The sequence below is a fragment of the Tripterygium wilfordii genome, chromosome 10 (assembly GCF_013401445.1).
Source record: "Tripterygium wilfordii isolate XIE 37 chromosome 10, ASM1340144v1, whole genome shotgun sequence".
Classification (NCBI taxonomy): domain Eukaryota; kingdom Viridiplantae; phylum Streptophyta; class Magnoliopsida; order Celastrales; family Celastraceae; genus Tripterygium; species Tripterygium wilfordii.
The window spans coordinates 7,604,573-7,660,802 of NC_052241.1; the positions used below are offsets into that span (position 1 = coordinate 7,604,573).

At 37.3% G+C, this 56,230-nt stretch overlaps 7 protein-coding genes across 7 annotated transcripts; 2 read left to right on the plus strand and 5 right to left on the minus strand.

Moving 5' to 3' along the window:
• Positions 1-17,733: 17,733 nt before the first annotated feature.
• On the minus strand, positions 17,734-18,636 carry LOC120007322. Its single transcript, XM_038857521.1, has 2 exons — positions 18,400-18,636; positions 17,734-18,252 (listed from the first exon to the last, which is right to left on the minus strand). The coding sequence occupies exons 1-2, from the start codon at positions 18,634-18,636 to the stop codon at positions 17,734-17,736; spliced, it is 756 nt and encodes a 251-aa protein (XP_038713449.1).
• Positions 18,637-18,902: 266 nt separating this feature from the next.
• Positions 18,903-19,676, minus strand: LOC120007323. Its single transcript, XM_038857522.1, has 2 exons — positions 19,232-19,676; positions 18,903-19,147 (listed from the first exon to the last, which is right to left on the minus strand). Exons 1-2 carry the CDS (start codon positions 19,674-19,676, stop codon positions 18,903-18,905), a joined length of 690 nt encoding a protein of 229 aa, XP_038713450.1.
• Positions 19,677-19,829: 153 nt separating this feature from the next.
• On the minus strand, positions 19,830-21,164 carry LOC120007324. Its single transcript, XM_038857523.1, has 5 exons — positions 21,140-21,164; positions 20,720-20,832; positions 20,382-20,678; positions 20,219-20,271; positions 19,830-20,109 (listed from the first exon to the last, which is right to left on the minus strand). The coding sequence occupies exons 1-5, from the start codon at positions 21,162-21,164 to the stop codon at positions 19,830-19,832; spliced, it is 768 nt and encodes a 255-aa protein (XP_038713451.1).
• Positions 21,165-21,491: 327 nt separating this feature from the next.
• On the minus strand, positions 21,492-21,989 carry LOC120007326. Its single transcript, XM_038857524.1, has one exon. It carries the CDS (start codon positions 21,987-21,989, stop codon positions 21,492-21,494), a length of 498 nt encoding a protein of 165 aa, XP_038713452.1.
• A 14,323-nt stretch (positions 21,990-36,312) lies between these two features.
• Positions 36,313-38,881, plus strand: LOC120008047 ((R)-mandelonitrile lyase-like). The gene is made up of 3 exons (XM_038858551.1): positions 36,313-36,484; positions 36,792-38,310; positions 38,400-38,881. The coding sequence occupies exons 1-3, from the start codon at positions 36,379-36,381 to the stop codon at positions 38,443-38,445; spliced, it is 1,671 nt and encodes a 556-aa protein (XP_038714479.1). The 5' UTR covers positions 36,313-36,378; the 3' UTR covers positions 38,446-38,881.
• Positions 38,882-41,342: 2,461 nt separating this feature from the next.
• LOC120007327 lies at positions 41,343-42,281 on the plus strand. The gene is made up of 3 exons (XM_038857525.1): positions 41,343-41,463; positions 41,589-41,666; positions 42,130-42,281. The coding sequence occupies exons 1-3, from the start codon at positions 41,343-41,345 to the stop codon at positions 42,279-42,281; spliced, it is 351 nt and encodes a 116-aa protein (XP_038713453.1).
• A 10,495-nt stretch (positions 42,282-52,776) lies between these two features.
• On the minus strand, positions 52,777-54,257 carry LOC120007328 (polygalacturonase-like). The gene is made up of 4 exons (XM_038857527.1): positions 53,829-54,257; positions 53,432-53,721; positions 53,069-53,297; positions 52,777-52,992 (listed from the first exon to the last, which is right to left on the minus strand). The coding sequence occupies exons 1-4, from the start codon at positions 54,255-54,257 to the stop codon at positions 52,777-52,779; spliced, it is 1,164 nt and encodes a 387-aa protein (XP_038713455.1).
• Between the last annotated feature and the right edge of the window lie 1,973 nt (positions 54,258-56,230).

The following is a 56,230-nucleotide window of genomic DNA, read 5'->3' on the forward strand; positions in this document are numbered from 1 at the left end:
AAGTGGAGGAGACATAAGGTGTACATATATCTCCTCTCAACAACAGATCTCGGATGAAGTGACAATCCACTTCAATATGTTTGGTACGTTCATGAAAAACGGGATTATTAGCAATATAAATGGCTGCTTGATTATCACAATACATGGGCATTGGGCGAGACACCTTAACACCAAAGTCAGAGAGGATGAAAAACACCCATAACATTTCAGAAGCGGTGTGGGCCATGGCACGATACTCTGCCTCTACACTAGAACGAGCAACAACTTGTTGCTTCTTAGAACGCCAAGTAACCAGATTATCACCAATAAAAGTACAATATCCAGAAGTAGAACGACGATCAGAACGAGAGCCAGCCCAATCTGCATCACTATACCCAGACACATAAAGAGAGGATATACGATAAAATAAACCACGCCCGACAGTGCCTTTCAAGTAGCGGATGATACGCCAAACTGCTGCAAAATGTGGGGACCGAGGGGCCTGCATAAATCTGCTAACAACACTGACTGCATAGGCAATATCAGGACGAGTAACTGTAAGATACATTAACTTACCAACCAGACGACGATATCGACCTACATCTCGGAAAACAGCACCAGTATCGGGATCAAGCCTAGTTGTAGCATCTATAGGTGTGTCTGCTGGACGAGAACCCAATAATCCTGTCTCAGTAAGAAGATCCATAACATACTTCCGCTGCGACAAGAAAAGACCACTAGAGGATCGAGCCACCTCTATGCCAAGAAAGTAACGAATGTTTCCCAGGTCTTTAGTACAAAACTGGCTACTCAGATAGCTTTTTAACTCACTGATGCCTTTCATATCACCACCAGATATAATAATATCATCAACATAAACAATAAGAATAACACTACTAGATGGTTTATGCCGAACAAAAACCGAATGATCAAACACCGACCTCTTATAGCCATAATCCACTAGAGCCTTGCTAAATCGATCAAACCAGGCACGAGGAGATTGTTTCAAACCATACAAGGATTTTCGCAGGCGACAAACAAGACTTCCACTCCCAGGAACAACATAACCTGGAGGTTGGTCCATGTACACTTCTTCTTGGAGATCACCATGAAGAAAAGCATTTTTAATGTCAAGTTGATATAAAGGCCAAGATCGAGTAACAACAACCGCAAAGAGGATACGGACTGAATTCAAACGGGCTACTGGCGAAAAGGTTTCCATATAATCAATTCCATATGTTTGAGTATACCCCTTTGCAACCAATCTAGCCTTGAGGCGTTCAACAGAACCATCCGGTAAATATTTCACAGTATACACCCATCGACATCCTACCGTGTGCTTCCCCGAAGGAAGAGTGGTCAACTCCCAGGTCTGGTTTTTATAAAGGGCACTCATTTCTTCATCCATTGCTTTCTTCCATCCCGGAGAAGAGACAGCTTCCTTATAGGTTCCTGGAATAGAAATAGTAGACAAGGCACGAACAAAGGAGTGGAAACAAGGAGATACACGATGATATGAGACAAAGTTAGAAATAGGATGTCTAGTACAAGCGCGCTTACCGCGACGGAGAGCAATAGGCAAGTCATCTGTAGAAATGGGAACTTGAGTAGCACTGGGTAGGACTTCAGGAGCAAGAGATGACTCGGTTGGGCCATACGAAATGATTTTCCTATTTGGAGTCCGAGAATACACTTGTAATGGAGGCTCAGACGAAGATTCTTTGGAAGGAGAAGAAACAGATATGGACTCCCCTGCACTTAGAGGAGAAGGAGAATCAGAAGATTCCCCCTCACTAAGTGGACCATCCGAGAGAGGGAGAACAGGAGCAGAAGAAGTGGACTCAGGAGGAGCATGTAAGGCATCCAAAACTAGGGTAGAACCTGCATCAGAATAAAAAGGAACTGTTTCGAAGAATGTAACATCAGCACAGACAAAGTAACGACGAGAGGAAGGACAATAACACCGATATCCCTTTTGAGTACGAGGGTAGCCAAGGAAAATACATTTCCGTGCTCGAGGAGACAATTTGTCCAATCCTGCATCTAAAATATGAACAAAGGCAACACAACCAAAAACTCGAGGTGAGACAGAAAAAGGAGATCGAGAAGGATATAAAATAGAGAAAGGAGTTTTATTCCCTAATAATACAGCAGGCATACGATTAACAAGATAGCAAGCAGTGAGAACCGCATCGCCCCAAAAATGTTTTGGAACATGCATATGAAACATTATAGTACGTGCTACATCTAACAAATGTCGATGCTTGCGTTCGGCAACCCCATTTTGTTGGGAAGTGTGAGCACAGGTAGTTTGATGAAGTATACCTTTGTCAATACAAAATTTAGAGACAGAAGTTTGGATATACTCAAGTGCATTATCAGAACGAATGACTTTGATACGCTTCTCAAACTGAGTAAACACTTCATTATAAAAACGAAAAAGAACAAATGGTAATTCATATCGATGTTTCATTAAAAATAACCAAGTCATACGAGAATGATCATCAACAAAAACCACAAAATATAAATGACCAGAAACACTAGAAACACGAGCAGGTCCCCAGATATCAGTATGAACTAAAGCAAAAGATTCAGACTCACGAGGAGCATTACGACTAGGAAATGAACTACGATGGTGTTTTCCTAGTTGACAAGCTTCACAATCAAGAGTTGAAATGGAACTAAGAGAAGGAACCACAAGCTTCAACTTTGACAGTGATGGATGTCCCAAACGAAAATGCCACTGGAGAGGAGTGAGAGATGCAGCCAATGCTGGAAAAGAATGAGCAGTAGTAGAATGTGGAGGATTCAAATAGTACAAACCATCACGCTCATGCCCCAAACCAATCGTCTTCTTGCTCTGAAGATCCTGAAAGACACACGAATTTGGAGTAAAATTAATGGAGCAATTCAGAGCACGAGTTAATTGACTAACTGACAAAAGATTAAAAGGAAAGTTTTTAAGATAAAGACTATTTGGAAGAGAACCTAAGGAATATGGATTCAGAATTCCTTTACCAGAAACAGGTCGTGAAGAACCATCCGCCAGAATGACATGATGATCGATAGAATTTAGGTGAGTAAAGAGTGAGGAATTACCAGACATATGTGTGCTTGCACCAGAATCAATAATCCAAGAAGGGGGTTGAACAGAACATGCAATGTTACCTGTTTTGGCAAGCGTGACAGTGGAGGTGGTTGGGCTGGAAGCACGCAATGTCTGAATAATTTGACTGAGTTGACCAAGTTGAGCAGCAATATCAGGAGTGCTAGACATTTGAGGTGTAGACACATCAGGTCCAAGTGAAGGAACAGAGGAAGATGATGCTATTACATGATTCACATGATCTGGTTTGCCATATTTAACCCAACAATATGGCTCGGTGTGATTTGTCCCTCCACAATGTGTACATTGTTTGTCACCACGGCCCTGAGAACGACCACCCCCGCGACCTTTACCACGACCACGATTACCACGACCACGAAAGGCACCACCGCGGGTGTTTTGAGTAGAGAGTAAAATTGAAGCATCGGAAGTAGAGTGGGTAGAAGACTGGGTAGAGGAAGTTTTCCCCAAAGATGAACGCAGCAACCGAGAGTATGCATTTGCAGCAGTAGGTAAACTCTCACTAGCCAAAATCTGATCTTTAAACCCCTTGAAATCAGAATCTAAGCTTGCAAGAAGGGAAGCAAGCATAAATTCCTCCCAGTAGCGTTTTTGTTCAGAAATATGAGGGGTAAAAGGACGATGTTGCAACAGCTGATCCCACAAGCTCTTTAGTTTACTATAATGTTCAGGGAGAGGTATACCATTTTGCTTAGTAAAGAAAATTTGTTCATACAATTCATACACCCGAGAAACATTTGAGTGTTGAGAATGAGCACTAGCAAGAGTATCCCAAATCTGTTTTGAAGTGTTAGCAAACTCCACAGTGGAAATAATATGAGATTCCATACTATGCCACAACCATCCCATAATGAGGGAATCTTCACTTTCCCAATCAGCAAGACTAAGATCTCCTTTTTCACGAGGTTCATCAGTAATATACTTCAATTTTTTTTACCTCGAAGGTGAATCTTGACAGCATGAGCCCATGACATATAGTTGTACCCATTGAGCTTCTTGGAAGTAATAGAATGAGGAAGATCATCATCCCGGGAGACACTCACCTTCGCCAGAGATTTACTATCAGAATCGGCAGTAGACATGCTGCAGGAATCTTTAACTGCAGGTTACAAAGATACAAAACAGCAAGCAAAAAACCCAGAAAAGTTCAAGAGCTGGAGTTCATCACAATCTGCAAACCCAGATTAAGAAAAAATCAAGATCTGCCAGGTGATAAGACGAAGATTTGGTGCACCCATGCGTGTTTCAGACTCCATTCATCGTTGCAGAACACTCGTCGGCAATTTCAGGGGTCTCGCATGAGTCACCAGTACAGGAAATAGTAGCTAGAGTGAGGGATGTGTAGAGAAAGCTGAAACTGTCTTGGTAGCTGGGTAATTAACCAGCTTCGATACCAACTTAATGAATCAAGAGGATGAAATTGATAAAAAAAAGGAAGAAGAAGATGAACACAGAGAAGAGAGAGAGCTTTTCGTATTTTCTTATCAACAACTTTTTCTTCTGTTACACCAACCCTTGATAAGTCAACACATACCCAGACAAAGACTAAATTACCCTTACAATATTTAACAGCACGTACATGTACAATCTTGATTTCTGATTGCTCTAACAGGAAATTACTAAATGTATCTGGGTTGCTCGTACAATCTTTGAATGCCAATACTCTTACACTGAAATTAGCAGAATGGCAACCTTGTTATCAATCTCTGTTTAAATTTAGCTGTAAGAATAATTTAACATAATTTTTCTTCTATTGAACTTGTATACTGGCTCAAATAGGATTGTATTTAACATTAGACAGTATATAAACTTTCACAATCACTGCTGCGGCGTTGCGGCAGCTCCGTGCTCTTTTGTGTTAATTTGTCGGACCTTGAGATTTAAGTGTGATAAGAGGTGATTTTTTCACATAATTGCACAATTGTATTCATCTTATTTCACCAAAAAAATTTGTTAAAATAGAGGGTATAAAGAAAAATTTTGTTTGCTTTCATGCATTGAAATGCAAAGGTCGTATACAAATAATAGGGTCGTAACATAAATCATGTGATATCACTACATATCCTACAAAAAATAGTTTTGAGTAGTAAGTACAATTCAAGCATCTCAAATTGAGTTGAAGTTGGCATGATCTGTTTATGATGGTAAGAACCTGTATGCCTGACAAAATTGGAAGTCTACATGTGCATATACAATATGTACCAAGCTCTCGTGGCAACAATCCTATGTATCAAATCAAGATAACAAATGGGATTCTATAGAGATCGAGCACAACTTATAAAGATCTTTATTTATATTAGTCATTATCAAACAAATCCGCCAAATGGAAATAATCTTACTGGACATCCCAACGGAGACAAATTAATATATCGTCCATTACTTAAAAAATTGGACAAATACAACATCTTTGCTGCAAACAGGAATAATAAACCCCACAAACATGAATAATATTTCCATTAACAATCACAGAAGTCGAAAGACACATTTCAGTCTCAGAAAATTGCTATAACTCACTTTCATTTCTTCAAATTTCTTACTGGCCAAATGGAGATTTATAAAATTATAAACCTAGATTTCCAATCACAACAAACAAAAAAAAAACGAAACGAAAGGAGATTGATAGAAGCGCAAAAAGCTACAATAAGAACGTATTAATGTGAATCAAAGAAGGAAAAATTCTTAAAGATAACTGATTGAAAGTCAAACGACACTCCTTGGGAAAACTCTAACCAATAATATATCTACAAAAAGTAATTCACCAACCATTCTTAATCTCCTGAGTTTTCAGGATGAATATTCATGGATACAACATCAAAATCAAAGCATTGATAAAGATGAACATTGAAAATCAAAGCACAAAGAAAAAGGAAAATATTTAATATGAAGACGAAATACTGATAATGACATTGGTTAGAAGGAAGTGTAGCTTTGTCGTTGTAATATCTCTAATAAAGATGAACATACTGTTGGTTGAATTGCACTTTGTCTATTATGGTCTATTATGGGTTTGTTTATTATTGTTGTCCTCTTTGCTATTTTCACTCAAGGTTATTATTGTATTTTCACTTGTAACGTGTCTCTCTTAGGGTTGGTTGTGTGGTGAATGTCGCAGTTCAATAAAATATGTGAAGTGAAGCTTTCTATACAACACAAACTTGTTCAGTCTAGTTAAATCTATTATGTATTGATATGTGTAATGATTTGATGATGAGTTTGGTGTATATTGTGTATGGAGCGAACTGTCACTATTGAACGATCTATCTCTAAGAGTGGTATCGGAGCAAGGTGAAGTGGCTAACATCAAGCTCGTCGATTCCATGGCTTCTCTGAGTGATCAGATGTCGGTATTACTACCAATGTTTGACGGAAGCAATTATCAACGTGGAAAATAAAAATGAGGACTTTCTTGATGTCAGAGGGCCTCTGGACCATTGTGATGCACGGGTACAAGGAATCCATTGATAAATCAATTCTAAATGCGACTAAGAAGAAAGATTTGGAGAGTACACGTGTTGTTAACGCCAACGCTCTATCCCGATTAAAAAATGGTGTGGAAGCAAATATTTTTTCACGAATTATTTGGGCGTCTTATGCGAAAGAGGCATGGGATATTATCGCCACAGAATTTGAAGGAGATGTGAAAACAATCACCATCAAACTTCAAAATTTGAGAAGGGATTTTGAAAACTTCGGATGTTGGAAAAAGAGTGCATGAAGGACTTTTATGCGAGGGTCATTAGTCTTATGAATCTAATGAGAACACTGGGAGAAGAAGTCTCAGATCAGAAAGTAATTCAGAAAATGCTGATAAGCTTACGAGAAAGATATGATGTTGTTGTTGCAGCAATTGAAGAATCAAAGGATCTCTCTATTGTTAAGCCTAAAGAACTTGTGGGCTCTATGGAAGCACATGAGCATAGAAGACTAAGGCGTGGTGAACTCTCTCAGTCTCTTGAATAAGCTTTACAAGCAAGGTTGTCATTCAGGGAAGATGCAACAAGTAGAGAAGAACAGCCAAACTGGAGAAGTGCAGAAAAAGGTATGAGTTCTAACTCTAGTTCTAAAACTGAGTATGAAATTTACAAGAGGATAGGTCATGTTTCAAATGATTGCTGGTTTAAAGGAAAATCTCAATGTCATAATTGCCAAAAATTGGAGCTCACCCACCCAAGTCCCACATTGGAAAAAAAATAGTGTGTGTATGTGGTTTAAATGCAAGTAGTTGAACCCTAGTCCTTAGGCCATGGCTTTTGGACAAAGTGGGTTACCATCACTTGTATTGAGACCACACATATGTTTAGGCCCATTAACATGGACTCCTCCCAAGGTCCAAATTCTAACACATACATTAAAAATAAATGTAAAATTAAATCATTCTAAACAAATAAGATTATTAACCCAAAAGCAATGACAAATTGACCATCAAAATGTGTACTAGGGATTGTGCATTTATAATTATAGGTTATTCACTAATACATATGAAGCAAAGATACAAAAGAGATCGTTCAAGATTCTTAGAGGATTATATACAAACAAAAGAGTTTTGGTATGTGATACTCCCAAGAAAACAAGAAGATCTTGGATGTGTTCTTCAAAGACTTAAGTTCTGCTTAATTTTTGTTAACTCTACTTCAGATTTGTAGTTGCTTCGAACTTTTCATAGCTACAAAATTTCTATTTACATAACAAAAAGAAGAATATGTTTACAAGTGTAACTCATGTGGTGGAGCATATTGCTTTCTTGCCTTTCCCAAAGTTAGACGTAGTAGATCTCTTGCTTCTTGATTTTTTTGGAGTTGTTTCTTCTATTTTGATAGAAGAACTACTATCAAAAAAATATATTTATTTTTATAATTTAATTATTTTTTAGGAAAAAAACATGAGGAAATTACAGATAAATAGTGTAGTAAGCAACATTACCTCTGCTTTAGTTTTTCTGATGTCATTGTCGAAGAAAATTTTGATGTCTCGTCCTATGAATGTGTGCTACGTAATGTGCAATTGGGAGATTATATGAATCTGAAGTCATAGTGGTGACATCTAGAGTTGCTTCATGTTCTTTAATTCCATTTCTGAGTAATTGAGTTACTTTGTATAGTGTTGTACCAAATGATGCAAATTTTGATGATATTGTGATCTGTAAGGTATGCATTGCCCCACAAATTTTGGAAATCATGGGTGGAAGATTATACTTGTTTGAGGTTTCTTTTGACATGAGAGAACTTGCTAGAATTTGTATCAATTGTTCAATATAGCGCCGAAAATCATGAAGTTTGAAGTACCAGTATCATCTCAACTTTTGCACTTTTATACGTCTGAAGAACTTAATCATGTTCTCATTTGAAGTTTGTTTGTAATTTTTTCTTGTTGGAAGAATGATTAAATCACTTTAGTGATAAACATTCCAATTAGTCAATAGAGCTCTAAAGTGATTAGCATCATCAACTCTAATAGTACCAAGCATAGAGTCACCCTGTTGATCGAAATAGAGGAAAAATAGATAAAAAAAAGTTTAATAGAAGTTTTAAACATATCTCCAAGTTGAAATTCATTTGAGGTGAAGAATCGAATCAAACATTTTCATTTATCAATAGAAGATCAAGATTCATGAACAGCTCATCCAATTTTACATTATTAAGTTTCACATCCTTGCAACTCAAACTTTCAATTTTGGATTTCGTTGACCAACATCAGAAAAAAAACATATAACTTTTGTTTTCAATAAATTAGAATTCTATAAGTTGTTAATATTAGTTATTAATTTCAATGAAAGTAAATTTTCATATATACAGACTGTAAAGTATAATAAAAATATTCTAAATGAACTAAATTGAATAAGGTGAAGAACATGTTGTTATTCCTTCAAATATCTTAGGGTACACAACATTTTTTGTATATCATTTAATACGCAAATCATGATCTTCAATCAAAATTTTTAAGCCCTCCCTTTAGGTATAATTGGTAGGATTTGTCTGAAATTTCCACCTAACTAGTAGGATTTGTGCATTACAAGTAAATGTTACAAACAATTCAGGATGACCATGCAATCTACAAATGGCCATACCATCATGATAATTCTACATCATATAACGTGGTCTACCAATAAAAGTTGATGGTAAGATTGTGCGTTTGTCAACAGCATCACCATCAAGATCTCCCCTAAAAAATGCATCTTTAATACCTTGGTACAATTCATTCCTTAATTATTTTTGATGATTAGCATTATAATGCAATCTTTCTTTTTCAAAACATGAAAAAGTATCAACAATATATTGTAGGAATAACCTACCTCCTCTAAGAAGTGATTTACCTTTAGTTTGTCTTTGTTGTAATCTATATGCATAATATTCTCTCATGGTTACGTGTTCCCTCTTACTTGACCTCGACGATGATGTTTTCAGATAAGCAATGTCTGTTGTATAACCATCTTCACCAATAAGCATAAAAATGACACAAATAACTTAGAAAAAAACGACAATAATAAAAATTGAACATCCTAAGAAACTAATAGAGAGAAACTTCATTATTCAGTTACATACCAATGAACAATACCTAAATTTAGATGTCAAAATATTAGATAAAAATATAATAAATAATTATATCAACATTTCAAGTTCTTTCTAATGTAACAAAATAAAAATGATTACCAACAACATCTATATTTGAAGTTCAATTTAATCCTCGCTAACAATTTTACAAATCTATTATGCTATTTTGATTTTTCAAATGCATAAATATTTGAAGTTCAATTTAATTTTTCATTAACAATTACACAAATGTATTATGCTAACTTCATTTTTAAATTAGGTGTTCCTACAAAAGAAAACAACAAAGACATAAATAACCACCATTTGGACACAAAAACTTTCGTTTTCTATCTCCAGCCGACGCCCTCAAATACAAAAGAAATTTGGGGCGGAGCAGGGGTTTCCTCCTCCTTCCAGATATGAAGATTTTCTCCTCAAATATGGTGTTTTCCTCCACCGATCGGGTGGTTTCCTTCCCTCACTTGGTCAGATCTGGCTTTTCTAGACGTTGATGTGAGTGTTTCTAGCAGCGACATCCTTCTTTTGCTTGTCCAAATCAAGGTTATGAAGAAACGTCTCAACATTTCAGCGTCTCCTCTCCAAATCTCGTTATTTGGGGAGTTTTCAAGGCAGTTCACCTCAATGTCATGATTGCTGCTTCAAGGGCATTGCTTGCATCCAAAAAAGAGTTATATCTCTTTGCTCACACTATTGTTTTGGCGTTATTTTTGTACTTGATTTTGGAGGTGAATCATCTTCATGTAATTGTGCTCTGGTTACTTTAATATAAGTGTTATTATTCTAAAAAAAAAAACCAACAGAGACATACAACAATAATGAATAATTTAGAACATAAAATACAGATTATAAAAATTGAAGAGGTAGAAAACAAACAATCGAAAGAAAAAAAACACTTCACTCACCAATCTAATGTACAAAAGGTAACCATTAATAGTGTTAGTAAAAAAAAATCCCCAGTATCAAACTAGGAAAAAAAATTTAACAAATAATTATTACCATTGACTACTTCTATGATCTTTACTTTTTATAAATATTCTGCCTAAAAAATTCATTAATAAATTATATGATACCATTTATCTCAAGTTTTCTTTGTTATTTGAAAAATATAAGAGATAAAATTACCTCAAATAGAAAATTTTCAGCAGTAGCAATTCGAGCCATCAAACAAATTAGAAGATGAGCAAAAGATAGGAGTGCATACAAAATAAGAGAAACATCAAAAGAATGGAAATATAAATTTTTCAAAAGGAATAAGTGAATAACAACAAAATAACACGTAGGTTGGATACGTCAATGTCATGATTGCTGCTTCAAGACCATTACCTGCATCCAAAAAAGAGTTATATCTCTTTGCTCACGCTATTGTTTTGGCGTTATCTTTGTACTTGATTCTGGAGGTGAATTCTCTCGATGGAATTGTGCTCTGGTTACTTTAATATAAGTGTTCTTATTCTAAAAAAAAAAAAAAACAATAGAGACATACATTCCTAACAATTCAATATAATGAAATTTTATCTACACTTGTTTCTAATAAATTAGTGGTCTTATATGAATTAGTAAGTTCCCATAATATGATGTGTTTCCAACACCGATAAAAAGTGATTCATCCAATAGTATTTTACATCCAAAAAACTGCTCCATCTAGAGTTCTGACTTTCCTCAGCGTTACAACTACTCTTTTCCACTTATACTTTTTCACCACAGTTAGAATATAAGTAAAATGAATAAAAAAAAATTAGATCATAAACCGATGACAAAACTTGAAATATGCTAATAGTAGTTGAATAAATCAATAGAAGAAAAGACTAAATGAAAAGTGCAACTAACTAATCTAATTGAAAAAACTAAATAATGACATAACTAAAATCCATCAGAAAAAGACTTGTATAAAAGACGATATACAACTATTGTAAAACCTGAAGAGAAAAATAGTGATATTTTTGTTAACTATTCAGGATTTTTATTCAAGGTTACCACTTTATTGAACTTGGGAAACTTTACGACAGAGTACTCGCACAGCTTGACTACAGATAGCAAATGGCTACAAGCAACATACAACTCACGAGAAAAAACACAAACTTTAAACAGATGGATAACTGAAAATCTCCTTTAGAGATTAGAACTATAGTGAAAGTAGGAGTCCCTATCCATCATCTCCATCAAGGATAAGCAAAGCTTAAATAATATGGCATTTAGATGGCGAAAACACAAGTTTTAAAGGAATCATCAATTTCTATAGAAGTTAAAATGGAAAGACAAAGGAGACGATGACTTGAAAATTTCACAGATACCAGCTTCCACGATACGATACTAAATCACCAGTTCTGTTAAATGCCCCTTCAATTTTTGCTCCGTCTTGTACTCAAATCACTTCGAAGATTGAATCTAGAAAATCCTCAAACACTCCAAACGTTCAACCCAGGAAACCCTAAAACTTTGTCTTCAGCAAGTGGTGAGATCGGCACGAATAGATTTTTTAAATTTATTTATACTTTCAATGACAAGTGTGAGTGATATTTACTTTTTGAAAGATGTTCAAGGAATAACGGTCGTCCGTTTAACCTCCCCTTCTTCACTATTACATTTAATGACCCCCACATTTCAATAACATGTTTCCTATATCTTTTTTCAAACCCATCCATTGAATTAAATGAGTTCCCCCAAAAAGGAAAAATAGAAAAAATGTAGGACTAGAATAAGTTTCGAACCTGGGAGAAAAATTTAGTACTCATAAGGCACAACCACTAAAGCGCACATAAGTAATAAACTTAGAGTCGCAAAGTCAAACCTATATCTAAGTTCTTGAGAGGACACGTGTCAAAACCCCAACAATCCCTCAGACTTTAACATGGAGAGAATCAATAAGTCATTTCTCTCTCCTTTTTTCTCCTTTTTTTATTTATTTAAAAGATAATGTAAATTGTAGTTACTGTTTTTCATTTTTAATTATGAGTTATACTACTTTCTTAAATATTTTTTATAAAAAATAATAATCAATAATCATTTTTTTTTTATAAGAACGAAAACTTGCATTACTAAGAAGAAAGGGATACATTGTCACCCATTACAGATTGAACAAGAAAGTCGAGGCATGGTACCCCTGACCAAACCATAGGTTTCTGAAACTTTATAGAGTTTTTAGCGAGAGCATGAGCTACCATATTGCAGCACCTATGGGCAAAACAAAATTCCACCCTTCTATAAGATTGCAAGAAAACCTTGATGTTGTCCACAATGTGCCCAAACGGGGCGAAAGCATAATCATCATTAATAAGAGCATCAACAATAGTCTTGGAATCAGATTGCACAATCACTTGTCCAAAACCAGCAGAGGAGGTGAACCGAATGCCCATAAAAATGGTCAAGGCCTCAGGTATCTGCGGGCCATAAGACCCACTCAAGATTCAGATAAAGCAGCTTGAACATGGCCTTTGTAATCTCGATAACAACACCCACACCAATTGACTTAGCTTCAATGAACACAGCTCCGTCCACGTTGAGCATGAAAACTCCTTGTTCTGGGGAACTCCATCTACTCAGTCTCTGAGATGGTGCATAAAGATGCGGCTGCTCCTGTAGAGCCAAAGTTTGGCCATACTCAGCAATATAAGAATCCACAAAAAGGAAACGGTGAGACTGGCTGGGCGACGCACTCTCTCAAAAATAAAATAATTTATGTTCAACCAAATTGCCCATAAAAGAAACACTGCCCTTACCGCTACATTTCCAACATCTAAAGATAAGATTTGGCCTAACCAATCATCCACTCTCAGGTTGCCTTCATTGACTGTATAAGCTTCACACCTAGATATTTCTCAAACTGTAGAAGCTCATTTGCATTCCATGAGTGCATGAGTAATACCCTCCATATTTCTACCACAGAGGACACAACCCCCATCATTGAGAGTTTTCTTCTTCAATAAAAGGTAGTACAAGAAAGAATGTTATTTACAGCAAGCCAAATAAAGTACTTGAGCTTACTAGGCACCTCCAAACTCCACAGCTTTATCCATGGGAATGCATTTGATGATGAGGACGAACTTCCCACTGAACCCCGTTCTAATCTCAACTGCCGAGCAACATGGTATACGTTACGAACAGGCAAATGTCCTCTAGCTTCCTAATACCATATAAGACGATCTGCACAATTTCTTTGCCTAATTGGAATGGCCAGGATAAGATCACTATCAATGGGGAGAAAATGTAGAACGAACAAGAGGTTCAATCCAAGTCCGGGTGTGATGGTCGATAAGAGAAGAAACCATAGCCATATTTTGTAACTCAATAAGATGCATGGTGTGAAAACCAAAAGATATCCAAGAAGGAAAGATGAAAAACAAGCTTTTGTATTTTGTCAATGTATTCCAGAGACTTACAAACTGTGCTACCAGTCCTCAAACATATACAAGAAAATAAATGAATAAAGAATTAGGCTATAAGGCTACAGTATAAGGCGCTAAAACATCCCGCCCAAAGCATAAGAGGAAAACCTAGAGTAAAACTATGTCGTTTCAATGATCTTGTTTGACACCCCCCCACAAGGTAAACGGTAGGCATCAACTACGTTTAGCTTGCGAAGGAGACATTGCATTTGATGAACAGGTATTGGTTTTGTCAAGAAGTCACTCGGCTGTGCAGCAGATGAAATATGGAGCAACTTCACAAAACCCAATTGAACTTTTTCTCTCACAAAATGACAATCCAATTCAATGTATTTGGTGCGTTCATGGAACACAGGATTGGATCCAATGTGAATTGCTGCCTTACTGTCACAAAATAAAGAAATAGGTTGAGGAGACTTAGTATTCAAATCTTGTAGAAGTCGAAACAACCATACCAGCTCACTACAAGTGTTGGCCATAGAGCGATACTCAGCCTCAGCAGAAGATCGGGAGATGGTATGTTGTTTCTTTGATTTCCATGACACAAGTGCTCCTCCCAACATGATACAAAAACCACTGATGGAACGACGAGAGTCCGGACACCCCCCCAGTCAGAGTCGCAAAAAGCAGTAATGTGATAACTTGGATGTGAGGGAAAGAACAAACCCTGTCCAGGTGTTCCTTTCAAATAACGCAAGACTCGATGTGCCCCAAGAAGATGTTGATCCGTAGGACAATGTAGGAATTTACTTAAACTATGAACCACATAACTGATATCAGGGCGAGTCATTGTTAAATACATCAATCTCCCAATCAATCGTCTATATAAGGAAGGATCATCCAGAGGAATTCCATCTTCAATAGAAAGATGAACATTCAATTCAGTTGGTGAGGAAAACGGCTTTGCATCCATAAAACCTGTGTCATGAAGCAGATCCAAGGTGTATTTACGTTGACTAATAGCCAAACCTATAGAAGACCGATTGATTTCAAGGCCAAGAAAGTATTTCATAGGTCCCAGATCTTTCAATTTGAGACAGGAATGTAATCGAGTTTTGATCAACTGAATGAGTGTTTCATCATTGCCCCCAATGATCATGTCATCAACGTAAAGGAGTAGAGCAACAAAATCTGTACCCTGCTTCAAAGTGAACAGGGAATAGTCACATTTAGACTGTTGAAAACCACAGTCCAGAAGAATGGATCTAAACTTTTCATTCCATTGGCGTGATGCCTGTTTAAGTCCATACAGGGATTTCCTCAACTTGCAAACAAGGTTGGAGTCTTTGACAGAGTAACCAGGAGGAGGTGTCATATATACTTCCTCATACAAATCGCCATGGAGGAAAGCATTCTGAACATCTAATTGATGAAGTGTCCATTTGTTCATGGAAGCCAAAGCCAGAAAAACTCTCACAATCACCATTTTAACCACGGGAGAAAATGTTTCAGAATAATCAAAACCAGCCCGTTGATTAAATCCTTGAGCTACCAAACACACTTTATATCGTTCAATGGTACCATCTTGTTTATATTTGATTTTGTAGACCCACTTTGAACCAATAGCCTTACGACCTGCAGGTAAATAGGCCATATCCCACGTGTGGTTATCTTGAAGAGCTTGTAACTCAGATTGCATGGCTGCTTGCCATGCAGGATCTTTTACAGCAACAGAAAAATGTGATGGTTCATGATGGCCCGAGACTGAACTTAAGAAAGCTGCATGAGAATGTGAAAAATTTACATAACTCAAGTACTTACTGATGGGATGAATAGGTCCAGACTTGGCCTGATGATGACCATTGGAAGTGGAGATGCAAGTGGCATTATTACATTGGTAATCCTGCAAGTAAGTTGGAGGCTGTTTAGTACGAGACGATCTGCGAATGGGAATATTAGAAGAAGGCAAGTCATTGGAAGCTGGTGAAGATTCTGAATGTGTCTCGGAAGGCATAGTTGAAAACAAACTTTCATTTGAGGGAGCATTAACAACTGCTGGAGTTGTTGGTGTCGATAGGAGACTGACATCGGAAGGTAATTGATCTGAATTTTCAGTGCAAGGAGATAATGTAGATGGTGAGAAAGGAAAAATTGTCTCATGAAAGTCCACATCTCGCGATACGAATATTTCATGAGTTTCAAGATCCATAAGACGAAAACCTTTCACTCCAAAAGGGTAACCCAGAAACATACAAGAACGAGCCCTGGGTTGGAATTTTGAACGAGAATGTGGATGGGTGACTGCATAGCATAAACAACCAAACACTTTGAGTTCACTGTAATTGGGAGGTCGATGAAAAAGAATTTGATATGGGCTGTGTTTGTCTAACTGGCGAGAAGGTAAACGATTGATGAGGTGCACTGCAGTGAGTATGCAAAAACTCCAGAAAATTTCAGGAACATGAGCATGGAATCTTATGGCTCTAGCAGTGTTAAGAATGTGTTGATGCTTGCGTTCTACTACCCCAACAAAAACTCCAGAAAATTTCAGGAACATGAGCATGGAATCTTATGGCTCTAGTAGTGTTAAGAATGTGTTGATGCTTGCGTTCTACTACCCCATTATGTTGGGGTGTGTAGACACAAGTGGTTTGATGCAAGATGCCATTAGATGCATAGAACTCTTTCATATTAAATTCAAGTCCATTGTCTGAACGTAAAATTTGAACTTTTGTATGAAAATGAGTCTTTACATATTGGCAAAATTGCTGAATGAAAGATCGAGTTTCTGCCTTAGACCGTAGAAGATGAACCCAAGTGGCTCTACTAAAATCATCAACAATAGTTAAGAAGTATTTATATCCATCAATAGAAGATATGGAGTGAGGACCCCATATGTCTACATGTATGAGTTCAAAAGGAGATGTTGTGCGAGACACACTAACATTGAAGGGCTTTCTTTTCATTTTAGCCAAAGGACAAGTTGAACAAAAATCAAAATGTTCTTGAAGAGATTTGGGCAGAAACAAGCTAGTAGTAGAAGAGGGATGTCCCAATCGATAGTGCCATAACATGGATCCTTTGGGGGCAGCATTGGTTCTCAAAACAAAATGGACAGAAGTGAGCTTGGATTCCCAAAAATAAAGTCCTTTATGCATGTTCCCCATTCCAATCCTCTTCAAAGTGACCAAGTCCTGAAAAAACAAGAATTGGATTTAAAAGTGATGGAGTATTGATCTGAAGATGTTAGTTTACTAACTGAAATAAGATTGATATTAAAAGTAGGTACACAGAGCACATGATGAAGTGTAATGCCAGCATATAAGATGAGGGAACCTATATGAGTGACTTTATGTCGTTCACCATTTGGCAGGGTCACAAAACGGTTTACAACAGGAGCTGCAGAATAGAGAAAATTAAGAGAGCAGACAATGTGATCGCTAGCACCACTATCTACTATCCAATTCACAAGAAAAGGCATTTTTGGTTGGTCAGTAATGGACAGATGTGGGGAAACATTACCTGCTACAACAGAGGCTGAGGACAAGGGAGGAGGAATAGTAGAACCACTACCTGAACCAGCTTCAGAAGGTGATGAAGAATTGAGTTTAAGAAAATGCATGAGTTGGTTACAAAGTTCTGGTGACATTTGCATAGGTCCTTGAGCTGAATCAGGGCCGGACATCATTTCTGCTTGATTCACATAGTGGCCCCTATCATTTCGAGAATTGGCCCCATAACGTTGTGGCCGTTTAGGCTATCCTGTTGGGTGCCCATGGAGTTTATAACATTTATCAATAGTGTGTCTTGACTTGCGATAATAGTTACAGGACAAATTCTCTCGCCTTCCTTGACCAAAAGAAGCATTCTTTCCTGAATCATTAGTAGACAAAGACTTTGCAGCCATAGCAGAGGAACTGTGTGGAGTGGATGATGTGTGAGTAAGAGTCAGCTGTCTTTCTATGTGAAGCACCATAGACAAGGCTTTTGAACATACAGGAAGAGGCTCAAGAGAAAGTATTTGATTGCAAACAATGGTGAAGCACTCATTCAAACCCATTAGAAAGACCATAGTGTGGTCCTTTTGTTGATAACACTCCAGGGCTGCCCGTGATCCACAGGTACAATCTGGAAGGATGTTGTAGTAGATGAACTCATCCCAAAAACCTTTTTGTTTGGTATAATATTCCGTAACAGACATCGCACCCTGACGCGTTTCACCCATGGATTGACGAAGCTCATATACTCGAGTATCATTGGACGCGGCATAGCGAGCCTTCAGATCAAGCCATAGTTCACGAGCTGTTGTGGAACTAGACAAGCTATTGCCAATTTCTTTCGACACAAAGTTTAATATCCAGGTTATGATCATACTATTGCATCATCGCCATGAAATATAGCGTGAATCAGTGGAAGAAGTTACCTCCAATGAGCCATCCACCAAAACTTGTTTGTTGCGACCTTCAAGTGCGGTGAAGATATTTCGACTCCATACATGGTAATTGTCTTCACCAGTAAGGGCAAGACTAACCAGCTTAGTGACTGCATAATCAGCAGTTGTGAGGATGAGTGGATCATCAAGAGGGTAAGAAGTGCTGGTTGGAATGGCAATAGTGCCAGTTTCAACACCAGGAAGTTCTGTTGTGTTCTTGGTTGTCATGATTCAGGATCAGAAAAAAAAAACAGATTGTAATTGGAGACTTATAGAAGCTTCGATACCATGAAAACCAAAAGATATCCAAGAAGGAAAGATGAAAAACAAGCTTTTGTATTTTGTCAATGTATTCCAGAGACTTACAAACTGTGCTACCAGTCCTCAAACATATACAAGAAAATAAATGAATAAAGAATTAGGCTACAGTAAGGCTACAGTATAAGGCGCTAAAACATCCCGCCTAAAGCATAAGAGGAAAACCTAGAGTAAAACTATGTCGTTTCAATGATCTTGTTTGACATGGTGGGCTTAAAGGTGTAAAGTTGAGGTAACCAGGGCTCCATTCCAATGTGAACCTTTTCACCATTGCCTATTCTCAACCTCACCCCTCTTTCTACCACAGGTTTAGACAGTAAAATACTCCGCCAAGCATAGGATGAAGAAGAACCAAGGAGAGCTTTCAAAAAATCTGAATAAGGAAAATAGCTTGCTTTGCAGGCTTTTGCAAATAACAAATCTAGATTAGACATCAACCGCCAGTCATGTTTAGCCAATAGAGCCAAGCTAAAAGCTTCTAATCATGAAAACCCATACCCCTTACCTTTTGGATCACAAAGCCGATATGAAGACCACCAATGGATCTCGTGCTTATCAGTAGAATCACTCCACCAAAATCTTGCTAAGTACTGATCATTGCATAAAGAGGAAGGGAGCTTGAAGCATGACATGGTGCATATAGGAATCGCCTGCGCAATGGCTTTAATCAAAATTTCTTTGCCTCTTTTAGATAGACATCGTTCTTTCCATCCTTTAAGCTTGGTTCCAATCTTATCCTTCACCACCTGAAAAATATCTTTCTTTGAATGCCCAATTAAAGACGGAAGGCCCAAATATTTATCATGAGGAACAGATAGAGGAAAACCAATAATATTAGATAATGATACACGCGCCTCCAGGGAAAGAGAAGAACTAGAGGAGGTATTGGACTTCCTCAAATTTACTTGTTGTCTTGAAGCTTGCTCATAAATAGAGAGAATGTGTGCCATAGCTTCACATTCACGGGTCATAACCCTACAAAAAAGAATACTATCATCGACAAAGAAGAGATGCGAAATTGGGGGGCATTGCCGTGCAACTTTTCACCCTTGAATCGTAAACTGTCTAGAAGTATGAAACAAAAGAGTCGATATACTCTCCGCTCACAGCACAAAAAGATAAGGAGACAGGGGATCTCCTTGTCGCAGCTTACGGGATGGAACTATCTTACCTTTCAGACCACCATTCACAACCACTGAGTACGAAACTGAAGAGACACCGACCATAATTAAATCCACCCATCGGGACGTAAAACCCATTTTAAGCATGATAGCCCGCAAGAAAGACCACTTAACCCCGTCATATGCTTTGCTCATATCTAACTTGATAGCCATAGACCCTGAACCACTCCACTCCGCTGCCTTGAATGAATGTGATGCATGGCTTCAAAAGAAACTAACACATTATCTGTAATTTAAATAGCATGGTACAAGGCACTTTGATTTTCTGAAATAATGCAAGGGAGGTGTTTTTTCAACTGATTAGCTAGGACCTTGGAAATAATCTTGTAGCTAACATTGCAAAGGCCAGTAATTTGACACCTTCCTGGGCTTAGCAATATTTGGAATAAGAATAATATTTGTATGATTTATAGACTTTAGCATAATTCCAGTAGCAAAAAAATTATGATCAAACAAAATTATATCTACCTATACTGTACTCCAGCGTTTTTGGTAAAAGAAGGCCGACATTCCACTGGGACTAGGGGCTTTTGTAGGAAACATTTGAAACACCGCCTCATGAAATTTCTCAAGCCTAGGTTCATGTAGTAATTCACAATTCGATTTCTCACTCACTTGGCAATCCACAGGTGACAGAGCAGTCTCAAAATCTTGCGGATGCACCGTACTAAAAATAGACTCAAAATACTCTGGGCAACAGTGGTCAATGATATTCGGCTCCACCATCCACCTACCAAGATCATCCTCAATACCTGAACTTATATTTTTATTCTTCCATTGATTAGCACGTCAGTGAAAAAGGGCCGTATTACGATCTCATTCCTAAAGCCAAGAAACCCAAGATCTTTCTCGCCACGTAGTTTCTCCCGTTCCCAAAACTCATTTACCTCTAACCGAACTTGACACTCATCTTGCATAATCTCATCTGATTTTGAAAGCCCTCCCAAATGGTTCAAAACAACAAGAGTGTGTTTGGTTAAGATTTCCAAAATAGTTTTTTGTTTTTAAAAATTGTTTTGGTTTTGAAAATTCATTGGCACCTAGTATTTAGAAACTGTTTTCAAAAACCAAAAAATAAAAATTGATTTATGGTGTTTTGTAAAATTTTGGGAACGGACCGGTGGCATACTTGTAATTAAGGTAGTGGTAAACTTGTAATTTTTTATTACAATCTATTTCTTCCTTCTATCTTTTCTCTTCTCTCTCCCTGCGCATCTCTCTTCTCTCCTCACGCAGCACCCTCTCCGCAGGCTCCATCACTACTCTGGCTTAGAGTTTCACACTTGATTCGAACTTCACCAACGTCTTCGTCACCTACCTACGATCTTCTAGACCAAGAAGATGGCGACAATGATCTCAGGAGGAGATGGCGATGACGATGCTCTGTTTCCTTCTTCGACTCTGGTGGTGTTGGTGGTTCATCGAAGCAACGCAGCTGTAGGAGAGATTCTGCCATGTTCTGGTTAGATCTGCACTTTTGACCATTTTAGGAGAGAGAAAGAATTGAAAAGAAATATATATTCAAGAGCAAAAATCAAATGAATTTCTTAACACATTTTGGTTTCAAAATCTATTTTGAAAATCTTAACTCAAAATCAATTTTAGAAACAAAATCTGAAAATTTGTTTTCAAACAGACTCTGTGCTTCTTCTTTAAAGTTTGTTGGACATGACCAAAAGTTGTTCTATTCGACCATTGTAAAGCTTGTAAGCAAACTGCTAACATAGAAGATAATGGTTCTGAAGTTGTCCCCAAAGCCCGAGCATTCTTCACAACATCGACACAGTACACATGTCGAATCCACATAGCGTCAAAGCGTAAAGATCTTTTCTTCCCACTTGTTGAATTTTTTAGCTCACTACTATGAAGAGCCATATGAACATGATTAGAAACAATGGAAACCAAATGAGAAATACAAGTAGTAGGAAACCTCCGCATCCAGTCGCTCGAGACTAAAGCTCTATCCAGCCTCTCTAGAACAAGCGAATTCTCACTACGATTATTCGACCATGTGAACTTATTCCCCCAGTACCCGATATCTTCCAACCCACATCCCTCCATCATGTCGTGAAATTTTTCCATCTGAGAGGCAGGACGTTTTTGACTACCTTGCTTCTCCTAACTTTCCCCAATTTCATCAAAGTCCCCCATAACAATCCAAGACAATGACAATCTCCCTTTTAGAGCAAAAAGGAGATCCCAAGATGCAACTTGGCGATGAGCTTTGGGGTGGCCATAGAAACCAGTTTACCTCCAATCCCCTTGTCCATTACTTTCTTCTCCAATAACTACATCAATATGAGAAGATGAAAAACTCTACATACTGACGTCCATCAACGCAAGCCCTCCCCCAAAGCAACCAGAATGAACAACAACACAATAGAAAGAACCAATCCTTTTACTAAATACTCCATACACTTACTATTAACTCTGGTCTCTATAAGAAACATAACCTGGGGAACTTTGCACTTGACCAGGTGGATCAATGCCTGAACTGCCCGAGGGTTCCCAAGCCCATGATAGTTTCAAGATATGCATTTCATTGCTCTCGACAGTGCGGCCTAGCAGCCACTGCGAATATCATCTCTTGAGAACCAAGATCATCATCATAACCATGTTGGACAATAACTTTCTTATTACCCTCAGTATGTTGTAATTCATCCTGAAAATCTTCCTCTATTAGTTTCCTTTTGTAATGTAGGAAAGAAGCATCCCCATTGATATTCGACATTACGGAATCCATATATCATCTTTCCCAATAATCAAAATAATTTACCCCGCAACAAAGGCTTCCCAATATCTCCCAACACCCTAACACGCAAAAATAAACCACTCCCTGGTCTATCAAATCTGGCATCAACCTCCAAAACGTCACGAAGAAGTTTGTCAATTTGTCTCCCAACCTTCTCGGTCGTCACATTTAAAGGAAGCTCATGAAATTGAACCCAGAAAAGGGCTTTTGTCATCACCACCTTAGTCAGTTGTTCATCTCCCTGGATCTCCTTTAGTAGAATCAGTTGCCTATCAAAATTCCATGGACTATTCCACATCACCCGATCTCTAATATCCTAAGATCGAAATTGAAAAAGAAATAGTTTATCCCCCAAATCTTGTAAACCAAAACCATCTCCAGAGTTCTAGACCTTTCTCATTGTAGCCTTGAACGCCTCTTTATTGTAAGATTTCAACGTGATTAGTTTTCCCATAAGACACTTGCTGTAATCATATCAAGACGGTATCTAAACCTCCGACCCTAGGAGAAGACGGGATGCTTCATCCTTCGTTTGAGTTAATTTAGCCCAATGATCAAACAGGTCATCAGCCATGGAAAGTGACAGAGGAAGAACGAGAGATGAAAGTAGGACAAGAAAAACTCTCCTAAGTAACCTAGAAGAGGGAAAAACTCATACTAGACGAGGGAGAACTCCTACATAACAAAACTCAGAGGAAGGTTTTCAATCATGTATTTAGTTTATTATTATTTTTAAAATAAAATGTCTTTTTATTTTTAAATATATTGACATCCCTATAAAAATAAGTAAATTTTGATAAATACTTTTAGAAAATAAATATGTTCAATATAAGGCACTGTTTGGTGGACCATTTTTCAGCACAAATTCCAATATAATTTTTAGAGCATTTTCTAACAATAATCAAATTGTTCTTAGATCGACAATTTTGGGACAATTTTGAATTTACATAACATTTATATTCTCAACCTTACAAGTGAATCACGAAAATACCCACTTCCACATTCTTGTATAGGGCACGGGCAAAAAGGTTCCCACCCCAAACCCGCCTTATTGACATCTCTATTCTTGTAGGCTTCCCCTCTAAATTTCTGAAGCAACTCCTTTTACAGACACAACTCTGCTGGAGATTTTCAATGCTTCTCACAATCTTTTTCACTGGTTTCTTTCTTCCCACTTCTTTAGTGTTCAAATTACAAACAAATTTTTCAGTGTCTGACCTCTTATTGGTTTTGGACATTGAGAACCCTAGGACTTTCTCGGCCTGAAGAAGAAGAGGATCCTTCATCCATGGAACAGTTGGCATCTTTTATGGGGGCATTGGGTGATGAAATGGACTCTGGAGAGGCTATGATTTCTTTGCCACTAGAGGTGGAGGAGGTGATGAGTGGGACAGGCTTTGCATTATTGTTTATCGGGCTATTGAAGGGAGACAAAGAAAGTGATAGACATGGATGGTTTGGGCACACATATGCTTAACCCACTTGATTGTTAACCGAGCCACCTCTCATTGGGACTTGAAAAGATAAATAAGTATTTCAATAACATCAATATAAATTATAATCAATAATGTATTTGAATTACATTATGGTTCTACCACTTTTCATAAGTTCAATTTGTTATATTTAATCAATTATTTGTTACATCATTGAATGACACATACCAAGTTGTGAACCACATCATATTCAAAAGAGGGCCGGCAATGGCACCCAAAGAATTAGTAGATGCACGGACACCCAATTTTATTTTAATATATGTGCAATACTACCTAGGTTTCTATGTGTGATAGAGAGAGGTTTGTGGCAATGGAAGTATGTGTGTCTAACAAGGATTGAAGAGATGAGGTATTGTCATTTGCCGCCACCACTATCCTTCACAAGCGCGTGCAATGAATAAATTAGGAAACCTGAAAAAATATTAAAAAAATTAGAAAATTGGCCTTTAATTTATAGAAATCTTAAATAAATTACGCTCTTTAATTTTATTTTGATTTCCCTTTCTAGCATCGAGAAAAATTTTAAATTCATTGAAAATAAACATTTTCCAAACTTACCAAATTTTTGGAACCAAAGCTAAACAAAAATTTTGATTTGATTAATTTAGTTTGGCCTGGTTAATTTTTATAATCTTGATTAATTCGGTCAATTATGATTATGATATATTAATACTGAATTATATTTTTTTAGATATGTTTATGAAATTCCCAATTAATATCAAATAATAAAATGTCAAATGAACTAAAATTTGGCTACTATGGGTTTGGTATTAAATTCTTTAACTGAAAAACTTTGGTGTGGTCAAAATTTTGCCTATAATTGATTGAATGTTCACCCCAATGAAAAGTTAGTATAAATATATGTAAGTAAAGACAAGATGGGAGTAGAGCAACGAAGGTCTGGTAAAAAATATGAAAAATTAAATCAAGGAACGTGCAAAGAAAGTGAAGTACTATACACACGAAGTTGAGTCAAACTACTTTTGATCATAGTTTTTAAAATCGACCAGTGTATTGACTCGTCAAGACTGAAGATTCAAAGTTTTCGAGATTCAACAGTTACAATGAAAATTGAACTGTAAATTTTTAATAAATAATAAATATTTAGCTATATAGTATATAATATATAATTATATATGGCTTAAATATTATTAAATAAATCCGTGTTTGAATATGGGCATAAATATGTATTAACAATATCGAAATTGAAGCTGTCTATTTCTATCACTCTATCTACAATTACAATTAGAATTCAATTTTTACGTGAATCTAAAAATTTGAAAACTCAAAACCAAATAGGGACAGTTTGGTCACTGTGCCAAGAGTTCATACTTTCAGTTGTAGACAAGTGGCAAAGCCTAAGCCTATCTAAGCCATTGAGTCACTCAACACAAGAACATGATTGCAGATAGGATTGTTAATGTTACGGTAAAATACCGATTATTGTACCGTTATCAATCGTTTGATTATCGAAATTTAGGTTGTAATGATATACCGTTATCAATTTTTTGATATGGTAAATTTATTGATGACTTCGGTACTACTAACGGTAATCAAAATTTAACATCGAAAAATTTACCGATTATCGACATATATATTAAATATATATTATTTTAGTTTTAGTTTTAGTTTTAGTTATGTTGAATTATGACCATTAGATTGATCTAATTTAATCTAGAACATTCATATTTTTTACGGTAATCGGTATCTTATTAGTACCATTAACAAGCCTACTTGTTCTCAACGTGATGATTACGTGAATACTTTCTTTTCTTCGCATACACCCTCTATATACACATACGAGTACGTACATCTCCCTCTCGTTCTCTGTGTGTTACTGTGTTTGGTTAAAGATGCCGCGTTGCATGTGCCGCCTTTATTTTCTTGATTTCTTGCATTTTTGCCTTGTTATTGTCGAATATTTATTTATTTGAACCCAATTCAAGATTGATTCTGCGACAATCACAAAGTTGAATCGCACCGAAAAGTATCACCATCAGAATATATTTTTTTAAAATTTTTTTAAGAGTTGGTGAATTTATCAATTACTGGCTTACCATTATCAATCCACTAGTATATCTATGGTCGATATACCTGTTGGAAAATGAGAGTCAACTATAGTTTGATCATTATTAATTGAAAGCTCAATAATAATTATTGAATGAAAGTTATGGGTAATTGATCCTTGTTATAAGGACAATAAATTAGAGCAATTAGTGTGACCAAATCATTTATTGATTGAATGTAAAAAGACTCCAAAGTGACCATGATGAGCATGGTGGACATAGTGCAATAAGTGTGTGTATGAGAATCCCACAGTGGAAAAATACCATGTGGATGTGTTGTTTATAAGCTCAAGTGTTGTAGTAAGACTTTGGGCTCAAGGACACCCAAGCTTTTGTAGGAGTGAGAGGCTCCACATTATGAACTTGGACTAAAACACACAAGCACCCGCCCGCCGAGCCGAGCCGAGCCGATCGGTAGGGCTAGGCGAGCGTGCGTGCGTATCAGGCCCTTCACAGACTTAGCCCAATAATTTCTTACATTTTTGCACTTTGTTTACAAGCCCATAAAGAGAGGCCCAAATGCATTGAATATGGACTGTTCAAGCCTGAATTGCAGCCCATGACTAGTTGCATTTTTACCTTGTCAACAGAACAGTTGCAACAGCCCGAGATATGGGCTGGTGGTTGCAACTTTGCTTGGTCAAATTGCCAGCCCGAAAATCAGTGATTACTCTCTGATTTTTCTGGGTTTTTGTTGCTGAGCCTCCTATATAAGGAGAGCCTTGACAGCAGCTTCATAAGAGAAAGATACTTCTTCTTCTTCTGTCATTCTGCTGCCATTCTGAGTCTCTGCTTCTTTGTCATCATCAGTCCGAGAGTGCAATTCTAAATTGGTTCGTCTAAGTCCATTAGTATTGAAGTGCTGCTTACTAGTGGTTTCCGGAGCGTTGTATCTTGGGAAGAGTCTGTCCGGAGAGCTTGTCACCAGTGGCTGGGACATTTCTCTTTAAGGAGATTCGCGAGAGGCGTACCTCGCTCCCACAATTCCTATCAGTTGTTTACGGTTTTTGGTATTTTAATTTAAGCATCAATTATTGAGTTCATATATGCTAATGTTACTGTTTCTGGTTAATGTTACTGTTTTATTTCTGTAGCTTGTTCACTGTTCGTGCAATATAAATATTATCTGGTTTATTGCATGTTATATTCCAACAATCTTAAAGAGAAATTTTGTTCTGTTGAAACTATCATTGTATTCATTTGATAAAAATTTCATTTTTGTGCTTAATCAGTGATCTGTAGGTGCATATTGTTACTTGCATATTGAGTGAACTGCTATAAATCTTGTTGACCTGTACGTGCATATTGACTGCATGCTCATTACTTGTACGTGCATATCTGCCTGTTATATCAATTGCTAACTGCTATATCGTTTATCTGTATAAATCACTCTTGTTCTTTCGGTGCATTAATTGCAACAAAGCATGATGTATGCTTAAATGCTTTTGATTCTCTGTCTATTGTTTATTTAGTTGTTTTGGCACAAATTTGGTCCAATAAAGGTACTTGCATGTGAATTGAGTGAGCCAATTAAAAATCAATTGATAATTAAAATTTTGCCGTGTATGTCTTGTGCATGAAAATATATGTCATACACAATTGAAACTAATTTTTGTTTTGCTTTAATAATTACGTGAGATATTGAATAGTTATTTGTTATATATTCAAATATTTTGGTAATCTTTTTAGTGATTAACAATAAAGTGGCAATGTCTAGAAAGTTCTGTCTAGGAAAGGAGTTATTTAATTGAGCGTTGTATTATACGGAAGGCCCCCTCTTACCTGGGAACGATCTGGTTGCTATAATTATTAGTTCCTAACAAAGAAAGCCGACAAAAGTTTGTGTATTTTTAAAACAAAAATTATGTGCTTAATTGACCTGAATATTGTTGAGATTTATATCATTAAATTATTTGATATTTTTGTGTTACTAATTCTTCACTTTAACTTGTGTAGAAAAATAATGGCTCAATATACTGAGGGATCCACCATCCATCCTGGAGGTGATGACTTGACCCCTGGTGGTTTGAATAACCCAGGTGGTGAAACGGTGAGTGCTCCTATTGGAGGTATGGCTGCTCCAAATGGAGGCGAGCCTAAGACTGCTCCTGTTGAGTCTGCTGCTCCAGCTTATGCTGATGGGAGGACTGTGGCTCCTCTGGCTGGCCGTGTAATGGTTCCAGCTGAAAGGCCGGAAAAGTTTACCGGCAAGGATTTCAAGAGGTGGCAACCAAAGATGCGCTTCTACTTGACCACCTTGAACCTTGTCAAGTACCTCTACGAGGTGTGCCCTGTTCTGTCACCGGGAGAGCAAGACAGAACGACAATAGCAGCAGTCCAGTTTTGGTAGGACAATGAATATCTGTGCAAGAACTATATCATTAATGGATTAGTTGATGACCTGTACAATGTGTACTCCGAAACATCTTCAGCAAAAGAGCTTTGGGACTCTCTTGAAAAGAAGTACAAAACCGAGGATGCTGGTACTAAGAAATTTGTGGCGGCCAAATTTCTTGACTTCATGATGGTGGATGGCAAGTCTGTTGTCAATCAACTTGAAGAGTTCCAGCTCATCTTGGATGAAGTACATGCTGAGGGATTGGTAATAAATGGACCATTCGAAGTGGCGACAGTCATCGAGAAGCTACCTCATAGCTGGACTGATTTCAAGAATTACTTGAAACACAAACGCAAGGCGATGAACATGGAAGAATTGATGGTCCGTCTAAGGATTGAGGAGGACAATCGGAAAAAGTTTGCACTTCCAAAAGCCTTTAAGGTCCACCTAGTGGAAACTTCCAAGCCTAAACATGGGAAGAGAAAGAGGGAGCCCCAAACCAAAGGGAAGCCGAAAGAGAAAACCAACAAGTTCCAGGGTACTTGCTATGTCTGCGACAAACCTGGACACCGGGCCAAAGATTGCAGGAAGCGTCTTAAAAAGGACAAGGCCAATAACAAGGGAAAGAAGCAAGCCCACCTAGTTGAGGAGGAGGAAGATCAAGAGATGTTTTGTGGTGTCATCTCTCAGGTGAACATAGTCACAAACACCAAAGATTGCTGAATGGACACAGGTGCAACAAAACACATCTGCGACGATAAGGAGCTCTTCTCAACATATGAGAAGAAAGATGATGGTGAGAAGGTTTATATGGCTAACTCTGCTCCAACCACCATTGAAGGAATCGGAAAGGTGATCCTGAAGTTCACTTCTGGCAAGAAGCTTGAGCTGCTAAATGTGATGCATGTCCCGGATATCAAGAAGAATCTGGTATCAGTGCCCACTGTGATCGAGAAAGGATTCAAATTAGTGTTTGAATCAAACAAATTTGTACTTTCCAAGGGTGGGATTTATTTGGGAAATGGGTATATCAATGATGGGCTTTTTAAAGCCAATTGTGTTGTAATAGACGAAAAGTCTAAATTCTTGTACCCAAAGACTGTTATTAATAAAGAAAAGTCTTCAGCTTACATGGTTGTGTCTCCTTTTCTATGGCATGGTAGATTAGGACATGTAACCTATGGTACAATGAAAAAATTGACAAACTTAGGTTTAATTCCCAAATTCAATTTGGATGTCAACCATAAATGTGAAACATGTGTTGAAGCAAAGTTTGCCAAGAAACCCTTTCCCAATATTGAAAGAAGTACTGAGCCTCTGGCATTAATCCATACAGATTTATGCGACTTGAAGTTTGTTCAAAGTAGAGGTGGAAAGAAGTACTTTATTACTTTCATTGATGATTGTACCCGCTATTGCTATGTTTATTTATTAACTAGCAAAAACAAAGCAATGGACATGTTTGCAAAGTACAAGAATGAGGTTGAAACTCAACTTGGTATGAAAATTAAAGCACTAAGGTCCGATAGAGGAGGAGAATATGATTTTGCTCTCTTTGATGAGTTATGTGCTGAGTTTGGAATAATCCACCAAACTACAGCACCATATACACCTCAACAAAATGGAATTGCTGAGAGGAAAAACCGAACTTTAAAAGAGATGGTTAATTCCATGCTCATAAGTTCAGGTCTACCACAGAACTTGTGGGGGAAAGCAGTTTGACTGCTAATTACATTCTTAATCGAATGCCCCACAAGAAAACAGGTAGCATTCCATATGAGATGTGGAATAAGAGACCTCCATCTTTCAAATATTTGAAAGTGTGGGGGTGTCTTGCTAAGGTGGCTGTACCTCCACCAAAGCAAGTAAAACTGGACCTAAAACGGTGGATTGCATATTCATCGGATATGCTCAAAATAGCAGCGCATTTAGATTTTTGGTACACAAATTTGAAATTGATGACATCCATATCAATAAGATAATGGAAACGAGAGATGCAGAATTCTTTGAGAATATTTTCCCTTGTAAACAAGGCGAAACCTCTCAGAAATGGAATAGAGATTCAAATTCTGAGACTGAAGAAATCGGTGAACGAGAGACCGATGAAATAGAACCAAGAAGGAGTAAGAGATCGAAAATCTCTAAGTCTTTTGGTTCAGATTATCTAACATACATGTTAGAAAGCGAACCTCAGACTTATAATGAAGCAACGTCATCTCCAGAATCTTCATTCTGGAAAGAAGCTATTGACAGCGAACTGGAATCCATCCTAAGTAACCATACTTGGGAATTGATTAATCTCCCACCCGGCAATAAACCAATTGGATGTAAATGGATCTTTAGGAAGAAGCTAAAAGCTGACGAATCCATTGATAAGTACAAAGCAAGGCTTGTAGCCAAAGGGTATAGACAAAAGGAGGGTCTAGACTACTTTGATACTTATGCACCAGTTACGAGGATTACATCTATTCGGTTGTTAATCTCGATAGCTTCACTATATGGATTGGTGATACATCAAATGGATGTAAAAACCGCTTTCTTAAACGGTGAACTCAATGAGGAGATTTATATGGAACAACCTGAGGGTTTCAAGGTCAAAGGACAAGAACACAAAGTGTGTAGACTTGTCAAGTCATTGTATGGGCTTAAACAGGCTCCAAAGCAATGGCATGAGAAATTTGACCAAGTAATGATTCGAGACGGATTTCGAATCAACGAGTGTGACAAATGCGTTTACACAAAAAATATGAACAATGAATGTGTAATCGTTTGTCTATATGTCGATGATATGCTAATTCTTGGTCGTAATGTTGAGATTATCAACAAAACTAAGAAAATGCTATCAAAGAACTTTGACATGAAAGACATGGGTGAAGTGGATGTGATACTAGGCATTAAGATCCTCAAATCTTCGGATGGCCTAGCTTTATCTCAATCACACTATATTGAGAAAGTGATTGAACGGTTCAAAGGACATGGCATGAAGGATACGAACAATCCTTTTCTCCCTCACCTGGTCTTACATAAGAATACTGGCAACAATATTAATCAGCTAGAATATTCTCACATTATTGGCAGTGTCATGTATATCATGAATTGCACGAGATTGAATATTGCGTACTCTGTTAGCAACCTAAGCAGATACACGAGCAATCCCGGGCATGAGCATTGGAAAGCTCTATTGAGAGTATTAGGGTACCTAAACAAAACAAAAAATAATGTTTTGAGCTATGGTAAATACCCTGCTGTTGTAGAAGGATACAATGACGCTAATTGGATTTTAGATTCAGAGGAATCGAAATCAACTAGTGGTTATGTATTTCTTCTTGGAGGGGCAGCTATATCATGGAAGTCCTCAAAGCAAACGTGCATCGCACGATCGACGATGGAATCAGAATTCATCGCTCTTGATAAAGCCGGTGAAGAAGCAGAGTGGCTTCGATATTTTTTGGAGGACATTCCAATATGGCCAAAGCGTATGCCTGCAATTTGTATTCATTGCGATAGTCAAGCTACAATTGCAAGAGCACAAAATATGATATATAATGGTAAGTCTCGACACATTCGTCGAAGACATAATTCCGTTAGGCAGTTACTCTCAAGTGGAATAATTTCCATAGACTTTGTGAAGTATAAAAAAAATATTGCGGATCCGTTTACAAAAGGTTTGAGTCGAGAGTTGATGGACTGCGCTTTGAGGGGAATGGGCGTGAAAGCCTTGATTGAATAAGTTACCTTGATGGAAACCTAACCTAGCGATTGGAGATCCCAGGGACTAGGTTCAATAGGACAACACAAATTGAGTGTAACTTAAGTGTGAGCAGTACGGAGTTTTACTCCAAACCCATTCCTAAGATGCACAAAGTGCTGCTAGAATGTGTGTATAAGGTTAAGCTATGCTTTTAATGATTCCTATATCTTGTGATAAACAAGTGGAGTATTAGAGGATACTTTTGATAGGAAATCACCTATGTTAGTGAAGAGTATGGCCGGCTCTATGAAAGTATTTTAAGGCGATACTTTCTAAAGCACTCACTGAACCCAAGAAGTTCATGGCCGAAATAATAAACACAACCGAGAACCAATATGAATTGGATCATTGCTGCGTGAGATCTATTGACTAGGCTTACACAAACAACTGGCAGTTCAAGGCGTTAGTCCACTGACTAATTAAGTAAGTCCGATGGATTTTCACTAGAGAAGGTTCAAAGCCAAAAACTACCTATCTCGATGCAGTATTGATTCTACTACACTCTCAGACGTTTTCCCGTGTCAGTATAGTCGTCTGTTCACATTCAATGTGGGGGATTGTTGGAAAATGAGGGTCAACTATAGTTTGACCATTATTAATTGAAAGCTCAATAATAATTATTGAATGAAAGTTATGGGCAATTGATCCTTGTTATAAGGACAATAAATTGGAGCAATTAGTGTGACCAAATCATTTATTGGTTGAATGTAAAAAGACTCCAAAGTGACTCATTTACCGGGAAAGAAGGCGTCCATGTTTGCACCGAGAGCACATAACCCATAATTATCCATGGCCCCTCAGACAAAACGTGATTATAATCTGCCACTGAATTAAATTGGACCAGTTAGAAATCATTCTCCATGTCAGTAACACGATATGGATTCACAGAATTCCAAAGCTTTTTTTGATTTTATTGTAAAGCATTATATAGGCCAAAGATCTTCCTAACACCTTAACCATGACAGTGGATTCCCAAGGCTTATTCAAACATTCCTTGAAATCATATGACAAGACGATAACCAATTTATCATCACATGCACGAACTTGGATATCACCCTCCCCATAGCAGTTTACCCTCAGACAATATCCCACGATTCCCATAGCAGTTTACCCTCCCCAGACATACTTTTTTATAACAGATCTCAATAACTCAATGGATGATTCTCCACCCCAACCTCTTTCTCCGGTATCTCTAGATCTCGCCATCTCACTTTTTTCGTTGGGTTGTCATTGTCCATGGGAACGGCGGAACCCTCTTGGTCACTCATGCTCTGCACTTTTGTCTTACATTTCTTTTGACCCAGTGTCCCTTCTTCTTCCTTCTCCTTCTCGCGCGATGTATGGTTTTTTTTCCTGTCTTGCAGTCGCTATTCTTGAGTTAAGTTATTTATAAATGAAAAATCTATTTTATAAATTTCTACCTTTCATTCTCTTCCCTTCCTTCCATTTCTTTCTATTCCCTTCTCCCAAACCCCTCAATCCAAACACTCTTAGAGAGTGAGCGAATGAGCACATCTAGAAACCTCGATAATAAATTATCTACTTCTACGTATTTTCTTATTAAGTCAAGTTTTGCGTTTTTTTGGTTTTACTCTTTTTGTTTATGTCTAATACTTTATGAATTTTTTTGCAGGTGCATGATTCGGATTAATGGATTCAAAATATCATGTGTGGAATGTGGATCGTGTGGTGGTTATGTTTTTCATGTAGGCACATGGTCTTTATGCATTTAGTGATACTTTTATTTTTCTCTTTTTGATTTTACTATAATCAATGAGAAATTGAATAAATTTTCACTAAATAGTCCTAAATTTTTTTTAAGAAGGGACGGTAAGAGCAGAAGGAAGAAGCACAAGAGCAAGAGGACAAATAATCTTCTTCGACAAAAGACATGACTCGTTATAAGAATTATTTGAACCGTGCAGCGGCTGACTTGGGGCCTCGGTGGACTATCTTGACTTTATAGGTACAAATAAGTATGGGCTTGTCCCAACTCTTGTTCAATATCCTTAACTAGTTGATTGGACTCACTAATGGGCCTTGATATTTTATTAATTGTTAGTTGAACTTACTAGATAGTCTACCTAGCTCTTGACAGTTTCCCTTGACGACGTTTATTGGGAGACTCTCTAAACTCTTAATCGTGTGGCTCAGCAAGATTTAAGGAAATATTGATTTTGTATTAGTTGTTCTTAGCGTGTATTAGTATTTAAACCTTCAACTTATTTGAAATCCTAAGGAATGGCTACCACCAAGATAACAACTCCTTGTTATATAAATATCATAATGTGCCAAGGTTGCTGGTTAACTAGCACTCCGTGATTTTCTTAATTATTTTTAGATCTCAATAAAAAGCTCGGTTGGGCTTTCTTAACAAACGAGCGCGAACATGCTAAAGCTCGGCTCATCTCAGCTCACCTCAACTCGTTTATAACCAAGTCGTTGATATCTTTAGTAATAAAAATGAATAATCTATAAAATATAAATATTAGATAAAAATATTTATTAAAAAGTGAAAATTTTTGTCCAACTTCCAACTATTTGTAATAGAATTATTTATGGTTTATGGATCATATTGTCGACGAAATTTTTACACCGAAGGAAAAGTAATGTAGAAAGGACGTATAAAATAAGAAAGACAGAAGAATATACGTGGTTTGACCACCTGTCTAGTTCACGAAGATCTAATCTTTTATTTAAGTAGTGAGTGAGTGTCCCAAATGTTGAAACGATACATATATTTATAGTGTTAGAAGGTTTGATGCACAGTTTATGGAGGTTGGGTGCAGTTATGTTGTCTTCCTCAAAACATGATAACCTCCTACAGTAATTGTTGTTTGAACCACCTCCTTCTTGGCAATTGAACCAACACAGTTGGATCTGTAGAACTCCTTATCCTTTAACTCATACGGAGAAAATAAGACCATGTACGTATCTTCAAGTATTTCCTCCACACATATAGTAAAAAATTAGGCTAAAAGATTCGTAATGATGAGGACTATTTGCACTCACCACTTAACTAAGTACATCCTATTGACCATCTAAAAACCCTCATCTATCAACACCCCTCTTGTCCCTACCATTTTAACCCTAAAATCACTCTTTTGTTCTTCTTCCCCTACCTTCAACTCACACATCTGTAAAAACCTTCTCCCTACCTTCCACTCATACATCAAGTTTGCAACAACTTTCCCCTACCTTCAACTCATACATCAAGCCTGCAAATTAAGCCTACAAATGAGTGGATCAGATATAATCGAGCATGCAAATCAGGTCTGCAACTCATTCATCAAGCCTCATGGCATCCCAAAACTCCCACCATGACCATCATTGAGAACCCAGTCAGTGCCGATGATGAAGACGATCATGCGATAACCACCGATTTTTGCCAGATTCTGATACAGTGAAGTAGTGGTGCTACGAATTTGGGCATCCTCCTCTAGGTTCCATCTTCAAACCAAATTCTTTTGTGGCCCAATTAACCTGCCTCCTCCATCTCAACCACCACCTCCTCCTTTTCGACCCTGAACATCACCTCTGAGCTTCTCCTGGTAGAGTGGCTCTCCCCTATTGCTGCCACCTTCACCGCTACCTTTGTAGAGAAGAATTGAGAATTAGGGTTGACGGGGGTGTAGATGGTTTTTTTTATAAAAAAACAGAAATTGAGGTGTACTCATAATTATTATATTTTTATATGGAGTTTATTTAAATTGGGGTGTACTTAATTAAATTGGGGTGCAACTAGTCCTTATCATTTGTAATTGTTCATTTTAAGGGCCAGACGAGTTGGATTAGAATATTCAATCCTTACGTCCAAACTCAAAAGTACTAATTTTATAAAGAGAGAACAAAAAGCAAATCAATTAACGGCGTCAAGTCCACCGTTAACCAAAGAACAAATCTCCTGAGCTTATCGTATGCCGGATAGCAGAGGCTCAGGACGTTTCATAAACCAGAAGAAGTTCCTCAACTGAATCTTTAACCAAAATTCACTGGTCTCTTTATCGCTGCAAGCAAACACTCTGCAAGAGAACCCAAGAAAATCCTCTCTCCATCTCCAACAACCCTTCAATGGCCGTCGCACCCATTCTCTTTCGTCTACTGTACATTGCATTCTTGGTGCTCTTTTCTGCTGTTGTTTCGCATGCAGCTTCGCACTCTCCTCATCCACTACAAGGTCAGTACTCAGTAGTTTAATTTCTTTCACCAATATCTCCCTCTTTTCCTGTTATTTTGTCGAGAAAATGTTAGAATTTGAAAGAAAAATTGGTCCAAGTTCTTGAACCTTCGTTGCCCCAATAGCTTTTTTTTTTTTTTCTCTGCTTTCTCCACAGACGAACAGGGCGTGTTGGGTCGGGGGCACTCTTTCTCTCAAACCCATTATCTCGATCTTTTGCTTCTCTTTTTATCAATCCAATTCGTCTTCTAATTTCTGCCATAGAAATACAAGAAAAGATTTTAATTTCTGGGTAGTATTTTCTCAGGGGAACCAAGCTATCTCAAGTTCGTCTTCAACGCAACGGATTTTCCATCGGAGGACTACTACGACTACATTGTCGTCGGAGGTGGCACTGCCGGTTGTCCATTGGCGGCGACTTTGTCACAATCCTATCGAGTTTTGCTTCTTGAACGAGGCGGAGTTTCTTATGGCGCCGCCAATTTGATGACCCAAGAAGGATTCTTGGCGACACTTACCGAGGTGGACACATTTGATTCTCCTGCACAGGGTTTCACTTCCGAGGATGGGGTCCCCAACGCTCGAGGACGAATTCTTGGTGGCGGTAGCGCAATCAATGCTGGGTTCTACAGCCGAGCTGACCCTGATTTTTACGAGAAATCTGGTGTCAATTGGGATTTAAGGGTTGTGAACCAGTCATACGAATGGGTTGAGAGAGCTATTGTGTTTAGGCCTGAGCTCAAGAATTGGCAATCGGCAGTTCGAGATGGGTTGCTGGAGGCAGGGGTTGATCCTTACAATGAATTTAGTTTGGATCATTTGATGGGTACAAAGATTGGTGGTTCAACATTTGATAGTTCAGGGAGGAGACACAGTTCTGCTGATCTTCTTAACTATGCGAAACCAATTAACATTCGAGTTGCTGTATATGCGAGTGTGGAAAGAGTACTATTGGCATCTACTATGCCTCATTCTAGGCCTAGGCAATCTGCTATTGGTGTGGTTTATCGGGATCGATTGGGGAAGTATCACCACGCAATGGTACGTGAACATGGTGAGGTAATGCTTTCAGCTGGTTCCCTTGGAAGTCCACAGTTACTGCTGTTGAGTGGCATTGGTCCACGACCTTACTTATCCTCTTGGGGGATTCCGGTTGCGTATCATCATCCCTATGTGGGGCGGTACCTCTATGATAATCCGAGGAATGGTATCTCAATTGTGACGCCAATCCCATTGGAGCATTCACTGATACAGGTAGTTGGCATAACTGATGTGGGTGCTTATTTGGAAGCAGCTTCCAATGTTATTCCTTTTGGATCCCTTTCGCGGTCTGTGTTCATTCGATCACCTTCTTTGCCTTTGTACCTTACAGTGGCCACTCTCATGGAGAAAATAATTGGACCACTTTCAGCTGGCTCATTGAGGCTGGCCTCAACAGATGTCAGAGTTAACCCAATTGTTAGATTCAATTACTTTACCAACCCAATAGATGTGGACAGGTGTGTAAATGGCACACGAAAGATTGGGGATGTGCTCAGGAGCAGGTCTATGGATGACTTTAAGTTTCATGAATGGTTTGGTGCTCGAAATTTCAGGTTTGTAGGGCCTGCCCTGCCTGTTGATCAATCCAACTATGCTCAGATGGCTGAGTTTTGTCGCCAAACAGTTAGCACTATATGGCACTACCACGGTGGCTGCGTGGTTAGGAGAGTGGTTGATCGTGAGTACCATGTCATTGGCATTGATGCTCTCAGAGTTGTCGATGGGTCGACTCTTGGTATATCTCCAGGGACTAATCCTCAGGCTACTCTGATGATGATGGGCAGGTAAAGCCATTTCGCTTAATTGTATTCAAAATCTCATATACTCTGTAGTTGAAGAATAGACTGACTCTTCAATGCATTTAATATGGCAGGTATATGGGGCTGAAGATAATAAGGGAGCGGATGAGATACAGATGAGTATTTTTCCTTTTGAACTGAACAAACTTGTTGAGTGGGTTTTCATTTTTTCGCATTTGTTACTTCCTTTGATTCATACTTGAGCATTAAGTTCATAGACAGAGTTTTTGTTTGTTGATTTGCTCATTCAACAATAGAGGAAAAAAGAGCATGATAGGGAAATGCTGCTTCATAAACCATGAATGGACAAGCGGCTTCTGACTAGGGAAATGCAATGTAGGATTGACTGAACAAGTAGCTTTTGCAGTCTGTGCTTGAGATTTTTGTATACACTTTACCCCATATAATCAAAGTCTGGTTGACTGTTTTCATTTTCGCTTTTCTTACTTCCTTAGATACACAGTCCGTGCAATTGTTTGATAGGGAAATGCCGCTTTAAAAGATGAATAGAGGCTTCTGCAGGACTGATTGAGCAGCTTGTGCCTTCTGTTCTAGAGATTTTTGTATGTACATTGCTCGGTATGATCAAATGCCTATGTTGCTTTAAACTTGCCTGGATCTTTTGTTGCCAATGTATACATATTTGATCATATTTTTTTCTTCCCATAAATTGTAAACAAAGAACGTTACAGAAATCGCAATCTTAGAAGGTGTACTTGGTCTTCTGCTAAAGTTATCTTTATCATGAGAATGTGCATACCAAGTTTTGTGCAAGTATCTCTCCACTGATGTTCTGCACATTAGGGGCTCACCAAACAGATTGAATGGAAAATGGACAAGAAAAAATGCGATGGAAGATATGTATCAGGTGGTGGACTCAATTGCAGAAGCAAGGAATAACTTCAACCAATTCTGCTTCAAGAATTTGGTCCATCTTCGTTCGAAGATGGTGCAGAATCCTTGTTTGAGGTGAAACAGACAGGGTATTTGAAAGAATATGTTGCAGAATTTAGACGTTTGGCAAATAGGACAACTGGTATTAGCCCTGCTCTGCTCAGAAGTTGTTTCTTAGGTGGGCTTAAACAAGAACTCAAATATAATGTAAAATTGTTGAAACCTGAGACTACACAAAAGGCTATTGTCATTGCTGTCCAAGTTGACACAAAACTTCAGCATTTAAAGACTGGTTTTGCTAAGAGTTCCTTAGTTTCCAAACCAATTCTCTCTGCCACCAAGTAGCCAAACAGGAAAGATTAACACTAATGATATTCCTACAAAAAAAATTACCCCTGAGGAAGTGCAAGAAAGAAAAGCTAAAGGACTTTGCTTTTACTGTCATGAGAATTATACTAGGGGGCATGAGTGTTCAAAGAAACAGTTATTACTGTTAGAGGTTGATTTTGATGAGATGGATGAACTCTTAATTCACATCAAGTCTGGTGGTAATAAACTCTGGCAGCACTGACAATTTTGTAGATTATAGAATCCATTAAACAATTGAATTGGCAGGTTGATGGAACTCCAGAGTTTGAGGTATTAGTAGCTGATGGTGGAAGAGTGAAGAGTAATGGTTGTTGTAAGGCCTTACCATTGACCATGGGCAATTATACTCGCAAAACTAATCTGTTAGTTTTACCTCTTGGGGGTGGTGATGTTGTATTAGGAATTCAGTGGTTAACCACGGTCAGCCTACTGTTGTGGGATTTCCAGGCTCTTACAATGGATTTCCATTATGGGAAGGAGACTTATCAGATTAGAAGTAATGATCAGAAGGTAGAACAAATTCAAGCAGTCTCCTTGCATTAGATGGAGAAAGACTTGCGCAACACTTTGTAGAGGCCAAAAATCGTCATGGACTAGTTTTTCAGTCAATGCATGACCCAGTTAGCAAAGTTGAACGAGATGTCAGTCGACACATGATTTTACCGATAGAGTCAAACAAGACGAACCCAAGTTGGACAAAAGCCCACAAGCGGCTCATACTTGGGCGTCCAAGCCCAAGTCGATTAATGACCAAGTAAATCGATGCCCAAGTCAATTAATGACCAAGTATATCGATGCCCAAGTCGATTAATGCTATGAACAGTTGGCGAGCATTGGTAATGGTCTCCTCAAGTATCAACCATCCAACCCAACTCCATTGCATATTGTGTTCATGCATACATACGATCCATCAATGTCAATCGTACCACCGTTGTCGGACCTAGCCTCAATAAGACAAATACAGCCTCTGAGCCAAGCACTCCGGGTCAATCGACCTGCAACCAATACGATCCATTGAGCCACTAGCCTTTGTACGACCCCATCCATGACCAACCAAAACAAGCCACACGTCCTGACCTTGCATCCCTCCCCCTTCATAGAAAGGGATCCGATTCACGGTCAATCTCACTCACACACGACAAAAGCTTCCATTGTCTTCAACCTTCAACCAACTCTTAGCTTCTGACCTTGCACCCAACATCTACATCTCATACTTTACAATTCTCTCATACTTGTCTTGATCGATCTTACTCCGTTTACTGATTGATCGTCGGAGGCTCTTTGGCAGGTACCCCACCAATGCCCAAGCCTCTCATCTTCAACCTTGCTTTGTTCCATAGGACCCGTTGTAGAAGATCTAAGACAAATTTTTTTGATTGTTCAACAATTGTAGATTCGGGCATCTACACACTTGTTTGGGAATACTTCTATATTCTCAAGAATTACAAAATTGTGAGAGTTTCCAAGATATAAACTTAAAGAAATTAGATGAACTTCAGAACCTTTTGCTTTCGTATGATCCAATTTTTCAAGTTCCCCATTCTTTATCAACAAAGAGGGAACAGGACCATAGAATTCCATTAGTTTCAGGAGCAAAACCAACCAGCCGAAGATCATACCATTATGATCCCTTACAGAAGAATGAAATAGAAAAAGTATTGAAGGAACTTTTGGAATCAGGATTTATCAGGCCAAGCCAGAGTCCCTTCTCCTCTCCAGTTCTCTTAGTCAAGAAAAAGGAAGGCACATGGAGGATGTACATAGACTACAGAGAATTGAACCAATTGACATTGAAGGATAAGTACCCCATCCCACTAATAGATGACTTATTGGATGAATTACAGGGTGCTATGTACTTCAATCTTTGTTTAAGGTGTAGTTATCACCAGATAAGAATGAATGAATAAGACATTGAAGAGACTACCTTTAGAATCCATGAAGGCCATTATGAGTTTTTGGTAATATCTTTTGGTCTTACCAATGCTCCAACTTCTTTTTAGGGACTTATGAATATTTCAGGCCTTATTTGAGGAGGTTTACTCTGATTTTCTTTGATGATATATTGGTGTGTAGTCCAAGTTGGGAATTACATTTAAAACACCTTAAACAAGCTTTTGATGTATTACAGCAGCATTAGCTTTTTGTGTAAAAAGTAGAAGTGTGCTTTTGGATAGTCTAAGGTAAAATATTTAGGCCATGAGTTGTCCAGAGATGGGGTGACTGCAGATCCTAATAAGCTTCAGTCTATTAGGGCATGGCCTATCCCTATAACTATCAAAGCATTAAGAAGTTTTTTGGGCTTAATTGGATATTTTAAAAAATTTGTTCCAAGCTATGGAAAAATATGCCAACCACTTTATCAACTCACTAAGAAAGGGAGTCTTTGTGGTCCAATACTATGCCAACCATTTTATCAACTCACTAAGAAAGGAGAGTTTGTGTGGTCCAATACTGCCAATGAAGCTTTTGACACTTTGAAAATTATAATGATGTCTCCCCATGTGTTGGCTTGGCCAAAATTTTCTGCTACATTTGAAATAGAGTGTGATGCATTAGGAGGGGCAATTGGAGCTGTCTTACAACAAGGTGGTAGACCTATTGCCTTCACTAGTCAATCATTTTGTCCTAAAAATCAAGCATTATCTACTTATGAGAGAGAAATGATGGCTATTGTGTCTACCATTAAAAAATAGCAGCATTATTTGCAAGGCATACATCTTGATGATGGTTTTGTCCAGTAACTATTTTTTGATGATGCTAGTTGATGATGGCTGGAATAATCGACCTTGAGGACAAGCTCCATGTTTAGTGGGGGTAGTTGATATGATTAACTAAATATTGTTTAGTTGATTAGCTGTGCGAATAGTTTGTTAATTAGGTTTTGTTAGTAGTACTTAGTTTGTTATAATCAATGGCTCATATACTGCCACGTATATAGCTAAGATTATATTACAAATTGTATAAGTAGCTATAGTAGTCTTTGTATTTGACAGCTATTGAAATGAAAAGAGGATTCCCGCCGCCATAATTCTTGTGAGGTGAAGGTTCAAAAGGTGCGTATTATAGACAAACCTCTGGAGCTATGACGAGGCATTCTATTTCTTGTCAATGACTACGGCTTGAGAGACTAAGAGAGAGTTCTAGAGACAAGGTTACACAGAGTCGTCCAACAAACCTTGGAAGGCTGGAACTGTTAAATACATATTGGGGGTAAGGTCCGTAATCTACAATGGTCGAGTTGCACTGGTTTAGCTGCATTCTCCACGTGACATAAACTTGTTTCCCCACTCCTACTATCCTACATATAAAAAAAAATTTAACAGTTGTATGAAAAAACTTGGAGATCTCTGCACAGGCACATCTGTATATGAGAATCGGTAGAGCTAGTCATACATAGAATCTTTTAATCTTTGTACATATACATACATAAATAATGTGGCATGCTTATTAGACAAGATGACATGTAAAGTGTGTCATGTGTGATAGAAATATCCTTAATTATTCAAACAAATTGTCCACCTTTCTATCACATTACATCACAGTTTTTTTACTTTTTTCTTAAATGAAACTTTAAAACATTTTATCTCTCAAAATATGTGTTAGATTTCGAAAAAAAAATTATATATTCGGAATTAACATATAAAACTCTTTCCAACAAGATTAATTATTGATATGTTTCGCTTAGTCATTCTTAATTACACTGTTATCGTGAACAGTGTAATAAGATCTGAAATAATTAAAACATGAATATTTATTACAATGTTTCAACTTATTATTATATTGTTTCATACTAATATTCTTCAGATTTCCAATTCCCTTAATGCCCTTTCTCTCAAATTCCCTCTCTCTCCTCTCCCCTGCCCGGCCACCAAGAAAATTGAGATTTCCAATTCCCAATACTCGACAAGCTCTCCGATGAAGCCATAAAGGAGGAAGAAGAAGACGATTAGGAGAAAAAGTGGAATTTAGTCTTTTATTTTTCAGAAAAAGATTCTATGTAGCACGATGAGTTGTCATGTCACATAGGTTATGTACAATTATGTACAAAAAATTTATGTATGAATATTATTTTCCTATGAGAATACAACATTAGTTATAATTATTTAGTACAGAATTATTAATAAAAGAGGACTCGATCTAAAATATCATAGAAACTGATAGAAGCATAGTATCCAAGAACAATTTATATATCTAATAACTCTACCTTCAATTACATATCATGATGTTTTGTGCCCTGTTTTCCATTTTCTAGTTCAAATCCATCTCTGTTTTGTAGTTCATCTGCATGTATACACTCTGTACGGGACATTAATATTACAGCAAGAAATCAACTAAAGAGACGTATGTGGTGGCTTTTCTTTTTGCTTAAATAATTGAGCACATAAACAGTAAAGGAAAGCAAAGAAAGAAGAAGACAACAGAAAACAAATTTGCCTACATCCACCAGAGACAGGGAGAGTATTTTTATTTTCAATGCTAATGGCAAACGACTAGGGTTTACAACAAATTTCTTTTTTCTTTACAGTGTTATACTTATACCATAATCCATGACAGCAATCCATCTTTTCTTCTTCTTGATTGGAATCATCATCGATCTCTTAAGTTTTGTCTTGCAATCTTCAACAGCTGCTCAAAGGTGCTGGTTGTACAGCACGAAACCTTGAGAGGACCATCAATCTTTGAATCAAAGTAGCCGTCAATGCCGCCACCACCATGCTCTTGAAGGAGCAGCTCTCGAAACACTGGGAACGACAAATACTTGACTGGAACCTCATATCTCTTGGCCTCTTCGCCCACGTATATAGCCGCGCACCCTTTTCGAGCTCTTCTGACTTTGTCAGACGAAGAATCACTACTCTTCATGAAGAAACGCTTGATGACCCTTGTTGCATGCATGATTCTTCAAAAATGTTTCAACAGAGACCACTCTCGCTCTTCAAAACAAATCTTTCTTAGTTACCAGCAGTACGTAGTGAGTAGTTGTTACGGATTTAATGGAAGCAACCCCAGGAGACAGACATTTATAGGGTTTTGGATTAATTCTAATCTTAATCCTAATACTAGTCCTGTCAGGGATAGAAAAATCCAATATTTTTGGAGTCTGCGTAGAAAATAGTAATAGTGTTTTGAAATTCTAATAGTAATAGGGATATGAAATTTTCAATTTTAATTCTTAGAGACTGCGTAACAAATAGTAATAGGGTTTTAAAATCCTAATACTAATAGGGATATGAAAATATCAATTTTAATTCTTAGAGACTCCAATAGAAACTCCAGCAATAAAAACTCCAATAGCAGTAATCCACCAGCAATAATCAAACAACCAGATCTATGAAGAAACACAGTTGGATCGCCGGAAAGGAGTCAATGTGTTAGGAACCTTTATATTGGCATTTGTAATTCTGTTAGTTTCGGTTATTACTAAGTAGTGAAATTAGTGTGGTGGTTAAGTAGTTGTAAGTCTGTGTCAGCTTTAGGGGAATTGTACAGGTGGCATTGACGTCTGTTACTGGGATTCCTTTAGTCAATATATTAGCTGAGGTTGTAGAAGAAAAGGCAGTCTTGTTAATTGAATGAAATGAAGATGACTTCTTCTCTCTGTGTTCTCTCTGTCTTCTTCCTCTATAAACCTTTCTTTCACCATTGCTAGGGTTAGGTTTGAAAGGGATTCTATCACAGTGTGTTACCAATTAACAAATTTTCGCACCTCGTCTGAGCTGGAGATCGTCCGTTACTTTGATTATGTGAAGAGAGAAGGAAAAAAAAGGTGTAAGATCAGGTTTAGAAAAAAAACTAAGAGAGATGCAGGAAGCTAGGCGAGAGAAGCGAGAAAACACTTTTGATTTTTAGGGTTTGTGAAACCTAATCTATCTGACATGCTTAGTTGACATGTCACCTAGATTATAAATATTATGAACACTAATATTTATGGATCTATATCATTTTCCTTATAGAAATATAAAATTTCGACTGTTTTTATTCATTTGCAACACGGTATAACTCATTATGGAATTATAAAATTTCTAACAAGTGCATTCATTTTTTCCACGAGCTCTGCCTTGTGTTAGGCGGGGTGGGATCCGAACCCACCTTTTCAAGGGTTGGAATCGAAAATTTTCCAACAAAGCCTAGAGGTTGGAACTGTTAAATACATATTGGGGGTGAGGTCCATAATCTGCTATGGTCGAGTTGCATTGTTTTACCTGCATTCTCCTCGTGGCATAAACTGATTAGCGGATGACAAGATTCTACACTTCTACATATAAAAAAAAATTAAACAATTGTAGAAAAAAAACTTTGGTGATCTAGATTGCATAGGCACATACACATATATGGGAATAAATGTTAATGTCTTTTTCTTTTACTTATAATTATTTTTGCCTAATTCTTAGGGCACTGCTCGGTGAAGTAAAAGAACTCAACCTAAAATATCATAGGTACTGAGAGAAGCACAGTATCCAAGAAACAATTGATATCTCTAATAAGTCAACCTACCAATACATATCTTGATGTTTTGTGTTCTGTTTTCCCTGTTTTGGCTCAAACCCATCTATGTTTTCTCTGTTTTGTTGTTCATGTGCGTAGGTTTTTTGGTTGCATATATAATTGACAGTAAAAGAAAGCAAAGAAAGGAGAAGACAACACAAAGCAAATTTGCCTACACCCACCGAAGGAAGAGTATTTTTATTTCACTGCTAATCGCAAACAATTAGGGTTACAACAATTTTTTTTTTCTCTACAGTGTTAGTGTTATACTTGTACCATAATCCATGACAGCAATCCATCTTTTTTCTTCCTTTTGATTGGAATCATCATCGATCTCTTAAGTTTTGTCTTGCAATCTTCATTAGCTGCTCAAAGGTGCTGGTTGTACAGCACGAAATCTTGAGAGGACCATCAATCTTTGAATCAAAGTAGCCGTCAATGCCGCCACCTCCATGCTCTTGAAGGAGCAGCTCTCGAAACAATGGGAACGACAAATACTTGACTGGAACCTCATCTCTCTTGGCCTCTTCGCCCACGTATATAGTGTTGGAATAGCGGAAATATGAATGGAAAAATGAGTGCTTGAGAAGGATTTTTATGATTGAATTCTCAATTACAACTTGAATATTTTGCAGTGCTGCTGCTCCTGCAAATTAGAGACTGATTTTCTTGTATTATTCTTCTGCATAGGATTACTACAATTTATAAAGTGCTGGTACATAGACTAGAATCTTCTAACTTAATTATTTCTAGTAACCAAGCACCTAGGGAGAAGAAAGGACATCTTTGATAACTTAGACATATTAACAGCTACTTCTAGAGAGAATGACTTCCAGATTATTCTTCAAAAATATCTCTTATGAAAATTGCAAATTAACTTTCAACACCCCCTCTTAATTTGTAATTTTCAGCTCCTTCTTGAACTTCTCCAACTTCTCAACTGTGATGGCTTTGGTAAGCATATCTGCTGGTTGATCATTAGTATTGATAAACTCCAAATAAATTTCTCCCATGCTGACTAAATCTCTGATGAAATGATGCCGCAACTCGATATGCTTTGTCCGAGCATGAAACACTGGATTTTTAGTCATTGCAATGGTAGACATATTGTCACACCTTATCACTGTGGGCTGCTGCTGAACTTCTTGTAAATCAGCAAGTATTCTTCTCAACCAAACTGCTTCACAAGCTGCTTCTGTGGCTGAAATATATTCAGCTTCAGCTGAGGATAACGCCACGGCTTTTTGCTTCTTTGAGCTCCATGAAATTGCTTTTGTTCCAAGACAAAACAAGTAACCTGAAGTGCTTTTTCGGTCCTCCAAAGAACGAGCCCAGTCACTATCTGTAAATCCAATTAAATTGTTGTCATCTTCTTTCTTGTACAAGAGACCATGCTTCCTCGTACTGTGAAGATATCTTAGAATTCTTTTAGCTGCTGCAAAATGAAGTTTACTTGGCTCATTCATGAATCTTGACACCATACTCACCGAGTGAACAATATCCGGCCTTGTATTTGTGAGATAAATTAATGAACCAACAAGGCTTCTATAAGTCTTTGCATCAACCTTCTGTGCTCCATCATTTTGTTGTAACTTTTCATTTAAAACCATAGGTGTGGACACCGGCTTGCATTTGTCCATTTTAAACTTCTTCAATAAATCCTCAACATACTTTTCTTGAGAGATAAAAATCTCCCCTTCAGATTGCTTCACTTGGATTCCAAGAAAATATTTCATTGGACCCAAGTCTGTCATTTCAAAATCTTGCATCATTTTCTTCTTGAAATCTTCTACCATCTTTGTGCTTGTGCCCAAATAAATTAAATCATCAACGTAAAGGCAAACTATGAGAAAGTTAGCCATACCTTCTTTCTTTATGTAGAGTGATGGTTCACTGGGACTTCTTTGAAATCCATTTTGACAAAAATATCTGTCAATTTTGCTATTCCATGCTCTTGGGGCTTGCTTTAGGCCGTATAACGCCTTATGAAGTCGATAGACTTTGTTTTCTTTTCCTTGCACCTCATAGCCTTCCGATTGCTCCACATACACTTCCTCTTCAAGTTCTCCATTAAGAAACGCTGATTTAACATCCAATTGGTACACCTTTAACTTCAATTGGGCAGCTAAGGCTAGAACAAGCCTAATAGTCTCCATACGTGCAACCGGTGCAAATGTTTCGTTGAAATCAATTCCGGGCTGTTGTGCATAGCCCTTTGCAACAAGTCTTGCCTTGTGCTTTTGAATGGATCCATCTTCTTTGAACTTAGTCTTGAAGACCCACTTTAAGCCAATCACATCTTTTCCTTTTGGAAGATCAACAAGCTCCCACGTTTTGTTCTTTTCAATAGTTGCGATCTCGTCATCCATGGCTTTCCTCCATACATCTTCTTTGACAGCTTCATTAAATTTCTGTGGCTCACAAGAGAAGAGAGCAAGATCACATGACTCATAAATGTCAGTTAAAGAGCGCATTTTTCTTGGTGGCGAATCAGGACTCTCTTGGCTAGAAGGTCCAGAAACTTGCAATCTTGCTGGAGTTGAACTTGTACTTGGATTGGTTTGAGAGGATTGAGATCCATCTTGACATGCTGGAGTTGAACTTGCACTTGGATTGGTTTGAGAAGATTGAGATCCATCTTGTCTTGTCCCTGGTTCAAGAAAATCATTCATAGTAGGTGCTTGAGAGAAGTTTTCTTCCCAAGTCCATGCAGCAAATTCATCAAACACCACGTCTCTTGAAATTATTAGCTTGTTAGATTTCGGATTGAATAGCCGATAACCTTTGGACTCATTGCTGTAGCCAATGAAAACATGTTTTTCACCTTTCTCATCAAATTTCTACCTTTCCTGTGATGGAATTAGAGAGTATGCAATGCAGCCAAAAACTTTTAAATGATCAACAACCGGCTTCCTCTTATTCCACGCTTCATATGGTGTCTTGTCACGCACCACCTTTGTTGGTGATCTGTTAAGAATATAGATTGCCGTGTTGACCTCTTCAGCCCAGAATTTGTTAGGAAGTCCTTTGCCTTTGAGCATACTTCGAGCCATTTCAACAACAGTCCGGTTCTTCCTTTCGGCTACCCCATTTTGCTGGGGACTTCTTCTAATAGTAAGCTGCCTTTGAATTCCATTTTCTTTGCAATACTCCATAAAAGGAGTATAAATATATTCTCCTCCACGATCAGTCCGCAAGGTCTTTATTTCATGTCCACTTTGTTTTTCTGCAAGAACTTTGAACTGAAGAAATACAGAAAAAGCTTCGGACTTTTGATTAAGGAAGAAAACCCACATCATTCTAGTATAATCATCAATAAAGAGAATGAAGTATCTCTTACTGTTAAGAGAAGGAGTCCTTGTAGGACCACAAATATCTGAGTGCACCAATTCTAATGGAGCTTTTGCTCTCCAAGATGTTTTAGGAAAGGGAAGTCTGTGCATCTTCCCATAAATGCATCCCTCACATATTTTGTTCTTCATCTCAACAAATGGAAGTCCGATCACCATATTCTTTTGTTTCAGTAGGTGGAGCCCCTTATAATTCAAGTGGTCATATCTCAAATGCCACAATGTAGTTGAGTCAAAATTTTCAGTTTTGAATGCAACTTTCTCAACTTGGGGCATAATGAGAGGAAAAACCTTGTTTCTCATCTGTACTGTAGCCATAGTGAGATTGTTTTTCTTATCAAAAATTCTGCAGGTGTCATTATCAAAAGACAACGAATAACCTTTCTGTAATAGTTGCCCAACACTCAAGAGATTTTGAGCCAAGTTTGGAACGTAAAGAACATCACCAATGAGATTTTTGTTACCTCCCTTTGTGTCGATAGCAATGACTCCTTTGCCTTCAGCAGTTTGAAACTTTCCATCTCCAAGCTTTACTTGAGAGGTGTAATTTTGATCAAGCTCCACAAAGATCTCCCGATTTCCTGTCATATGAGAACTGCAGCCACTATCCACGTACCAAGTATTGTGAGATTCATTTTGCACACTTATACAAGAAAAAAGTTGATCACCTTCATCTTGTGTGAAATTGACTTCATTCTTTTCCTTTTTCTCTTGAAACCAGCAATCCCTTTGAGAATGATTGGGGATTTTGCATTTTTTGCATCTATATCGGCAATATTTAGTCTCATGATTAGTTCTTTTGCAGATTCGACAAGAAGGAAAATAATTACCAGATTTTTGCTGCCAATTTCCTCTTCTTTCATTCCCTTTTCCAGCATCCCCATTCTGTGCTTGCTGTCCTTTCCAGTTCCTTTGAAAAGCACCTCGTTTGTTTTGCTCTCCTTTAGTGGTTCTCTTGTTTGAGAAATTGATCTTGGATTGAAAAGCTTGCTCCAATGGTTGACTTGGCGACTTGTTGATTCTTTGCTCATGTGCTTGAAGAGAGCTCATTAGTTCATGGAAGGTGTAGGTAGATAAATTCTTTGACTCTTCAATGGCTGCAACAACATGATCAAACTTTGATGGAAGACTACGAAGAACTTTTTGGACAATTTTCTTGTCTTCAATGGTATCTCCACAGCTTCGAATCTGGTTCACAATTTCAGCTACTTTGGAGAGGAATTCTTGAATACTTTCACTGTCTTTCATTGCCATATTGTCAAATTCCCTCCAAAGTGATTGTAGCTTTAGTGAAATGACTTTATCACTTCCCTGAAATTCATTTTTCAGAATATCCCAAGCTTGTTTGGCTTTATTTGCGCCAAAGATACGAGGGTATATGGATTTGCTGACACCTTGTTGAATATACCTCAGTGCACTTGCATCTTTCTTGACATTTTCCTTGTATAACTTCTGATTGGCTTCAGTCCAGCCGGTAGAGCTCCCATCTTTAGTTGGTTCTGAATATGTGTCCTCCACAACTTCCCATAGATCTTGGGAGATAAAAATGGTTTTCATTTGGCTGCTCCAATAGTCGTAGTGTTCTCCTTCAAATATTGGAACTTGATTTGGAGAATAGGCAAACATTGTAGGAACCGAAGTAGATGCCATTGGGGATGAAATAAGAGAGGTTTAGGGATGAAAAACAAGGCTGTGAACAAGGCTCCGATACCAAATTTGTTGGGATAGCGGAAATATGAATGGAAAAATGAGTGCTTGAGAAGGATTTTTATGATTGAATTCTCAATTACAACTTGAATATTTTGCAGTGCTGCTGCTCCTGCAAATTAGAGACTGATTTTCTTGTATTATTCTTCTGCATAGGATTACTACAATTTATAAAGTGCTGGTACATAGACTAGAATCTTCTAACTTAATTATTTCTAGTAACCAAGCACCTAGGGAGAAGAAAGGACATCTTGGATAACTTAGACATATTAACAGCTACTTCTAGAGAGAATGACTTCCAGATTATTCTTCAAAAATATCTCTTATGAAAATTGCAAATTAACTTTCAACATATAGCAAGGCACCCTTTTCGAGCTCTTCTAACTTTGTCAGACGAAGAATCACTACTCTTCATGAAGAAACGCTTGATGACCCTTGTTGCATGCATGATTCTTCAACTGCTTCAACAGAGACCACTCGCGCTCTTCAAAACAAATATTTCTTACCAGCAGTACGTAGATGTTATGGATTTAATGGAAGCAACCCCAGGAGACAGCAATTTATAGGGTTTTGGATTAGTTCTAATCTTAATCTTAATCCTAGTTCTATCAAGGATAGAAAAATCCAATATTTTTGGAGTCTGCCTAGAAAATAGTAATAGTGTTTTGAAATTCTAATACTAATAAGGATATGAAAAAATTTTCAATTTTAATTCTTAGAGGCTGCTTCACAAAAAGTAAAAGGGTTTTGAAATCCTAATAGTAATAGGGATATGAGAAATTCAATTTTAATTCTTAGAGAATGCGTAACAAATACTCCTAATATTTATATAGAGGATAAGATTTAATTATAATGCCAATTACCCTACTTATAAACCAATTATAATAATGCTCTTTACCTAACCACAAACTCAACCTTATCTCATTGGTGGTTTGATTGACAATCGGCTCGATTAGACATATGTGTGTTCAATGTTCGATTCCAATGAAAAACATAATACAACCTTATCACCTAAAAAATTATTATTTTAAAAGGACAAAATAATACAACATGATTCCATTGGATACTTGATGAAAATATGTAATAGTAGATCAGCAATTCAGTATATAATATTATGTTTATTTTTGATAATTAATAAATAGTTATCCTTTTATAAATAAATATCTTTAGAAGGAAAAATAATACAACATGATTCCATTAGATACTTGATGAAAATATGTAGTAGTAGTCTAGTAGATCAGTAATTCAGTATATAATATTATGTTTATTTTTTATAGTTAATAAATAATTTTCCTTTTATAAATAATAACTAGTCCATCTTAATTATTATTATTCAATCAAATCTTACAGGATCTATATATGCATTAAGTATATTTAGATTTCCTTAAAGTATCACACCTACAACATATCTTAATTTTCTCGAAATCTTAGGAACTCAGTTTTTTTTTCTCTTTAATTTCTATATATAAATAAACAATGAGGATTAATTTATCTAATTTTAATTTGTTTTCCAAAACAAAATTAACAGGAAGAAAATATAAAATCTTTAATTATAAATATTTTTGAGAGACCTACATTAGATTAGTACTCAAATGGGGTTCTTTTGTTGTTAGCATGTTGGCTAAACAAATATTGTTCTTCATCACTACAAGCATCTTGGCTGAACAAAACCAGAAGTGACTCCACCAGCATTAACACAAGAAGCTTGAGGAGGTTTGTTCTTGAAACTAAGCTTCACATCTTCCATTCTAATACCACTACATGGGTTCTTCTTACTACAATCCAACTTCACTGCCACTTCTGTCGCCGACGATCCCTGGATGTTTCGGTATGTCACATCGCTTACTCTAACTCCAGAAGCCTGTGTCAATCAAATTGCTAAGACCAAAAATGTTACAAAATTCATTTGAGAACAAACAACGTTTATGATGATTTACCTCTCCAGGACAATTTTTGTTGTTGGGGCAGTAATTTTGATCAATAACAACTGGGTTGTGGACATTAATCATCGTACAATTTTGGAACAAAACGTTCCTAGCAAATCCATTACTAGGTCTTCCCCAAGACTTGATTCTCACTCCATTTTGTGTACCAATAAATTGAACATTTGTAACTGTCACATTCTCAACCCCTGCCTCTTGAGACTTCTTCCCCAAACTTCCAATGCTATATATATGTCAATACATTAATATCTATTAGTCTTTAGCACACGCACACATATATGGTTATAGATATAGTTATGTATGTTTACTATATAAGATGATGAAATTAGTGTCTTAATTTTGTGAATAATCATGTACCTGATCCCATGACCAGGGCCGCAAACGACATTCTCGATCCAAAGGTTATTGGTGCCAGGGCCGATGGAGATACAATCATCACCGGTGGAAATCATGGTGTTCAAAATTGTGATGTCGGTGGATCCCCCGACATGAATGCCATCAGTGTTGGGACTAATTCCAGAGGCAGACACCTTCACTCCTTGTATTTTCACATTCTGGCATTCATTAATGACAATGTGGAACATTTGGCTGTTTAAGGATGTTAGTCCACTAATCACAACGTTGTCTGAATTTGAGAACTCCAGCGACTACACACAATACCCAACAATATATACCAAAAGAATTAGTGTAACTATATGAAACCCACAAATTGTAAAAGATCAAAAACTATATGTGTGTATATACAGATTTGTACCGTAGCACCAAGAGGGCAGCTCTTCCCGGAGGCCTTGCAAGCCCACAAGGAGGTGCCTTGGCCGTCGAGTGTGCCGCCAGAGACTGCGACATTATCGACATCCCTAAACATGATCCAATTGTGAGCAGTATTGTAAGAGGGAGCAACCAGTGTACCATCGATTTTGAGAAAGATGGCATTGTTCTTGCAAGGACCCTTGAACACCACATTGCCAAGGAAGAACCTTCCTTGAGGGACATAAATGGTAGATGGGCTTCTGGAGGCACAGGCCTGAGCCCATGCATTCAACAGGGCCCTGCTTGAGTCAGTCTTGCCATCTGGTCTGGCTCCATAGCTGACGACATTGAACTGTGCTGTAAATGCTATGAATGGAAGAGAGAATGTCAAGGCAAGTAGAAATGACACAATTGTGCAAGTATTTGGTGCCATAATCATTTGTATCAAGAAGAGTTTTGTATTAAGAAGAGATTGAGAGTTGTTCTTAGGGTTTGGACCCTTTTGAAGAGGTATTTATAGTATCAATTCACTGTTAGTATTAAATTTCACGATGACTTTTTGGCTTAATTGATTAGAAATAAAAGGAAAGAATAAATTGGCCTTGGAATCTTTAATTCCTTCATTTCATCGAGTTTCTATGTATAAATTAACACACTTACTCACTTGTAAATTATGCTAATTAAATGATTAATATGGAAGGCACCATAATTGTATAATGTGTACATATATGGATTAGGTAGCCTCCAAATCACTTTAATTCCTTTTGTGTGGCTGAAACGATCAGAAAATTTGAATTTTTTTATTTCAATTGATCGTCTTAACCTTAAAAAAGGAATTGAAAATTATGGATACCTAGTAATTGCAATTTATGTGACGTGAAATTAAAAAAGTCAACGTTTATAATTTTTAGTGCATGTGTGAGGGACGAAAAGTCGTGTGTATAAAGAAGAAATCATTTTTTCTTATTTAGGTGCATTTATACTTAATTTAGAGAGTATTAAATTATCAGGTCACATTTGTTTTCCAATTTGAAGAAGGTACGTAAGGAAAATAAAATTATAATAACTATAAAGATTTTGTCTACTCATGACCATTGTGTTTTTATTTTCTTTTTTTACATGAGAAGATAGTAACTATTTTTAGGGTGTACACTTGATAAATTCATGCATTAACGCAATAATCCGCATATCATGCGTGTTAAACAAATATGTGGCAATTAATTTCATGTATGGACTAGGTAGGATAAGAATCCCATGAGCTTTAAAGGGGGAAAACTCACTCTTTTTTTTTAAAAGGGTTGATACTCAGCATTGCATTTTATGAGAGCAAATATTAAACCTAGCGTCACGAAAGCAGCATAAGAAATTACAAACACCAGACATCACCATATTACACTGGACAACATCGGACTACACTAGACTATACCAGACTATACCGGATTACACCAAACTACGTCAGGATATAATCAGGTAGACTAAATAAACAAACACATAAAAGACAAAAATAATGATTATGTATTAAGATTCTTGGCTTCCTCTTCATCAGGAGAGACCGATCTCTACCATATCAAGGATTCACATAACTGTGCATCAAATATATGTCATCGGAACATACCAGAAATAACCGGTGATCAAGAAGCCTCGACGATATATGGATGAGATCTAGATTTTGATTGAAAAAAAACTGAATCAAAATATTATTTAACACATAACAAAGATATGAGAGTAGATCTACATCTAGAGAGGGAAAGAAAGGCGAAAGAGACTCGACATCATTCTCTTCCCCTTCCTTTGAAATTTTTGGTTTGGAATGTGTAGAGAAAAAGTGTAGAGAAGCGAGAGAAACAGAACAGAGAGATGATTTTGGGGGATGTAGTATTTATTTTAATTCAGTTCTATTATTGACTATTCGAAAAATTCACTCCTAACTAGGCTATGAACTTACTTTTGTTGCACTTTAAAATATCTTGTAAGTTACAAAACCACATGAATGAGTGATGAAAGAGTTTATAAGTTAAAATCTAACTATTTTTTTTATCAACTTATATAAACTAGCTTATTTTGACTGTTTGGTAAAAATTTTTGACGAGCTTACAAACTGACCTTTTTTATTCAATTTATAAGTTAGTTTATTAGTTGTTTTGTGTAAGATTTTTTTATTGGGTGTATTTGTGCGCATATATATATATATATTAATTGATTTTCTTTCTCTTGAACAACATGTTTTGACACTTATTCTAACTTCAAATAGAATCAACCATAAACGCTTCTTGCGCTGTTAACACCAATCCTATTAGGTCTCATTTGGTGTCAATGTAGTGAAATTGTAATAGAAATTCAATTACGCGTAATCAAAAACAAAGTTTTGATGGGTAGTGAATACAAATTTTATAATATATGTCGAGT

Bases quoted from the DNA above. Each gene is read 5' to 3' on its own strand.
- LOC120007322 (XM_038857521.1), bottom strand. From the start codon at position 18,636: ATGACAACCAAGAACACAACAGAACTTCCTGGTGTTGAAACTGGCACT. The intron at 18,253-18,399 runs GTAACTTCTTCC...CTTGATCTGAAG, and splicing joins TGGTGGATGGCTCATTGGAG to GCTCGCTATGCCGCGTCCAA.
- LOC120007323 (XM_038857522.1), bottom strand. From the start codon at position 19,676: ATGGCACACATTCTCTCTATTTATGAGCAAGCTTCAAGACAACAAGTA. The intron at 19,148-19,231 runs GTAAGGGGTATG...TGTCTAATCTAG, and splicing joins TCGGCTTTGTGATCCAAAAG to ATTTGTTATTTGCAAAAGCC.
- LOC120007324 (XM_038857523.1), bottom strand. From the start codon at position 21,164: ATGGAGCCTGCGGAGAGGGTGCTGC. The intron at 20,833-21,139 runs GTGAGGAGAGAA...TTTCAAAATCAG, and splicing joins GCCTGCGGAGAGGGTGCTGC to ATGAGATTATGCAAGATGAG. The intron at 20,272-20,381 runs GTATAGGTAGAT...TGCTAAGCCCAG, and splicing joins ACCAAAAACGCTGGAGTACA to GAAGGTGTCAAATTACTGGC.
- LOC120007326 (XM_038857524.1), bottom strand. From the start codon at position 21,989: ATGGAAAAATTTCACGACATGATGGAGGGATGTGGGTTGGAAGATATC.
- LOC120008047 (XM_038858551.1), top strand. From the start codon at position 36,379: ATGGCCGTCGCACCCATTCTCTTTCGTCTACTGTACATTGCATTCTTG. The intron at 36,485-36,791 runs GTCAGTACTCAG...GTATTTTCTCAG, and splicing joins CTCTCCTCATCCACTACAAG to GGGAACCAAGCTATCTCAAG. The intron at 38,311-38,399 runs GTAAAGCCATTT...TTAATATGGCAG, and splicing joins ACTCTGATGATGATGGGCAG to GTATATGGGGCTGAAGATAA.
- LOC120007327 (XM_038857525.1), top strand. From the start codon at position 41,343: ATGTACATAGACTACAGAGAATTGAACCAATTGACATTGAAGGATAAG. The intron at 41,464-41,588 runs GTAGTTATCACC...ACTTCTTTTTAG, and splicing joins CTTCAATCTTTGTTTAAGGT to GGACTTATGAATATTTCAGG. The intron at 41,667-42,129 runs GTTGGGAATTAC...CATTTGAAATAG, and splicing joins TATATTGGTGTGTAGTCCAA to AGTGTGATGCATTAGGAGGG.
- LOC120007328 (XM_038857527.1), bottom strand. From the start codon at position 54,257: ATGGCACCAAATACTTGCACAATTGTGTCATTTCTACTTGCCTTGACA. The intron at 53,298-53,431 runs GTACATGATTAT...ACATATATATAG, and splicing joins GGCCCTGGTCATGGGATCAG to CATTGGAAGTTTGGGGAAGA. The intron at 52,993-53,068 runs GTAAATCATCAT...TGATTGACACAG, and splicing joins ACAAAAATTGTCCTGGAGAG to GCTTCTGGAGTTAGAGTAAG.